At 42.4% G+C, this 53314-nt stretch overlaps 1 protein-coding gene and 1 long non-coding RNA gene across 2 annotated transcripts; one reads left to right on the top strand and one right to left on the bottom strand.

Moving 5' to 3' along the window:
• The first annotated feature begins 21131 nt into the window (after positions 1-21131).
• On the top strand, positions 21132-22325 carry LOC106589214 (uncharacterized). Its single transcript, XR_001324798.3, has 2 exons — positions 21132-21245; positions 21436-22325. It is a non-coding gene; the product is annotated as an uncharacterized LOC106589214 (long non-coding RNA).
• Positions 22326-23932: 1607 nt separating this feature from the next.
• LOC106589264 (inhibitor of nuclear factor kappa-B kinase subunit alpha) lies at positions 23933-51457 on the bottom strand. Its single transcript, XM_014178991.3, has 22 exons — positions 51010-51457; positions 50713-50819; positions 45754-45848; positions 44495-44612; positions 44185-44254; positions 44006-44094; positions 43749-43838; positions 43490-43614; positions 43271-43378; positions 41186-41321; positions 40732-40926; positions 40477-40579; positions 40159-40282; positions 39781-39932; positions 39505-39566; positions 39226-39335; positions 37494-37543; positions 37091-37196; positions 29893-30040; positions 27065-27201; positions 26820-26919; positions 23933-25572 (listed from the first exon to the last, which is right to left on the bottom strand). Exons 2-22 carry the CDS (start codon positions 50815-50817, stop codon positions 25507-25509), a joined length of 2289 nt encoding a protein of 762 aa, XP_014034466.1. The 5' UTR covers positions 50818-50819; positions 51010-51457; the 3' UTR covers positions 23933-25506.
• Between the last annotated feature and the right edge of the window lie 1857 nt (positions 51458-53314).

Raw genomic sequence — 53314 nt, 5'->3', positions numbered from 1 at the left:
ATTCCCTAATGCAGATATATTTTACTTTCTATTTCCTGTTTATCATTTAGCACACATACTCAAGTCAATGGAACTTATGATGGAATATGTTTGATTGACCCTCTAAGTCTCTCTCCCTATCCTTGTCCTCTAACCGGGACACCTGCACCTGTATCAGCTCCTACCTCACCCAGTGCATTCAAAATAGAAAAATAACAAATGGTCCTTCGGCTGGATATGGAGCGGGACACGTGTTCCCATGGATAAGGACCTCAAACCCTCCACCCTCAATGGCGAACTACAGCCTGACTCCACCAATGCTGGGCCCGGCACATGTGAGATGCAAGCAAGTTGAACCTTCACTGTCTCAGCCAAGTGCAGCAAGCGCACATTCAGCAGGAACTAGGCCTAAAGAGGAGCCTGTTTTGGGTGGGAAGAGACGGAGTGGGAAACAGCCCCCAGACCATTTGAGAGACAATGAGGTTTACCCCCACATAACCCGATCTCAGAGATTATCCACGCAACCACAGCGGCCTACCTGGCTCAACACTCTCTATCCAAGCCCTCTTCCTCAAAGCCTATGGAGGCCCCAACACAAGAAGGCCTGCCATTTCACCAGTCTCTGGAAGACTCCTCACGGGGGAGGCACTCTGGGGGATCAGAACAACATTCTGATACATCTCTCGTATCCACTAAATCATCTCATTCAATGAGAACAGAGGGCCGCTCTTCATACCGGTCATCTCAGAGCCGTGGGAGTGGATGGAGTGAGTCCCTGAGTGACTCAAGCTGCCGCTCTCAGGAAGTGTATGAAGCTCCTCAAACTAAAGGTAAAACGCCAAATCATTAAAGGACACTCAAGTTGATGAGGAGTGTCGGCGCTTGGACACCCAAACGCGACAAGCCTTTGAACCACATGAAATCATAGCCAAACGGCTAGAAAGACAGCGACGTCTAAGGCAAGTTGAAAGGGATCTGGTGGAGGCTTAGATGATGGCAGCCTTCTTAGAAAGGAACCAACAGAAAAGCGGTGAATCTGACCAAGAGCAACAAGAACAAAGGGTTGAGCCTGACCCCCACCATGGGGCTTACAGGAGTAGGCAGAGCACCACAACCTGTTATTCTCCTCTGCCAGTGAGTCAGAGGGGGAGTCACAGGTTCAAGATCCGGACCAGGAGGAGATGCGTAGCGGTCTAAGGCACTGCATCGCAGTGTTGTGGCATCCCTACAGCCTGGGGTTCGATCCCAGGCTGTCATTTTTAAACATTTTATTTTATTTCACCTTTATTTAACCAGACAGGCCAGTTGAGAACAAGTTCTCATTTACAACTGTGACCAGGCCAAGATAAAACAAACCTACAGTCAATAACACAATAGAAAAGTCTATATACATTGTGTGCAAATGAGGTAAGATTAGGGAGGTAAGGCAATAAATAGGCCGTAGTCGCGAAGCAATTACAATTTAGCAGTTAAACACTTGAGTGATAGATGTGCAGAAGATGAATGTGCAAGTAGAGATACTGGGGTGCAAAGGAGCAAAATAAAAATAAAAAACGTCCGTGACCGGGAGTCCCATAGGGCGGCGCACAATTGGCCCATCGTCCTCTGGGTTAGGGGAGGGTTTGGCCGGGGGGGCTTTACTTGGATAATCGCGCTCTAGCAAGTGCTTGTGGAGGGCCAGGCGTCTGCAGGCTGACTAAGGTCGTCAGTTGAACTGTGTTTCCTTTGACACATTGGTGCAGCTGGCTTCCGGGTTAAGCGAGCGGGTGTTAATAAGCGCGGTTTGGCGGGTCATGTTTCTGAGGACACGACTCGACCTTCGCCTCTCCCAAGCCCGTAAGGGGAGTTGCAGTGATGAGACAAGATCGTAATCACGAAATTGGGGAGAAAAAAGGGGGTAAAAAAAAAGAGGACATGCCGGTACAAGATGAGGAGTCAGAGAAGTGAGAGGTTCAAGATCCGGCTGGATCACAGGATTAGTTACCATCACCAAGATCTCCTTCACCATGACTTTATCGGCCTCTTCCTACACCTGGCCCGAAACCACCTCTTCGTCCACAGACTAGTGGGGTTCAAACCCCACCTTCTCCTATACCACGCCCGGCTCCAAAACCACCTCAGCCGCCACAGACCATTGGGGTCCAAAGTAGAGTTCGACCGATTATGATTTTTCAACACCGATACCGATTATTGGAGGACCAAAAAAAGCCGAAACCAATTAAATCGGCCGATTTTTAGATATATTTGTAATAATGACAATTACAACAATACTGAATGAACAATGAACCCTTTAATTTGAACTTAATATAATACATAACATCTATTTAGTCTCAAATAAATAATGAAACATGTTCAATTTGGTTTAAATAATGTAAAACACATTGTTGGAGGAGAAAGTAAAAGTGCAATTATGTGCCATGTAAAAAAGCTAACGTTTAAGTTCCTTACTCAGAACATGACAACATATGAAAGCTGGTGGTTCAATATTCCCAGTTCTTCAATATTCCCAGTTAAGAAGCTTTAGGTTGTAGTTATTATAGAAATTATGACGCGTCAACTATTTCTCTCTATAGCATTTGTATTTCATATACCTTTAACTATTGGATGTTCTTATAGGCACTTTAGTATTGACAGCCTAATCTCGGGAGTTGATAGGCTTGAAGTCATAAACAGCGCTGTGCTTCAAGCATTGCTAAGAGCTGCTCGCAAATGCAATAAAGTGCTGTTTGAATGAATTCTTACGAGCCTGCTGCTGTTTACCACCGCTCAGTCAGACTGCTCTATCAAATATCAAATCATAGACTTAATTATAATAAACACACAGAAATATGAGCCTTTGGTCATTAATATGGTAAAATCCGGAAACTATCATTTCGAAAACAAAACGTTTATTCTCAGTGAAATACGGAACCATTCCGTATTTTGTCCCTAAGTCTAAATATTGCTGTTACATTGCATAACCTTTAATTACAGTCTTTGTTAGGAAGAAACACTGTTCGCAACGAGCCAGGCGGCCCAAACTGTGGCATATGCCCTGACTCTGCTTGCACTAAACGCAAAAGTGACACAATTTCCCTAGTTAATATTGCCTGCTAACATGCATTTATTTTAATTAAATATGCAGGTTAAAAACAATATACTTCTGTGTATTGATGTTTATGGTTAGGTACATTTGTGCAACGAATGTGCTTTTTCGCGAATGCACTTTTGTTAAATCATTCCCTGTTTGGCGAAGTTGAATTAGGCTGTGATTCGATGATAAATGAACAGGCAACGCATTGATTATATGCAATGCAGGACAAGCTAGTTAACCTAGTAATATCATCAACCATGTGTAGTTAACTAGTGATTATGTTAAGATTGTTTTTTATAAGATAAGTTTAATGCTAGCTAGCAACTTTTACCTTGGCTCATTGCAGCCACAAGGTCCTTTTGACGCTGCACTCGCGTAACAGATGGTCAGCCTGCCACGCAGTTTCATGGATTGCAATGTAATCGGCCATAATCGGCGTCCAAAAAGGCTGATTACCGATTGTTATAAAAACTTGAAAATCGGCCCTAATTAAATCGGCCATGCCGATTAATCGGTCCATCTCTAGTCCAAAGTCAAACCCCACCTCTGCCATTACCTCCCAGCAAGTTTCCGAACCAACCTCGGCGTCAGTCGACTAGCTGTGGGGTCCAAACCCCATCTCAACTGGTGTTTCCAAGCAGGGTTCTGGACTCACTTCCAATGATAACTAGTAAGGTCCAAATGAGGGAGCTACCCCAGCCTTCCCTGCTTAGCTGGGTTCCAAACCCACCTCAAGCTTCTGGGCTACGCCGACCAGAAGAATGCCAGGGGGCCCAGTCTGGCACTGGCTCTGATCCACCAGCACAACTATCCTCCCGGGCCTTCCACTCAGCAACTGGCAGGGGTGGAGCACCCTAGCCCCTTTCTCTCACTATACGCTACCACAGCCAGACAATGGGGCCAACATCATGGAGCTCCTTGTCGCCTCCACTTATGGTATACCCAGACCTAAGCTGCCTTACTTCGAAAGTGGGAAAGGGAGTGCTTTCATCCTCTTGAAGATAGCGCTAGACAGGCTCCTAGGTAACCATGGTCACCTCTGAAAGCAGTACAAGTTTCAAGTGCTCCTGGATCGTCTGAAACTTCCAAGTGCACAGAAACTGGCGAAATCCTGCATGTACGAAACCAGGCTATAGACCTCAGCTCTCAATGCCAAGTATGGACAGCCCTGCCAGCTCGTACAGAGTGAAATTGGCAACATCTTCAATGTGCCACGTGAGGGCAGATGCCACAGCCTTCTAAGAATTAGCCCTTTCCATCCAATTGTTGATGGGCATTGGAAGGTGACCAGGGTGCTGAGCTCAAGTGTGATCATGTGAACTGGTTGCTGGGTAAACTTCCACCTGCATACCGTGATGGGTTTATTGATAACTGCTTGAGTTGTGGTATCTTAGGAGATAGAGTAGGCCAAATCTATACCCTCCAGAACCTGTCTGATTGTTTGCAGGTGAAAGCAAAGGCCAAAAGACTCTCCCAGACAGCTTCTGTCTACTACCAGGACAAGAGGGAAGTTAACCGGAAATAACCACGGTGCCTGGGTACCACCAACATGTTCCTGACCAGTGAACTTGACAAACAAGCCAGTTACAGCTCTCCGTGTGGTAAGCAGCAACAATCGAACTAGAACTAGCCTAAGAATTAAATGATATTGTCCTTACTGTGAAGGGGAAGAACACTTCCTAGGCTCATGTCCTGAGTTCAAGCAGCTCTCAAGGGAGAAGGTCAGGAATTGGTCTCAGTTAAAGGCCTTTGCTGGAGGTGTGCTTCAGAGGAGGAACTCACACCTGAAGGCCTTGCCGCTTCCACAGATCCACAGGGCACAGCCTCTATTGCTCATAGGGTCTGACCATCCACACCTGCTGGTCCCCATCAATCCAGTCCATATTGGCCCTCTGGGAGGCCCTGTCCCTGTCCAGCTTGGTTGGGTTGTGCAGTACCCAGCAAGCCAGATGCCACACACAGACGTCCAGCAATGCCTATTCTCTACCATTGTTTCCCCAGCCACTGAACTCCTGAAGAATGTAGAGAAGCTATGGCAAGTGGACACATTCCTCCATCGAGACGAAAAGGAAGTCATACATTCCAAACAAGATCTGTGTGCCTTGAATCTACTGGAAGAAAAGACCACAAGAATCTTGGTGGATGGGGTCCAGAGATATGCAAAGCCTCTACTCAGGGCCCCCAATAGCCCACAGCTTCATGCTACAAAACGAGCAGTGATGCCTTCCATTCGTGGCACTGAGCGTCGGTTGCTAAGGAACCTGAGGTTGGCCGAAGTCCACCATCATGAGATCTAAAAGCTGATAACCTCAGGCTATGTCACCAAACTCACTCCTGATGCTGAGGAAGGATCCCTAGAATTCTGGTACCTGCCACAACACCTTGTTGAGCAACAGACCGGCAAATGCAGACTAGTGTTCAACTGCTCCTATCAGCACATCAGTCAGATCCTGAACGAATGTCTCTTACCAGGACCAACACTTGGCCCTTCCCTGCTCTGAGTGCTCCTCAGGTTTGGGCAACACACAGTGGCTATAAGCAGCAATGTTCAAGGCATGTTGCACCAGGTGTGCCGCCTTTCCTCCGACAAGTCACTCCTCAGGTTCATTTGGAGGGATTTGGACTGAAAAGCAGAGCCCAGCACCTATGAATGGCAGGTCCAACCCTTCGGAACGACGTGTTGTCCTTGCTTTGCCATCTATGAAACATGCTCGGGACCACCACGATCGCAACACTTATGTTTAGGAGTCGAGCACACCTATGTGGACAACTGTCTCAAGTCTACCCACGGAGACAGAGGGAAAGTCGTTGGCAGACAGGCTGTACTGCTGCCTCTTAGTTGGGGGGTTTCAAGTTCAGGCAATGGGCCAGTAACATACCCTCTTTTGTGGAACACCTTCCTCCAGAAGCGAGGTCTGAGAGCAGTGAGCTATGGCTCTCCTAGACCACCATCAATCCACAAGAACCAACTCTGGGACTGCGCAGGAGCTGTCAGCCAGACACCCTCTGCTACAAACAACGAGCTGTCCAAAGAGAAGATAAACCAACTCTGAGGGTCATTTACACAATGCTAGCCAGCTAATATGATCCCTTAGGCTACATCCTCCCTTTCACAGCCCAGGCAAAGGTTCTTGTACAGGACCTCTGGTGCAGCATGAGGGGCTGGGAAGACCCCATACAGCCTGTACAAGAACCTTTGCCTGTGATGGACCTCCTCCACTCCTACCACCACCTGAGCCTGAGCCACTTTGGGCTCCCCAAGGGCCAGAGCCACAAACGGTTGCAACTGAAGAATGGCCTATGCGGGCACGAACTTGCCCTGCTCAACTGGAGGACTACTTAACCTCCTTTCATTCTTATGCTCCGTTAGGTGTCTTAGCCAACCTCCAGATTAAATGGACAGAACTGTCTAGTTTGGAGAGTCGTTGTTTACATCTTCTGTTCAAGGGCTAATGTTTCTTTCTTACAGGTGCAGTTGAAGTAGAAAGTTTAATTTAATCCTGTCTTAGGTCAGTCAGGATCACCACTTTATTTTAAGAATGTGAAATGTCAGAATAATAGTAGAGTGATTTATTTCAGCTTTTATTTCTTTCATCACATTCCCAGTGGGTCAGAAGTTTACATACAGACAATTAGTATTTGGTAGCGTTGAGATGTTGAGATGTTGCTTCAATTTAGCCACACAATTTTCCTGCCTCATGATGCCATCTATTTTGTGAAGTGCACCAGTCCCACCAGCAGCAAAGCACCCCCACAACATGATGCTGCCACCCCCATGCTTCACGGTTGGGATGGTGTTCTTTGGCTTGCAAGCCTTCCCCTTTTTCCTCCAAACATAACAATGGTCATTATGGCCAAACAGCTCTATTTTTGTTTCATCAGACCAGTGGACATTTCTCCAAAAAGTACGATCTTTGTCCCCATGTGCAATTGCAAACTGTAATCTAAATGTATAATAATATAATAATATATAAATGTAAATGTAAATGTAATCTGGCTTTTTTATGGCTGTTTTGGAGCAGTGGCTTCTTCCTTGCTGAGCGGCCTTTCAGGTTATGTCGATATAGGACTTGTTTTACTGTGGATATAGATACTTTTGTATCTGTTTCCTCCAGCATCTTCACAAGGTCCTTTGCTGTTGTTCTGGGATTAATTTGCACTTTTCGCACCAAAATACGTTCATCTCAAGGAGACAGAACGTGCCTCCTTCCTGAGCGGTATGACGGCTGCGTGGTCCCATGGTGTTTATACTTGCGTACTATTGTTTGTACAGATGAACGTGCTACCTACAGGAGTTTGTAAAATTGCACCTAAGGATGAACCAGACTTTTTTCTGAGGTCTCGGCTGATTTCTTTTGATTTTCCCATAATGTCAAGCAAAGAGGCACTGAGTTTGAAGGTAGGCCTTGAAATACATCCACAGGTACACCTCCAATTGACAAAAATTATGTCAATTAGCCTATCAGACGCTTCTAAAGCTATGACATCATTTTCTGGAATTTTCCAACCTGTTTAAAGTCAGAGTCAACTTAGTGTATGTAAACTTCTGATCCACTGGAATTGTGATACAGTGAATTATAAGTGAAATAATAATCTGTCTGTAAACAACTGTTGGAAAAATTGCTTGTGTCTTGCACAAAGTAGATGTCCTAACCGACTTGCCTAAGCTATAGTTTGTTAACAAGAAATTTGTGGAGTGGTTGAAAAACGAGTTTTAATGACTCCAACCTAAGTGTATGTTTACTTCTGACTTCAACTGTATCACTCTAGGTTCTTGTCCTATGAACATTTGTATATATGGTACCAGTCCCTGGTTTTGGAAAGGGGGAAATGGTTATGTATGGTATGACGTTCTGTTATTGTACTGTACGTTGTTATGGTTTACAACAGTGTGCTGCTTTACGTATGAATGGGTTGTCAGAATCAAATCAAATCAAATTTATTTTTATATAGCCCTTCGTACATCAGCTGATATTCTCAAAGTGCTGTACAGAAACCCAGCCTAAAACCCCAAACAGAAAGCAAAGCATGTGAAAGAAGCACGGTGGCTAGGAAAAACTCCCTAGGAAAAACTCCCTAGAAAGGCCAAAAACCTAGGAAGAAACCTAGAGAGGAACCAGGCTATGAGGGGTGGCCAGTCCTCTTCTGGCTGTGCAGGGTGGATATTATAACAGAACATGGTCAAAATGTTAAAATGTTAAAATGTTCATAAATGACCAGCATGGTCAAATAATAATAATCATAGTAGTTGTCGAGGGTGCAACAAGCACGTCCGGTGAACAGGTCAGGGTTCCATAGCCGCAGGCAGAACAGTTGAAACTGGAGCAGCAGCACGGCCAGGTGGACTGGGGACAGCAAGGAGGAGTCATACCAGGTAGTCCTGAGGCATGGTCCTAGGGCTCAGGTCCTCCGAGAGAAAGACAGAAAGAGAGAAAGAGAGAATTAGAGAGAGCATATTTAAATACACACAGGACACCGGATAAGACAAGAGAAATACTCCAGATGTAACAGACTGACCCTAGCCCCCCGACACATAAACTACTGCAGCATAAATACTGGAGGCTGAGAATGAGTGGCATGTCATAAAACATCAGAGTGATGTACAATGTGAAACTGTGCATATGTGTGTTCTTCTACAGCTAAGCTAGATATAACAGGTACCAAAAAATTTCTGCAGCATTGAAGATCCCTAAGAACACAATGACCTTCATCATTCTTAAATGGAAGAAGTTTGGAACCACCAAGACTCTTCCTAGATCTGGCTGCCTGGCCAAACTGAGCAATCGGGGGAGAAGGGCCTTGGTCAGGGAGGTGACCAAGAACCCGAACCCGGCACCATACCTACAGTGAAGCGTGGTGGTGGCAGCATCATGCTGTGGTGATGTTTTTCAGCAGCAGGGACTGGGAGACTAGTCAGGATCGAGGGAAAGATTAACGGAGCAAAGTACAGAGAGATCCTTGATGAAAACCAGTTTCAGAGCACTCAGGACCTCAAACTGGGGCGAAGGTTCACCTTCCAACAGGACAACGACCCTGAACACACAGCCAAGACAACACAGGAGTGGCTTCGGGATAAGTCTCTGAATGTCCTTGAGTGGCCCAGCCAGAGCCCAGACTTGAACCCGATCAAACATCTTTGGAGAGACTTGAAAATAGCTGGGCAGTGATGCTCCCCAACCAACCTGACAGAGCTTGAGAGGATCTGCAGAGAAGAATGGGAGAAACTCCCCAAATACAGGTGTCAAGCTTGTAGTGTCATACCCAAGAAGACTCGAGGCTGTAATCGCTGCCAAAGGTTCTTCAACCAAGTACTGAGTAAAGGGTTTGAGTACTTATATAAATGTGATATTTCAGTGTTTCATTTGTAATAAATGTGCAAGAATTTCTAAAAACCAGTTTTTCCTTTGTCGTTATGGGGTATAGTGTTTAGATTGATGAGGAAAAAAAGCAATTTAATACATTTTTGAATATGGCTGTAACATAACAAAATGTGGAAAAAGTCAAGGGTTCTGAATACTTTCTGAATGCACTGTATTGCACAATCTCTAAATCTAGGAGAACAAAAACAGCTGTGTGACAAATTCAGCTTTGATTCTGTGAATGTCTAATCCAAATGGCCAAAGTTCTAAAGGGAAAATGTGCATTAAAGCCACAATCTGTAATATTTCTGGTCTTACAGTGTGTCTTATTTGTTAAATTGCTTCAAGACGATATTGGCAATAAATAGAATTCACAAACTCAAAGAAGCCCGGCCATGTCTTCAATTACAAATTTGATCTCCCTTGTGTTTCATAATGATTTGTTAAAGACCAACACAAATGTCAAGCTCAATCGCCATATTCAAGTACTGTACAAGTTCCTACATACTGGGTACTGGGGAAAAGTCCAGCTAGTCGATTACTTATCAACTAGATTCCATAACAACATCCTTTTCAATAGCAAGTGCAAACGTAACGGCACAACATTAAGTTCTTAATAGTCAAATCATGAAATAAAATGCATACAATTATTTTCACTTCAGTTGTCTTCCTTTAAAAATATATTTTTTAAAACAAGAGGACAGTTTAATACAGTCCCTTGCTTACAGCCGCCTGTCCGGTGGCTTCCACAGCCGACCCACCCGTGAGTAAGTGTGAACTCTGACAGGGGTAGGGCACGAGTTGGTGAGCTTGGTGGGGGAGAAGCTTCAGCCTCAGTTGGGTCATGTCTCAATTTTGCACCGCTTGCCCTTAGGCCTGGACTGTGATCCAGCTCATCTGAGTGAGTGTATGGCGTGTTCTGGTTTGTTGATGGCTCTGCTACATGCAGATCCACCCAATTGCGACAATAGAGGCACCGACATCCACCAGGTAAGAACGTGATGCAACTCTGTAGGCACGTGCCCAGCCTCCAAAGTCCTGTATGGTCTCCCGGCAGCGGTTTCATCCTTATCGTTTCACCCACCTCCAGCTCTGGTAGGTATCGAGCAGTCCAGTCATAGAAGCACTTAGCGAGCTGCTTTCTGTGGCGCAGTTTGTCCGTGATGCCAACCATGACGCCGGACTCAAGTAGCTTGTTGGCTACAGGGGTGGTAGTCTTCAGACGTCTGGACTGAAGGTGTTGTGCTGGGCTGCTGTCCATGTTTTCGGTGGGTGTGTTCCACGACTGTAAATGGATTTCCAGAGGTCATTGCTGTCACTCAAGGCCTTGTGTAACCGTTGTTTTGCTATCTTGACAGCTGACTCTGCCTTGCCATTTTCCTTTGGTTGCCTTGGAGAAGAGGTCACGTGGTCAAACTCCCATTCTGAGGGGAAACGCTTGAACTCTTGAACTCTGCATGGAATTGTGGGCCATTGTCCATGACGACCTTGTCAAGCTGGCCTTGCAAACTGTGCCTTGCAGTGCTTTATGAATGTCTCGGCAGACAAGTCAGGGAGCAGTTCAATTTCCCAAAAGTCAGAGTAGTGATCAACGATGAGAAGATAGTATTTTTGTCTGTGGCTGAATAAGTCCATGCTCACGATTTGCCAGGCCCTTGTGGGCAGTTCATGCGACATCATGGTTTCCACTTGCTGTTCATGAGCGTATTTGTAGTTTGTGTCAGGGGGCTAGGGACAGTCTGTTATATCTGGAGTATTTCTCCTGTGTTACCCGGTGTCCTGTGTCAATTTAAGTATGTTCTCTCTAATTCTCTCTCTTTTTCTTTCGGACCTGAGCCCTAGGACCATGCCTCAGGACTACCTGGCTTGATGACTCCTTGTTGTCCCTAGTCCACCTGGTCGTGCTGCTGCTCCAGTTTCAACGGTTCTGCCTGCAGCTATGGAACCCTGACCTGTTCACCGGACGTGCTACCTGTCCCAGGCCTGCTGTTTTCAACTCTCTAGAGACAGAAGGAGCGGTAGAGATACTCTGAATGATTGGCTATGAAAAGCCAACTGACATTTACTCCTGACCTGTTGCACCCTCGGCAACCACTGTGATTATTATTATTTGACCCTGCTGGTCATCTATGAACATTTGAACATCTTGGCCATGTTCTGTTATAATCTCCCCCCAGCACAGCCAGAGAGGACTGACCACCCCTCATAGCCTGGTTCCTCTCTAGGTTTCTTCCTAGGTGCTGGCCTTTCTAGGGAGTTTTTCCTAGCCACCGTACTTCTACACCTGCATTGCTTTCTGTTTGGGGTTTAGGCTGGGTTTCTGTACAGCATTTTGTGACATCAGCTGATGTAAGAAGGCCTTTATAAATATATTTGATTTGATTTGTTGCATGTGGTACAGCTGCTGACAGTCTAATTTCTGCCTGCATGTTTGGCCAGTATAATGTTTTGTGTGCGTGGCAGTAGCATGCGTCATCTCCAACGTGACTAGAGTGTATGCGGATAAGCATTTCTTGACGTAGTGATTTGGGGATAATTACTTTCTGACCTCTGAACAAGATGCCATTTTGCACACTGATCTCGTCTCAAAAGGTCCAGTATTCTCTCACTGTGAAAGGCGTCTCCTCTTTCAGGTACAGCCAACCTGTGAGAACCATTTACTTCAGTGACAGTAGGTGTTCGTCCTTGTCAGTGTGTTGCCTGATCTGGGCTAGGCAGTGATCTGTGACGTTCAAGTAGTTTGCCTGATTGATTTGTTGAACATCTTGTTACTGTAGCGAACAGATGGCATGTCGCTAATAGGCAGTGCCTCTGCCTGTACATTGTGCTGTTGCCCTGCACAGTGTGTCACTGATGTATATCTCTGGCCCTGGATTGTAGAAGACCTTCAGGCTGTAGTTTTTCAGAGTCAGGAGCATGCTATGAAGTTGAGGAGAGGTTTACTGAATATGGTTGGGTTTTAGAAACTGAAAGCACGAACCACCGCATGTAACAATGGCAAGGCGACTGTTAACATGGCAGAATATAAACAGTGTAGTTATTCACTCCACAAGGCAATCAAACAAGCTAAACGTCAGTATAGAGATAAAGTGGAGTCGCAATTCAATGGCTCAGACACGAGACGTATGTGGCAGGGACTACATACAATCGCGGATTACAAAAGGAAAACCAGCCACGTCGCCGAGACCGACGTCTTGCTTCTGGACAGGCTAAACACATTCTTTGCACGCTTTGAGGATAACACAGTGCCTCCGACGCGTCCCGCTACCAAGGACTGTGGGCTCTCCTTTTCCGTGGCCAACGTGAGTAAAACATTTAAACGTATTGACCCTCGCAAGGCTGCCAGTCCAGATGGCATCCCTAGCCGCATCCTCAGAGCATGCGCAGACCAGCTGGCTGGTGTGTTTACGGGCATATTCAATCTCTCCCTATCCCAGTCTTCTGTCCCCACATGCTTCATGGTGGCCACCATTGTTCCTGTACCCAAGAAGGCAAAGGTAACTGAACTTAATGACTATCACCCGTAGCACTCACCTCTGTCATCATGAAGTGCTTTGAGAGACTAGTCAAGGATCATATCACCTCTACCTTACCTGCCACAATAGACCCACTTCAGTTTGCATACCACCTCAATAGATCCACAGAAGATGCAACTGCCATCGCTCTGCACACTGCCCTACCCCATCTAGACAAGAGGAATACCTATGTAAGAATGCTGTTTATTGACTACAGCTCAGCATTCAACACCATAGTACCCTCCAAGCTCATCATTAAGCTCAAGGCCCTGGGTCTGAACACCACCCTGTGCAACTGGGTCCTGGACTTCCTGATGGACCGGCCCCTGGTGTTGAAGATAGGAAACACAACCTCCACTTCGCTGATCCTCAACACTGGGGCCCCACAAGAGTGCATGCACAGCCCCCTCCTGTACTTCCTGTTCACTCACGACTGTGTGGCCAAGCACGTCTCCAACTCATTCATCAAGTTTGCAGACGACACAACAGTAGTAGACTTGATTACCAAAGATGACTCGACAGTCTACAGGGAGGAGCTGAGGGCTTTGGGAGTTTGGTGCCTGGAAAACAACCTCACTCAATGTCAACAAAACAAAGGAGATAATCGTGGACTTCAGGAAACAGCAGAGGGTGCACCCCCCTCTCTACATCGGCGGGACAGCAGTGGAAAAGGTTGGAAAGCTTCAAGTTTCTTGGCGTACACATCACTGACAGACTAAAATGGACCACCCACACAGATAATGTGGTGAAGAAGGCGCAACAGAGCCTCTTCAACCTCAGGAGGCTAAAGAAATTTGGCTTGTCACCTAAAACCCTCACAAATATTTACAGATGCACAATTGAAAGCATCCTGTTGGGCTGTATCACCTCCTGGTACGGCAATGGCACAACCAGCAACCGCAAGACTCTCCAGAGGGTAGTGCGGTCTGCCCAACGCATTACCGGGGGCGAACTGGGGGCGGCAGGTAGCCTACTGGTTAGAGCGTTGAACTAGTAACCGAAAGATTGCAAGATTGAATCCCCGAGCTGACAAGGTAAAAATCTGTCATTCTGCCCCTGAACAAGGCAATTAACCCACTGTTCCTAGGCCATCATTGAAAATAAGAATTTGTTCTTAACTGACTTGCCAAGTTAAATAAAGGTAAAACAATAACAAATACCCGCCCTCCAGGACACCTACAGCACCTGATATCACAGAAAGGCCAAAAAGTTAATCAAGGACGTCAACCACCCGAGCCACTGCCTGTTCTCTCCGCTATCATCCAGAGGGCGAGGTCAATACAGGTGCATCAAAGCTGTGAACGAGAAACTGATAAAAAGCTTCTATCTCAAGGCCATCAGACTGTTAAACAGCCATCACTAGCACATCAGAGGATGCTGCCTATAGGCATAGACTAGGAATCACTGGCCAATTTAAGGAATGGAACACTAGTCACTTTTTTAATGTTTACATATCTGGCATTACTCATCTCATATGTAAATACTGTTTTTTTTATACTATTCTACTGTATCTTAGTCCGTTCCGCTCTGACATCGCTCGTCCATACAGTTGAAGTCGGAAGTTTACATACACTTAGGTTGGAGTCATTAAAACTCGTTTTTCAACCACTCCACAAATTTCATGTTAACAAACTATAGTTTTGGCAAGTCGGTTAGGACATCTACTTTGTGCATGACACAAGTCATTTTTCAAACAATTGTTTACAGACAGATTATTTCACTGTATCACAATTCCAGTGGATCAGAAGTTTACATACTAAGTTGACTGTGCCTTTAAACAGCTTGGAAAATTCCCGAAAATGATGTCATGGCTTTAGAAGCTTCTGATAGGCTAATTGACATAATTTGAGTCAATTGTAGGTGTACCTGTGGGTGTATTTCAAGGCCTACCTTCAAACTCAGTGCCTCTTTGCTTAAAATCCTGGGAAAATCAAAAGAAATCAGCCAAGACCTCAGAAAACAAATTGTTGAATTCCACAAGTCGGGTTCATCCTTGGGAGCAATTTTCAAACGCCTGAAGGTACTCCGTTCATCTGTACAAACAATAGTACGCAAGTATAAATACCATGGGACCACGCAGCCGGCATACCGCCCAGGAAGGAGACACGTTCTCTCTCCTAGAGATGAACGTACTTTGGTGCGAAAAGCGCAAATCAGTCCCAGAACAACAGCAAAGGACCTTGTGAAGATGCTGGAGGAAACAGGTACAAAGGTATCTATATCCACAGTAAAATGAGTCCTATATCGACATAACCTGAAAGGTCGCTCAGCAAGGAAGAAGCCACTGCTCCAAAACCACCATAAAAAAGCCAGACTACGGTTTGCAACTGCACATGGGAACAAAGATCGTACTTTTTGGAGAAATGTCCTCTGGTCTGATGAAACAAAAATAGAACTGTTTGGCCATAATGACCATCGTTATGTTTGATGAAAAAAGGGGGATGCTTACAAGCCGAAGAACACCATCCCAACCGTGAAGCACGGGGGTGGCAGCATCATGTTGTGGGGGTGCTTTGCTGCAGGAGGGACTGGTGCCCTTCACAAAATAGATGGCATCATGAGGGAGGAAAATTATTTGGATATATTGAAGCAACATCTCAAGACATCAGTCAGGATGCAAATGGGTCTTCCAAATGGACAATGACCCCAAGCATACTTCAAAGTTGTGGCAAAATGGCTTAAGGACAATAAAGTCAAGGTATTGGAGTGGCCATCACAAAGCCCTGACCTCAATCCTATAGAAAATGTGTGGGCAGAACTGAAAAGGTGTGTGCGAGCAAGGAGGCCTACAAACCTGACTCAGTTACACCAACTCTGTCAGGAGGAATGGGCCAAAATTCACCCAACTTTTTGTGGGAAGCTTGTGGAAGCTTGTGGAAGGCTACCCGAAACGTTTGACCCAAGTTAAACAACCAAATACTAATCGAGTGTATGTTAACTTCTGACCCACTGCGAATGTGATAAAATAAATAAAAGCTGAAATAATTCATTCTCTGTACTATTATTCTGACATTTCACATTCTTAAAATAAAGTGGTGATCCTAACTGACCTACGACAGGGAATTCTTACTCGGATTAAATGTCAGGAATAGTGAAAAACTGAGTTTAAATGTATTTGGCTAAGGTCTATGTGGGTGATTCTGCAACTTCGGGCACTTTGGCCGGCAAGCATTCAGAAATTAAAATGTATTGAAACACCATTTTACCAGTATTATAATCATCTTTGATTTGTCTAGAAATAATATCTGTTAATGGCTGCGATTGTACTATTCAGGAATTGATATTTGTCGTTTTTCTCAGACAGCCATAGACAAATGTCATTTCCATCACATCATTAAACATCCATTTTAGTTAAATGAAGTATCATACAATTATTTTATAACACATTTCTTATACATTTGTACTTTAACTTGCATTGAATATTATTTTAAAAGGTTTTCCTAAAATTAATAATTCAACACTGTCATGACGTTGCCCTCTCTCTGGGAACAGGGAGCACAGTTGACCCCCTCCCCCTTGCACCATCCCCCTACCTACCTCTCCCTACCCAGGCCCTGTGAAAACGGTCGTAAATTCCAAAGGAAATGTCCTGCCTAACAGGCCACAGTTGAGACAGAGAGGGGTTTCAAAGAGAGACACAGGAAATTCTTCCAACTCACAGAATTGGGGAACCGAAATACATTCATGTTCTGGAGAAGGTATAAAAGATCGGTGAAGAATCCAGCTACGAACTGGTCCGCTTGGTACAATATTGTGATACTCAGAAGAGACAATATAGCCATATTACCATAATACTGTTTATATAATAGCCTCAGCTATGGGACTTGCATCTAAATGGTTGTATAAAATGTATTTAATAAGATTAAAGCTATTTGGAATATGTAGAGAGGCTATGTACTGATGTTAATGTGATAGAATTGTATTTCTGTTCAAAGCTTAACTCAGTCATCGGCACGCCCCCAGGGACACAGACAAGACCTGGCGTCATGAGACAGCCTTTTTCTGTCATTCCGAATAAAACCCCCACCCAGGGTTACTTTCTTGAGACCTCCACTCCATGATGAGTTGGCCAATAGGTTTGACCATCCAATTCCTCTACTGAAAGTTAACTACACCACGTGGTTAACTTTTAGACTATCGATAGTCTAAAGAATAAGAACAAGTCTTTGATATTAATTATTAGTCTGCAGCTAAGTATTATATCATTGAACGCGAAGACCGACGAAACATCAATTCTATAACGACATTAATGAATGTCGCTTTGAAAGATCCATTCTAACTGAGAGAGAGAGAGAGAGAGAGAACAGGACAGAACTCTCCAACAAGGATCCTGACGACACACTGAGCGTAATATATATTGATTGCAATTGTTCCCGAATGAGTGAGCGTTCATGTGCAAAGTATTAGCATATCAATTGTTACTATTAATGAACTCTGTGTGCCTTCTCAGCTGCCCTTTATGACCCTTTGTTTTAACAAGACACCAGCCATGCCTGTTTAGCCCACTAGGGCACATTCCTCTACCATTTCTTTGTAGCGATAACTACTGTTTGTATGCTTTCTGTGAATTACTTAGTTTAGTAAATACATGATTTTAAGACAATTGATGTATGGATGACTTTTAGTAAGGGCTGGATTCGTGCAGATACAACAATTTACGACGTTTGGAATGAGACTGGACGCGAGGTAAAATACACCATTTAAACCAGAAGATAATCGGCCTATACTATAATATAATATATAATGTTATAATATAGGAAAGTTATATTAGGAAAATTATAACTTTGTAATCTGAATATTTTCCTTGGTGCCCCGATCTCCTAGTTAATTACAGTTAAACGATTAATCAGTTTAATCGCGTGATAATAATTACAGGGAGTTATTTTGATAAACATGTCTTCAGTTTAATGGTGCCCAAAGACACGACAACACAATGCTTGAATGTATAAACTTGCCTTTGTGACAGCTGAAAATATTTATCATAAAAAAATAAGATATTTCCACCCAACCTTTTTGTGAGATGATAACAACAATATGATTTCCCTATCTAAAACAAATCAATCAATGTAAATTATGCATAATATACTAGTGTAAACGATGTGAAATGGCTAGCTAGTTAGTGGGGTTCACGCTAATAGCGTTTCAATCGTGACGTCACTCGCTCTGAGACCTTGAAGTATTTGTTCCCCTTCCTCTGCAAGGGCCGCGGCTTTTGTGGAGCGATGGGTAGCGATGCTTCGAGGGTGGCTGTTGTCGATGTGTGCAGAGGGTCTCTGGTTCGAGCCCAGGTAGGGTCGAGGAGAGGGACGGAAGCTATACTGTTACACTAATTTACAGAAAAACATGGGTGTGGTGGAAATGACATCTATGTAAAAAAAATTTGAAAACAATATTTTATTGCAAATATTTTGAACAACAACCATTGTAGAACATTTAATTAACTTAATTAACATTTAATTAAGAAAAAGTAAGATTCCAAAAGTGGGCAGAGCTCAAGTAAGTAGGCCAGTGTTTTTGAGAGATGAGCCCATATTGCAGAGTGGTCATCCGCATAGAAGAGCTCCGTGAGCAAAGTGAAACGGTATCATTTGTGGTATGTCCAACACAGGTGTGGAGGGTCACCTGCATGTGAGAATCACCAAAGTGAACTGCCTGGATTTCACTGGTGTATATTAAACACAGGTAGTTCTCTCAGTGGCACAACTTTGGTTTTAGAAGTGGGGGGGAAATAATTATTATAATTTGATTTATCCAGTCGGATAAACACTCCAAACAGCCTACCCGACCGCTCGGAGGTGTCTGCATGGTCCTAAAGCACACTGTTGCCTCATTTTGTATCACATTCAAATGATAAAACTGGAGGGGACGAAAATGCAATTTCAGAATGTGAGGGGGACATGTCACCCCCATCCCCAGTGAAAGTTGCACCCCTGAGTTCTCTGCAAAGTCAATATGCACGATGATCTCCTCTTTCCGCAGATTCTCTTTTAATTCTCTCAGTTTGGAGTATTGGTGTCGAATGTTGTACATGCGTTTCCCCAACTTCTCTTTCAATCCTTTGGTGAAGTCCTCCAGTAGAATATGCAGTGTGCCATACACCTTTTCTTATACTATCAAATGTACGGTGAACTTTTCCATGTTTCCCTCTTTGTTTTTCCCTCTCTCTCTCTCTCTTCAGCTATATTTTTCCACTCAAACCACCATGTCTGCTCACCAGCATCAAAGTCAGATGTTTAAGCTCTTTGGCTTGGCAAAGGGAGAACTCTGTGTACATGCACTCTTTCTTCAGGTTCCCACAGCACAAAGACTCAATAAGGTTTGATTGTTGCTGCAGCGGATCACTTTGTGATGCTGTAGTTTGTCCACCATGAACTGGAGGTTGGCGTGGGTTTTGCAGAGGCATGTGTCCTTATCCTGGACTGTTGGCTTGACAACCCAAGAAGATGTCTTTTAAAGAATTCATAGTAGGACATTTTAGTCTCTGAATATTCCCTCTTAAAATCCTGATAATGGTTTTGAATTGTGCCATTCAAGAAGCGCTTATGCTTTTTTTCTTGTTCCTCATTAGTGTGTCCTTTTTCCCAGTTGTTGCTCTACTGTTGACATCATGTTCATAGAATCTAGTGATTTTCTCTTCTGTGGCTGTGCTAATTATGTTACACTGCTTTTTCCTGGAGTATTGAAGACGTTGGCCTGATTTTATTTGCCCTCATTGCTTTTGCTGAAAATCCAAATTCTCTGTTTGCAGCTTTGACCAGGTCATACTTTCTCAGGATGTTGCCTCTGAGCATTATTGAAGCCACTTGTTGTTTGTTCTTGGCACTGCGCATTTTTTGATACGTTTGCTTTAACTCTGCAATGATGGCATTTTGAAACAATAAAATCCTTCTCAAGTTCTTCGGAGTTCCCTTCATTTTCTGTTTTGTCTTTGGGGAATCTTGTCTATCCATTTTCTTCATCAGTTGATCATACCATTTTTTGTATCTCAGTTTTCCGTTAAGCTTTATCAAGTTTGACATTTGTCATGTAAAGATCTCTACGTTTTTCAGCGACCTCTTCCAACCTTTTTCCTTCCAGCAAGTATTAGACTTCTCATTCCTGTTGCAGACAATGAGGAAGGGGTATAAGGGTGTGCATCAGGGGCAAGTATGTTAGCCTCTTGTTCTGGCTGCAAGTCATCTGGTGACTAAGGTGATATGTTGCCTGATAGGTAGGTCTCCATTGCAACTGTTCTCTTTAAAGTCTGTCTTCTATTCCATTGGTTACATTTCCATTGCCATCTCTTGCTTCTATGTTCTCACTTTGTAAGCTCAGAGATAGATATCACTTCTCCCTTCTCTTTTTTCTTCCAGTATCTCTCCCTGTCTTTTTGCAGATGTTCCTGGTATCGTATAGGATCATTTTTTATTTTGTTTCTATGTCTGTGACCTCTATGCTGTTTTTTGTGGCATCTTCTAAAAACAAAGAAAAATACTACTTAAGTTTTCCAATTGTGCACACCTTGGAGCATTTTCTAGATTAAAGTAATTTAAAACATTGTTAAATAAGCCTAAAGTAAAAAAAAGTAATAACAATGAATTTTTTAAATTTCCACCACGTTCTGACATTTCCATCACAGTTAAGTTTGTGATGTAAATTATGCTTTTGCTGTTTTTGGAGAAAAATGACAGCCTGCTTAGCAGTCTGTCAATACACTAAATACATCAAATATATATTTTTTTTAAATCAAAATTGTAGCCTGTTTGGAAATGACTGACAAAAATATTCTCTACACAAGCAATATTTACCTAGATTTTTCTTCAACTTCTGGACATCACATCTGGAACAACTGTCCTCTGCAGCCAAATTATTCATTGTGTCACAATACATTTCCGTGGTAACTAAATTAACATTCTCTTGACAAAACTTTATTAATGAGGAATTTGCCCTCAGTGGTGGAAATGACACCACTACCAATGGACAGGTATATTTTGTGTAAATAACAATATAAAGGGAATACTCACAATAAATATTGATATATATTTTATTTAATTGACTCTCTCTAGAAGATAACATGAATAATTACACATTATGTAATGCTTTCTCATAGAAAAACATAGAAGCTCAAAAGTCTGTCAGGGACAAGGGCAAAACAGTGAAATTGAGGTATAAAATGCATCTGAAAAGTAGCTAAAATACTTGGTGTTGAAAAAAATATGGGGTGATTGTTGTGTGAACTTAACATATTAAGAATACTTTTTTAAAAATAAAATCCCCAAAATTGACCCTGAGGACATCCCGTAGTTGCAGAATTACCCATGTAAACTTATGACTTCAACTGTATGTATATAGTCTTAATTCATTCCTACTTAGATTTGTGTGTATTGGATATATGTTGTGTAATTTGTTAGATATTACTTGTTAGATATTACTGCACTGTCGGAGCTAGAAGAACAATCATTTCCCTCCCTACACCCGCAATAACATCTAACCACGTGTATGTGACCAATAAAATGTGATTTTCTCACAGGGGAATGGAATACTAACTGGGACAACTTCTGGGATGAATTTGAGAACTATGCACTGGCGACCGGTCTACATGGAAAAACTCAACGAGGTCCATGCGGCAACTCTGAGGAACTTAATGGGCTGCGAATGCAGGCAAATCTCACTAACAGCACGACAACGTGATGCCAAGGCCATACTAGATGCATTGAGAACTACTTAAAATCCGCAAGGAACGTAATTTACGAGCGGTTCGTTTTTGGAAGCTGCAAACAGGACGAGTGAGTTAGTACACAACTGTATAACCCGTTTGAGAGAAAGATCCGAAACTTGTGAAAGATGAACTGAATTGTGGCAAAACAGAACTGAGAATTGCAAATGAGTGCACGCGCCGGCGTCTACTAAGAGAGAGGCGTAAGGTTAGTAACTGCCATTGAAATGTGCCGAGAGCGATGGAAATGGAAAACCCACGCACACGGACACTTGATACTTTTCATGCTGTTGCCAGGCAAACATTCAGACAAAACCAATCGAGGCAGAGTAATTCACCGCGAACTGCGGACACAGACAGACCCATACCATGCAAATACGGTGGAAATGCACACGCAAGAGGCAAAGAGCACTGCCCAGCCTATGGTAAACCATGCAGAGTTTATGGAACTGATGAACACTTTGCAAAAGTGTGTCTCAAAAGCAAAAGAAGGGCGAGTGAGGGCAAGCGTCATCTTCCGCATGCTGGGTCCTCCGATGACTGTGTGAAACACTGCTGGTTTTTATTAGAAGGGGGAATGGGATAGCAGTGTCTGTGGTTGTTTTATTTGGTTAGTACTTGGTTCACTAACATCGAAACAAGGACAGCTGTGTCTTGTTTTGTACTTGAGTTTACTAACAATTAAACAATGGGTTGTGTCTGCACTTGTTGTTCACTCATATTGAAACAATGGTACATGGGTTAGAGGGATGATCAATACGTTGGAATTCAAAGAAAAGTACATTATCAATCCTTGGAACATGGAACAAAGACAAAATCAAAGCAAACAGCAGTTATTATGGTCTTGTTAAATGCTGAATGAAAACTACCAGACAAAACCAATTTCCCTCGTGACACCTAAGAGTCCTAGACTGGGCTTTAGAGCAACTGGACCACAAGTTTATGGAAGTTGTTACTTACAAGCAGTTGCTATTTATATTGCAGTTTGCCAGGCCACAGCAAATGCTGAATAGTATTCATTTTCCTCTATCACTGCAAAGGCAGAAACTACTTAGCTCAGAATCTTAATAAGTGATGACACCCACACCAGAGAATGACTGACTATTGGCCTATAATTAAATGATGCCATGTGAGCAAATAAATGAGAAGTTCCACAATCTTCAATGAGGATTGAGATAAATCATCTTCTTCCTCCTCTGGCACAAAAAAAGCAGCACAAATAAGCAACTTAAAGGAAAACTTCAGCCAAAAATCACTTTTTGTATTTGTTTCATTAGTCCATTGTTGATTTAGTCTGAACATATTTGGAATGTCAGCAATCAAGTTACAATATACAACTTTTAAAATACAGCCAGTACCAGCTCTATTTCTGTATTTTGTAGGTTACAAATCTTGAAAACTTCATTGCTGACATGCAAAATATTTTGGGACTATAATATTAACAAATGGACTAATGGGAGGAGTTTTCCTTTAAGTTTAAATACTAGGTGAAGAGATGACTAACCGCCTCTTCATGAAGGGAATGCAAACATATTTATCTGACAAATGCACTGATCACGTCAGAAGCGAGGACCAATAGACCTACTCTTCCATTCATTTATAAAAAAATGGGGAGATACATTTCTCTGCCGGACATGACCTGACAAGCTTCACAGGCACTCACCCTCACAGCTCTTAAATCATTTCCTGACATCTGCAGTAAAACTAACATGTCACATGGCCAGCTGAGAGTGACTCTTTTCAATGGAAACAAAGAAATGTGTCATAATGACGGTGGGAAAAAGTGCAAAAACACCAGCATATCCTTTGGACAGTGATTCATGTAATGAACCAGTGACTGATTCTAAGTGTGAAGGGAAAGAACAGTTTTTTAACTTCCTTCATGTTAATCTCAATGGTGAGAAATCACCAGTATATTAAATTCCTGTTAAATTTTTTAAATTATTTTTAAAAATAGGCCTAATTGATTGCAGCTGCATATTTAAAATCAGAAGAATTATATAATCTGTTTGCCAAGTATATGTTAAAGGTTTCCCTGAACACAAGCAATCATGTAACCACAGTAAACCAAAGACACAGCTTGTGTTTGCGGACAGGTTTCTTCTTTACACACATTCCTCAAGCTTCAGCAAGCATATTAAAATCAACCTTTGGAATCCGGTAAAGCAGAAATATGGGCATAGTAACCACCACTACTATGTTTGTGGTACTCCCTATTTTTGCCAAAGTAGGGCTACATTCTCTCAATCCACAGCAGCCAGGGGACAATACAGTTAAGGAGCTTCTTCAGAACCAATGTAAGGAATACAAATTCATGCCAAAGTAATTTTTTATTGTAATAACAAGAAAATGCTTATCTATACAATTACTAGAAAGTAAACATTCATAGACAGGTTAAAACCATCAGATGGAGACAAACCTTAATGAAGGAAACTGACATGTCACTTAACTACTAAAAATAAATGTTGTCCATTGCACTTAAGTACATAAATACATCTTTCTGGAGCAAAGCATCCACTTTATCTTTGTTACAGTCAACACTTAAGTTACACCTCAAGGGTTGTAACTACAGTACATTCAATAATTTACCATGCCCCGCCATTTGTTTCCATACATTGAGCATCCAGTGAAAAGAATGCACACAAAATAAATGTACAGTGCACCTGACAAACTGAATTGAACTTTGGTGGTATGTATTCCATTTTTCAGGTTTAAACATATCAACAATTCCAACATATGGAGAAACAGACCAGCATCCTCTGTCACAAAGTAACTATAGGATTTCCATATTTCCCCCTTCTATGTAAAGTGTGTAGTCATGATAGAATACTTTTCTTAAAATCAAAATAAGATTCACACATGATCAAAACCCTATCCCCTTGATCAATGCATGACTTTATTTTAAATACAGTTTATACATTTCCTGTCCCCATTGGATGATTGAAACGAGAGCTGTGTCACTAGAGCACAGACTCATAAACAGGATTCTAGAGGGCATCCATCCCCCAGATGTCTGACTACTTCCTCGGTATAGAAGGGAACCAGGATACTTGGGAGTGTGAAAGTGCTGTTGCTTGATGGTAAAAGGAAATTACAACCTGCATCTTTTGTGGTTTTCCTTGTGTTGAGTCACGTCAGGAGACATGATAAGGCTCAATACAAATGTGCATGCATATCAAGCTTTCTTATCAGTCCCATTTCCATAGCCCAAACACACTGTAGCTATACTCCATCATTACAAAAAAACTTTTCACTCACAATCAGATGCTACAGTTCGCCTGATTTAACAGTTTAGATACTTGATATGATATTAATAGTAAAATGTGGATTTTGATGAATAGAGGTACTTAGATTTGCACAATAATCAGTGAGGAAAAGGTGACATTTGCTTGAAGAGCAAAGGATGACTGACGTCTTGTGTTCAGATAATCAGTTTTTTTTGTTCATATAAAAGCCATGCTACATCATCCACCTTTCCCACCAAATAGCTGAAAAAAATGGAGAAGTGAGTCATTGAGCACGTGTATTTTTTATCTGCCTTTTGGGGGGGGGGGGGCCTCAGGCTAGTCTTTAAAGTGAATGACCACACATCAAAATGTACAACATAACCGTGACTCCATTTTGTTAACGACATTCAGTCCTTAGTGTTACTTGGTTGGAGAGCAGGCAGGGATTAGCTAGACGGTGCCTTGTTTGTTGTTGACATCAGAGACAGCCGGTGGCACCTTAATTGGGGAGGGGCGGGCTCATAGTAATGGCTGGAACAGCATGAATGGAATGGTATTCAACACATGGTTTCCATGTTTTTGATGCCATTCCATACACTCTATTGCAGCCATTATTATGATCCATCCTCCCCTCAGCAGTCTCCTGTGGTTGACGTATTCACACATTTCGTTTTTGCAGTTTTGTAGACAACGTTTCATATTTAGTCCAGCTCCAATCTTGGTCCTACAAAGACAAACCAAGAGATTATGACATAAAGCTACATTGAGATCAGGTTTTAAGGTTGCTGCTGTCACAAACAAAGGGGTAACTGTGGAATGGCGTTTGGGTTGTGGTTTAGACATTAATCTCCGTTCCCTCCAGCAAGGCAGCCAACCTCCCATTTACATTTGAGTAATTTAGCAGACGCTCTTATCCAGAGCGACTTACAGGAGCAATTAAGGTTAAGTGCCTTGCTCAAGGCAGATTTAGCACTTAGTCGGCTCAGGGATTCGGTTACTGGCCCAACTTAACCGCTAGGCTACCTCCCCAGACTTGTTTTAAATGGATCAGAGTCTAAATGCAAACTCAGTTAGCCTTAAGGTAATGTTCTACACTTAACAAGGCCAGATAAGAGACATCCTGAAGGCCAAATGAGAAGGAACGACTCAGAACCTCATCACGCTCCTGACCTGGGATACCTAATCCCACCCTTATAGGGAGTTGACCCACATAAGAGTGCTGGGTAAATGACGCACACCAGTGGTGCCAACTAAAGAAGAAAGTATGTGTTTCAGGTGTGAATCACATATTATAAAGACTTAAAGGGGGGCTGAACTTTCTGATTTGGCCTTTTGTCACAATGTAAATGTGACAATATGTTAATGTTGCACATCGTTTAGTTGTCTCAAATGCTTTAAATATTTGTATATGAATTTCTACAATTTATTTGGTTTGACGGTTTTAAGTCATTGAAATTTGAAGCTATTGAAATTGTCCCAATATTTTATTCCTTGTGATGGTCCCTAACTAGCCCCATAGGGATATCGAATGTCAAACCAAACTGACCATTACTAATCGGGTCACGTGCAGCTGTGCTGCGATTGATGATTACTTGGTTGCTGCCAGCTGAGGGCAGGATTGAAATAAACCCAACGAAAAAAAACTTACAGTACCCTTTATTATGTTACATGACATTTTTTTGCTATCATCTCGCAAATCTCCATTTTGTATTAGACTAACTTTATGACCAAAATTATCCCATTTACACTTTGTAGTAAATTTTGACACAAGAATAAAATGTTTGACTCTTATCGATGCCACATAGGTCATTTTCAAAACAGAAGCTGCTTTTTAGGGGCAGTCTCTCTTAACACACTGAAGAAAATGTGGTGAAGTGCAACAGTGAAATGTAAGACACTGCATTGACAGAATACCAGGAAACAGGATTCCATTACAAGTCTAGCTAGCTTTGAGAAATTGGCATAACTTACCACTACGCTTTTGGACTGCTCGTCAGCAGCTTCTTGCATCAGGCTGGTCAGCTGACTGAGGTACTTCTGGTTCTCCTGAAGCAGTCGTGGGGCAGCATCACTGGAAGGGGCGGGGAGAGAGAGAGAGACAGAATAAGTCACAATGTATGAAGGACATTCTTTTCGGTCTGCTGTTGAATGTCTGGACATTCCTTTCAATCTGCTACACAACACAAACTCTTCCTGTCTGCTGTATAGACCAGTACCTGTCATTGGGTCCAGGTAGGGAGGTGAGTGGGTGAGGGGAGCTGATGGGCTGGGCAGACTGGGCCCACTGGGGCACCTGCAGAGGGTTGGACGACTCTGGGCTGGCTGCTATCGAGTTCCTTGCAGAATTCTGAGCCTGGGAGAAGACAAACGCCATTACTCATATAGAACACATGTTCACATTATGACCTAAGCTAAGTGAATTCTATAGAAAATTTACCCTTTGCTAAATCAAGTCAAGCCGGCCCCCTTGGTTACTGTTGCAACCTCAGATATTTTCCTGGGAAGCCCAATACTCCAAACTAGTGGAGAAAAACCCTCACAATGATCTTAAACTGTATTTTTAATATACAATGAAATTAAGCAGACTGCTTCTTGCTAATCAGGAGACCCCCTGGTATGTTGTGGTGGACTGTCATAACAATTGCTTCACAGGAACATGGTAAAATTACGTTTTTAGTGTGACTACATACCGGATGGCTCTAAATAAACTGTCAGCATGCAATCGAAGATAATAATCACTCTCGGAGCTAATTAGTGCTCTCAAATCATAATGTCCACAATAGGTGTTATATTCATAATATAGCTAGCTTAACTAGCTAAAATACATTTATAGAAAATAAGTTATATTAAAGGTGGCAATACGTAACTTTTTGGTCGACCTGGCCAAATTCACATAGAAATGTGAGTTATAAATCTATCATTCTACAAGTCTAAGAAGTGGTAGATCTGTTCTATGTGCGTTATTTCTATGCTTCACGTTCTTAAGTTTTGTTTTTGCGTCTTTTACTTTCAGTTTTGTACACGAGCTTCAACCAGCTGAAACAATATTTTTGGTTATGGAAAATATATTTAGCAGTGGTTTAGATAGTATAGAGAATCACTGTACCATCTTATTTTGTCACATAAATTGAAATTAGGTGAACTATTAACCTCTCTAGGGTCGGCGGGATGAAATCGTCCCACCTGCGTTATTCAAATACCTTAGAAATGCTATTACTTCAATTTCTCAAACATATGACTATTTTACACCATTTTAAAGACAAGACTCACGTTAATCTAACCACACTGTCCGATTTCAAAAAGACTTTACAACGAAAGCAAAACATTAGATTATGTCAGCAGAGTACCCAGCAGACGCCCATTTTTCAAGCTAGCATATAATGTAACAAAAACCCAGAAGACAGCTAAATGCAGCACTAACCTTTGATGATCTTCATCAGATGACACACCTAGGACATTATGTTATACAATACATGCATGTTTTGTTCAATCAAGTTCATATTTATATCAAAAACCAGCTTTTTACATTAGCATGTGACGTTCAGAACTAGCATACCCCCCCGCAAACTTCCGGTGAATTTACAAAAAATGTACTAAATTACTCACGATAAACGTTCACAAAAAGCATAACAATTATTTTAAGAATTATAGATACAGAACTCCTCTATGCACTCGATATGTCCGATTTTAAAATAGCTTTTTGGTGAAAGCACATTTTGCAATATTCTAAGTAGATAGCCCGGCATCACAGGGCTAGCTATTTAGACACCCAGCAAGTTTAACACTCACCAAAGTCAGATTTACTATAAGAAAAACGTTATTACCTTTGGTGTTCTTCGTCAGAATGCACTCCCAGGACTTCTACTTCAATAACAAATGTTGGTTTGGTCCCAAATAATCCATAGTTATATCCAAACAGCGGCGTTTTGTTAGTGCGTTCAAGACACTATCCGAAAGGGTAAAGAAGGGTGACGAGCACGACGCATTTCGTGACCAAAAAATTGTAAATATTACAATATACTTCAAAGCATGTCAACCGCTGTTTAAAATCTATTTTTATGCCATTTTTCTCGTAAAAAAGCGATAATATTCCGACCGGGAATCTGCGTTTAGGTAAAAAGACGAAAGAAAATAAAGCATGGAGTCGACTCGTGCACGCGCCTAAGCCCATTGTCCTCTGATCGGCCACTTGCCAAAAGCGCAAATGTGTTTCAGCCTGGGGCTGCCTCGATATCATTCAGCTTTTTCCCGGGCTCTGAGAGCCTATGGGAGCCGTAGGAAGTGTCACGTTACAGCAAAGATCCTCAGTCTTCAATAAACAGAGACAAGAAGAACAAGATCTTGTCAGAGAGGGCACTTCCTGTAAGGAATCTTCTCAGGTTTTTGCCTGCCATATGAGTTCTGTTATACTCACAGACACCATTCAAACAGTTTTAGAAACTTTAGGGTGTTTTCTATCCAAAGCCAATAATTATATGCATATTCTAGTTACTGGGCAGGAGTAGTAACCAGATTAAATCGGGTACGTTTTTTATCAGGCCGTGTCAATACTGCCCCCTACAGGTTAAGAGTTTTACCAACGAGGAAATGGCGGAGCGATTTTTGCACAGTGCAACTTTAATGGCTAGCTAGCTAGCATTTTCATTGAAGGTAGTACCACTGTAGCTAGCTAACCTGCTAGCAAACAATGGAACTAAAGTATAATTTCGGATTCAAAAAAATACCCCAACAGGCTCTGCATTTTAGGAATCACAGTCGCAAGTACCCCTGGTGCTTTTTTTTTAAATGAAAAATCAGTTTTTGCCATTGCCATCATTGGCTTCCATGCGTTTAAAACTAGAGCTTGTTTGAGGCTTGTCGGACACGAGCAAGGTTAGCTCGTGTCCGACCAGCGATTGGTTGCCCATAAATCTGGGGCGGGGCTTAGCAAAGGGTCAATTGCACATTACTTAATAACCCAATGACATCTTATAGTAAGTTATATGACTTCATGATCTTATGACTAACTTTACTGAAGTTCTATAGATAAAACCTCATCACTCACACAGGCAATCTTCAATAGGTGCCAGAACTCTCTTTGTCTCTTAATCTGCATCTGCATCACGGTGTTGTCGGCATCCTTGATGTTCTCCAGTGTCTTCTCGATGCGCGGGAACAGGTCAATGATCTTCTGCTTGCTCAATAAGATCTTACTGCATGGGGAAACAGAAGGTAAACAGTGTTTTCCAGTTAAATTAAGTAGAGTACTTTTCAATTCGTTAGTCAGAAAAGTCTGCCGAGCCCTCTGCCTCTAGAAAGAACAATATGCATCTTCTAGTGATCTTTCGATAGGTCAGGCGCCTGTCAGTTAAAGTCAGCGATGATGGCTAAACACTGCTGGTTTGACGGTCTGCTGTCTGTCCCGCCTTTCGGTACCAGGTTGTAAGTGCCGTGGTTGCAGTCAAGGGAGAGAGAATGAATTTGCATGTTCCATATAATGTGAGTGAATTTGCACTTCCCATATGTGGTAACGATGAGTGGAAATCCACTTAGGCAATTTTTTTTATGGCATATTATTTTATTTTGCGTGCAAGATCCGACATTAACGATGGCCTGGGACCAGTAAAAACATGTTGGGACAGTAACTGTTCTGCGCATTTTGGTATTCCAATTCAACATTTACCTACTCTGTCGCAGTCTACCATTGAAGACACGCGGACAAAGCTCTCCCCTCGCCCTCCATTTGGCAAATCTGACCATAACTCTGTCTTCCTGATTCCTGCCTACAAGCAAAAACTCAAAACAGGAAGTACCAGTGACAAGCTCAATACGGAAGTAGTCTGATGAAGCAGATGCTAAGCTACAGGACTGTTTCACCAGCAAAGACTGGAATATGTTCAGGGATTCATACTATAACATTGAGGAGTACCAAATCAGTCACCAGCTTCATTAATAAGTACATCGACGACGTCGTTCCCACAGTGACCCTACATACATATCCCAACCAGAAGCCCACATTTATAGGCAACATCCGCACTGAGCTAAAAGGCTAAAGCTGCCACTTTAAGGACCGGGTCACTAATCTGATGCTTATAAGAAATCCCCCATAACCTCCGTTGACCCATCAAACAGTCAAAACAGGACCAAGATGGAATCCTACTACGCTGGCTCTGATGCTTGTCGGATGTGGTAGGGCTTAATCTATCATAGATTAAAGGGAAACCCAGCCACAAACTGCCTAGTGACGCCTTATTAGGCTCAGTGCCTTTGGCCAAACTCGTATTTCTAAAAATGAATTCAGAGTCTGTGGCTTCAGGCTCGTGCAATGGTGCCTGGAGAGCATGCCAGCATCGGAGAATACCCTCTCCGTGCTTGCAGAGCCACTGGGGAGGGATGCAGGTAAGAAAGGGTTATTTTGCCTAAAAACCTTTAGACCTATCAAAAAGATATGCTCCTTGAAAGAGGTAATATCCCAGGCCTATTGGGACAAACTCAATGGTGGCCTATTGTATTGATAACAAAACAAAAATGAAAACTTAAGATATCAGATTTGTAGTTTATAAATACTTTGCTACAATGACACTTAGCTAGCTACCCACCTCTTTCCTTTGTTAGCATGTGCACATAGTAAGTACAACAACAGAGGGTAGTGAGGTCTGCACAACGATCACCGGGGGCAAACTACCTGCCCTCCAGGACACCTAAACCTCCCGATGTCACAGGAAGGCCAAAAAGATCAAGGACAACAACCACCCGAGCCACTGCCTGTTCACCCCGCTATCATCCAGAAGGCGAGGTCAGTTCCTGGTGCATCAAAGCAGGGACCGAGAGACTGAAAAACAGCTTCCATCTCAAGGCCATCAGACTGTTAAACAGCCATCACTAACATTGAGTGGCTGCTGCCAACATACTGAGTCAACTCCAGCCACTTTAATAATGGAAAAATTGATGTAATAAATGTATCACTAGCCACTTTAAACAATGCCACTTCATATAATGTTTACATACCCTACATTATGCATACTCATACTGTACTCTATACCATCCACTGCATCTTGCCTATGCCGTTCTACACCATCACTCATTCATATATATTTTTTATGTACCGTAATTTCCGGGCTATAAGCCGCAACTTTTTTCCCACGCTTTGAACCCCGCGGCTTAAACAATGACGCGGCTAATATATGGATTTTTCCCGCTTTCACATTTTTTTTCTCTCCCAAAAAACACATTCTGTGACGTGCTCAGTTTTTTGGCGGCATGAAGCTTTCATTAGACCAATGAAATTGCTGAACGGGTTAAGGTCAAACAACTTTTTTATTTACTGTTTAGATTAAATCGAGCGCTCTCAAACTTCCCATCATTCTGATTACGGTAGTCATTTTGTCACCCTCATCATGGCAAAGACACAGAGAAATGCATATGATGCAGCTTTCAAGTTGAAGGCGATTGATCTGGCTGTTGGAAAAGGAAATAGAGCTGCTGCACGGGAGCTTGGTCTTAATGAGTCAATGATAAGACGTTGGAAACAGCAGCGTGAGGAATTGACTCAGTGCAAAAAGACAACTAAAGCTTACTGCTAATGTTTTATTACAAGCCGTGTTTCGTTAAAGCCTATTTATTTTTGTTACAAGCCGTGTTTCGTTAAAGCCTGTGTAAAGTTCATTTGTTTCAATGTACCGGTAGGCACCTGCGGCTTATAGACATGTGCAGCTTATTTATGTTCAAAATAATATATATTTTTTAATTCAGTGGGTGCGGCTTATATTCAGGTGCGCTCAATAGTCCGGAAATTACGGTACATATTCATTCCTTTACACTTGTGTGTATAAGGTAGTTGTTGTGAAATTGTTAGGTTAGATTACTTGTTGGATATTACGGCATTGTCGGAAGTAGAAGGACAAGCATTTCGCTACACTCGCATTAACATCTGCTAACCATGTGTATGTGACAAATAAAATTTGATATCATGCTTTCAGGATACGTGTTTTTTCAGATTAGACAATGATTCTTTAGTTGTGGACACCACATCACCCCACTCACTCTCTTGCTCTTGGTCCTCCTCAACTTTGTAAGTCACCTTGATTTTGCACCTGTGTGTTTTATCAGTTTCTTTATGACAATATTTTTCCCTGACTCAGTCTGTAATACCTACATTTCCCAAGCAGACCATCATAGTCCCTGTGCCCAAGAACACTAAGGTCACCTGTCTAAATTACTATTGCCCCGTAGCACTCATCTGTAGCCATGAAATGCTTTGAAAGGCTGGTCATGCACACATCAACACATTATCCCAGACACCCTCGACCCACTCCAAGGGGTGCGTGCTTAGTCCCCTCCTGTACTCCCTGCTCACCCACGACTGTGTGACCACGCACAACTCCAACACCATCCTTAAAGTTTGCTGACGAGACAGTGGTTGACCTGATCACCAACAACGAGACAGACTATTGGGAGAAGGTCAGTGACCTGACAGTATGGTGCCAGGACAACATCCTCTCCCTCAACAAAACAAAGGAGCTGATTGTGGACTACAGGAAACAGAGGGCCGAGCACGCCCCCATCCACATCGACCAAGCTGTAGTGGAGCGGGTCGAGAGCTTCAAGTTCCTTGGTGTCCACATCATTAAGGAATTACCATGGTCCACACACACACACACAAACAGTCGTGAAGACATGACAATGCCTCTTCCCTCTCAGGTAGCTGAAAAGGTTGGGCATGGGCCCTCAGATCCTCAAAATGTTCTACAGCTACACCATTGAAAGCATATTGACTGGCTGCATCACCACTTGGTATGGCAACTGCTTGGTATCCGACCACAAGGCGCTACAGAGAGTAATTTACATTTACGTCATTTAGCAGACGCTCTTATCCAGAGCGACTTACAAATTGGTAATGCGTACGGCACAGTACATCACTGGGGCCGAGTTACCTGCCATCCAGGACCACTATACTTGGCGGTGTCAGAGGAAGGCCTGAAAAATTGTCAAAGACTCCAGCCAACCAAGTCATACTGTTCTCTCTGCCATCACATGGCAAGCAGTAATGAAGTCTGGAACCAACAGGACCCTGAACAGTTTCTACCCCAAGCCATGCTAAATAGTTAGTCCAGGTAGGTATTTGGTTAACTATCTGCATTGACCCATTTTGCACTAACTCTTGACTTGGATACGCTGTAGCCGCCACCGCTACTATCATGTTGCCTTGTCACTTTATCCCTACCTATATGTCCATACTGTATTTACTTTAATTACCTTGTAACTCTGCACATCAACACGGTACCCTGTGTATGTAGCCAAGTTATCGTTATTCATTGCGCATTTATTCCCTGTGTTTTTTTTTTGTGTCATTTCCCTCCATTGTTGGGAAGGGCCCGTAAGTAAGCATTTCACTGTTAGTCTACACCAGTTATTCACGAAGCACGTGACAAATAAAATTAGATCTGAAGACTATACATGTAAATGTTATGCTATTTGTACACTGAACAAAAATATAAAAATGCAACAATTTAAGATTTTACTGAGTTACAGTTCATATAAGGAAATCAGTCAATTTAAATACATTCATTAGGCCCTAAAGCTATGAATTTCACATGACTGGGAATACAGATCTGGTTGGTCACAGATACCTAAAAAATAAATATATATATTTTTTTTTAAAGTAGGTGCGCAGATCAGAAAACTAGTCAGTATCTGGTGTAACCACCATTTACCTCATGCAGCGCGAAATCTACTTCAAAGGCTGTGCGAAGTTGCTGGATATTGCCGTGAACTGGAATACACTTTCATATGCGTAGATCCAGAGCATCTTAAACATGCTCAATGGGTGACATGTCTGGTGTGTGTGCAGGACATGGAAGAACTGTGACATTGTCAGCTTCCAGGAATTGTGTACAGGTCCTTGTGACAGTGGCGTGCATTATCATGCTGAAAGATGAGGTGATGGCGGCGGATGAGTGACACCGACAATGGGCCTCAGGATTTCGTCACGGTATCTCTGTGCATTCAAATTGCCATCGATGAAATGCAATTGTGTTGTCCGTAGCTTGCCTGCCCATACCATAATCCCACCATTGGGCACTCTGTTCATAACGTTGACATCAGCAAACAGCTTGCCCACACGACGCCATACACACCGTCTGCCATCTGCCCGGTAAAGTTGAAACCGGGACTCATCCGTGAAAAGCACAGTTCTCCAGTGTACCAGTGGCCATTGAAGGTGAGAATTTGCCCACTGAAGTCGGTTAAGATGCCGAACTGCAGTCAGGTCAAGACCCTTGTGAGGATGACAAGCACGCAGATGAGCTTCCCTGAGACAGTTTCTGACAGTGTGTACAGAAATGTTTCAGTTGTTCAAACCCACAGTTTCATCAACTGTCCGGGTGGCTGGTTTCAGATGATCCCGCAGGTGAAGAAGCCAGATGTGGAGGTCCTGCGGTTGTGAGGCTGGTTGGACGTACTGCCAAATTCTCTAAAACGACATTGGAGGCAGCTTACGCCAGTGAAATGAACATTAAATTCTCTGGCAACAGCTCTGATGGACATTCCTGCAGTCTGCATGTCAATTACACCCCACCCCAAAACTTGAGACATCTGTGGCATTCTGTTGTGTGACAAAACTGCACATTTTAGAGTGTGGCCTTTTATTGTCCCCAGCACAAGGTGCACCTGTAATGATCATGGTGTTTAATCAGCTTCTTGATATGCCACACCTCTCAGGTGGATGGATTACCTTGGCAAAAGAGAAACACTCACTAACAGGGAAGTAAACAAATTTGTGCACAACATTTGAGAGAAATAAGCTTTTTGAGCATTTCTGGGATATTTTAGTTCAGCTCCTGAAACGAGGCACCAACACTGTACATGTTGTATTATATTTGACGACTCACACCAACTTCTTCTGCTCCTCTGTCGTTCGCTACAAACTTTAGTCAGAGTACCATCAATGAAGTCGTTTGTTGTGACGAGGGGCGTGGTACAAAACAAAGACGTCAACGATTGGATCGCCTCCAACCAATAAGAGTATCAAAGCCAATGACGAATTTTCAAACCACTGCTTTATCCACCTGTGTTTTGGCTTAACCCATTGGTTTCTGGACCCATCAGACAGCCCCGAATGGTGTTCGCATTCAGTTAAGGGTTGGGGAGGTACTCAAGATCCATGCTCATTGTGGAGAAGAAACCAGCATCTACGGGCGGGGCAAAGCGATTGGCTGGAGCGAGAAGTCTGGGTAGCCAGGTAACCCGCGAGTCAACTTCGAGCAGTACATGAGTTTCCTTCACACCGCACACGCGAGCTGTCCAGAGCAAAAAGAAGCGCCCATCAATCTACTCGCAGAGCTTATTTATGTATTTTAGGGAAAGTGATTAACAACAGTAAACCTTAAATAGTGAATATACTAGCAATATGCAGGCAACTGTTGACTGTCAGCAAAAAGAAAGCAACAAAGACACCTAGCATTTGTCTTGGCTAGCCTACTGGAGCCATGTCTATATCTCTTTTGAAATGTTTCTTATAGAGGCAGCTTCCCATTTTCATATCTTCTATGAAAATGACATACTGTACTTTAGAAACAAATGTATACAATGCAATTCTAAAGAAGAGTAATGACTGGCATTGCCAAATTGTATTAGCCAGGTTTTTAAAAAAACTACATCATAATAACCAAATGTAGCCTATTAATAGCTGAATATAGAGAGAAAGCATGACAACCTATAGGCCCTGCATGACCCCCAAGCTAATTTCCTGCAATTCTATACATTTTGCAGAGAAGAAACTTTGCAGTTCTATAGGATTACCTTACAGTGAATTCATGTTCAAAAACAACATTTTGGGGGGAATACAAGAAGTACTATGGATACTAATATCCTTGTGAGCCTCCCAGGACCATGTTGCCCATGGTTAAGAACATACTGTAGATTAATATTACACCCTTCTTAATTTACAAATCCCTTAGCCAAAATTGTTTTAATCTGTTGTTAGCAATATCCATAAAAAAATAAACAAACAATACATATAATATAAATACATTTCGAGATCTGGCCGTGGACCCCCTGCCGCAGACCCCAGTTTGGGAACCTTATCAGTAAGGCACATTGTTGTGAAACATTTACAATGGGGTAAAAATATATTGCATAGAACAGACGCATGCCTCTCTAACATGCAGAATATAGAATCAGGTCAGCTTTATTAAGGGCATTTCTATCTGCAGCGTTCAGTTGGTGACGTGACAGTCCACTGAACAGTCCCAGACCCTGCTTACCTGAGGTGTGTGTAGAGGTCTCTCAGGACCTTGTCCTGGTTCTGGACAGTCTGTATAATGGCTTTAACCATCTCTGAGCTGTCGCTGCTCACACCAGGGTCAGGCGCTGAGGGAAGAACAGCACACAGGTGTCAGAACGTGGTAGTGTTTATACAACTTTCAAAAGGCACTCGCACATCTGAGCAATCTTGTTACAGGTGCATGGCAACAGTTGAAACAGGATGAAGGAAAAAAAGGAAACCGCACACTGTTCTTGATAGTGATACTATCAAGAACAGTGTTTATACAACTACCATCGTACAATTACAGATTATATTCAATATCCAAAAGTACTACAGTGCCTGATTGAAAATGAAAACAGCTGCAATGCAGTGACTGTATTTATTGGACAAAAGTGGCTTACTTCGGCATTTCATTTTTAGTTGTTTGTAGAGTTCAATCGCCTTGTCCTCCCTGAAATCAAAGAATAAACGATCAATTCTCCTAGAACATTCATTTAAATCTTGTTTGAGGCTTTCAGAATGATACAGCAGTTGAACTTTTCTTGTTAAAATGTGCATTTGAGTACTCTAGATGTATAGGACTGGCAATGAAAATGAAAAACAACATCAGGTCAGCTACTAGCCAAATCAGAAGCCAAACATTTCAATGAGGCTCCATCTACTTCCACAACTTCCTGGCACTTCCTAGACCAGTGGTCACCAACCGCGATCTTCAAGGCATTCCTAGTCGATCATCAAATACTTCTGTAGAAAAGCCAACGAACGATAAAGGCTTGCGCTCCTTCTTTAAAATCGTGTTGACCTTTTGCCAGTATATTCACTTGAGTCCTGCGCACCAGGTAAGCAAAGTGTTCCCATGAGACAAACTCCGCCTACCTGGCAGATCAGGCAAATCTGTGAGTAAATCGAGTGCATCTACTGCGCTGCCCAATCGGATAGCTCAAATCACCATGGCTACAGAGCGTCCATGACCCAGGCCACAGCCAAGTTTAATAGGCTACTAACTAGCCTACGTAAAATGTAATAACTTTTAAAACCATGACCACAGAGAGACTGTCAATGAATACAGCAAAGAGCTGCTGTTTTTATGAGTGAGTTCATGTTTAAGTTTATATTCAGCACTGTCACTGTTTTTATTCAACGCTATCGCAAAATGCCTTTCTCCGTACTTCCGTTCGGGCTGCAGCTGCAATGAATGAGTAGCCAAGTATCGATAGCCCTGCGTTTTATTATTATTAGCAGTTTGTCGTGTCGATTTTAATATTAAGGAATATTGAACTTTCTCTGGTCATAGGAACAACATTAATTTGTGCATGAGGCAGATGCGGTGCGACTCGAGTTTCGCCATCAGGTGGAAGACGGGTGTCCCCTCTCTCTGGTCAGTCTCACCAGAGGAAAGGATGAGGAGAGCTGGGACCGTGAGAGGCGGTTGGGAAAAATCGTTTTGAACAGTCATCCAACTCGGAAACTCGGGCATCTTTCTAGAGCTCCGACTTTTCGACCTGAAGATCACTGACGTTGTGATTTGACATCGTTGACCATCAGATGCAGGTTCTATCAGTCCAGTAAAATAAAAAAGCTAATTATTTCAATTCATGCCCCACAGTGCTAAACCAACTGATCTATTTTGTTATCAAAGCTCGAGTTTTAAAATATAATATGGTCTGATTAACAATATTGGCAGACCAATCATATACATTTTTACATTTTAGTCATTTAGCAGACGCTGTTATCCAGAGCGACTTACAGTAGTGAATGCATACATTTCATTTAAAAAAAATTCTGTGCTGGCCCCCCGTGGGAATCGAACCCACAACCCTGGCGTTGCAAACACCATGCTCTACCAACTGAGCTACAGGGAAGGCTGTAGCCAATATGCTGTGATAAGGTATAAGGTATTAGGCCAACTGCCCAAACCTCATTCCTACAAAACTGTTTGTGAGGTTAATGTATAAAAAATAAATAAAAAAATAAATAAAAAAATACATCTGAGCACTAGATCTCAGCTTGCTTTTTGACTGCGAAAGTGATCTCGACTCAGAAAAGGTTGGTGACCACTGTCCTAGACCTTCATTGCATTTAATTCAGTAGAGGCAGACAGCCTGTCATTCCTGCCTAGAGTAGAACACTCACAGCTGCTCCATGATGTCTCCTTGGCGACGAGCGTAGGGACTCCTCTGCAGCTCCACAATCTCTGAGTGTAACGACATGATTTCCTCGTCCAGGTGGCTCACCTCGGCCACCTAGAGGACAAAACATACACAGCGGGTGTAGCTAGGGCTAATTAGGATTGGTGGGGTAATCTGATCCTAGAGCTGTGGTTAACTTGTACCTCGATCCATTCACAGACAGCAGCTCAACTAAGATGACCAACCCATGCGATCAATACCAAAAATCCATCCCAGCCAGTACCTGTGCATATGCAGCCGCCTTCTCCTCATTCTCCTGCCAAGCTTTCAGCATTTTCTCAGAGGCTGTGGGAGAAAAAAAAAAAAAAAATCTCATGAAAATAACCAACACTATCTTGTCATAATACAAAACCATGGTTGCTTCTAAAATGGCACCATTCCCTACTTTGCGCCCTGGTTTAAAGCAGTGCTCTATATAAGGAAAAGGGTATCATTTCAGCTGCAGGCCATGTGGGTGACCATTCCTGGCACTACCAATCATCAGCCAGCCAATACTCACAGATCCCATAGTGCATCTGATCGCTGTACTTCTCCAGGTCGTACTGGATACTGCTCTTGAAGAAGTCCAGCTTGGCCTTCAGCTGCTGGGAGAAGGCAAACATGCCGTTCTTGCACCGGGTCAGGTTGGTGTTGTAGCGCAGGAGGCTCAGCCTGGACAAACACACAGAATATAATAACTTGTTAAAAAACTATAATGTACATCAAGATAACAAGATCACACATGCCATAGATGAAAAAGCAAAGAGTTGATTCTTCCAAAGCAAGTCTGGAAACTTCTTTCAGCCATTCCAGTTTGAGACATTACCAAATTCAAAAGAAAGAATCTCGCTTCCTTTAACTTCACTCTTTTGGTGCCTAGTAAAGCAGGCTTACTCACATGGCAGCCCTCTGGCCCTGGAACAGTCTGCTGTAGTCGTCCTTCAGTCCACAGATGTAGCTCACCGCCTCGCCCCACACCTTCTTCAGCACCACCAGGGGCAGCTGGGACTTAGCCTCCCGCACTGGGAAAAAGGACAACAAGCTCCTACATAAGGCTTGGTACATATGATGGAAGAACATATTGACTGAAGACATCTTCCAACCAAACCATGAATAAAAAAACACAACCTCTATTTAATTGCATGAGCTTGTATTTCCATCCGATCGCCTTTAGATCTCTAAATACTTATCAGCAGGCAGAGAAGGCAGTACTCACCAATAGTGTTGACTTTATCAGGCAGCTGTCTAGCACTGAAGGGACCAGAGTACTTGGTGAGACTCTTGTCAAACAAATAGATGATGTAGCTGTCCCAGCCTCGCTGCACAACACAAAGACAACCACTTTACATGGTGGTCAATTGCTAAATATGTTAATGCTAAACAGGTGAGTAAGATTTCCAATGTATTGTATCAAAACTATATTCTAACAAAATACAACACTGAAGTAGCAAAGTGGAACCAAAGTCCTTACCACCCCGTCGAGGACACACTGGGCTGCAGCCTTCCTGGGGTCCAGCGACACCCCTGTCTCCTGCAGCAGCTCCTGGTTGACCAACTCGATCTTGGTCTCAGTTTCGATGCGGCGCTGCAGGCTATGGAGGCTCTCATCTGGGGCCAGCTGAAAGGAGTGGACCTGGGCCGTGGTCATGTTCAGGATGTGGACAACCTGCCAATGGCATAAATGATATGGGTAAAGTAAAGGAAGCTGATTGGCTAGCAGATGGAGTCAATCCATAATATCAAGCACGAACCGGCAAACTTAACATTTTGCTTAAAAATAATATTATGTGTACATTAACACACTATGGGAACTATAAGCGTTAATTGAATCTTGTCCATGAGAAAAATCAAATAAGAGCCTTAAGAGACACTTGAAAGACTATTGTTAGCTCAAGAGATACAGCATGATACGTTAGAGAACTAACCTTCATGCATAATATCTGTTCCAGCACTTCAAAGCACAGGGGTTTCTTGCTGTCAGCGTTGGTCTTGCCTCCTCTCTGGACAGGGTCCCATTTCAGCATCAGCTGCAGCAGCATCTCCATGGGCTCCAGGAGTGTCCTGAATGAGTGTAATGCAAATTAACATCCCCCGGTGGAGGGGAAACAAATTCAATCTATACAGGTCATGGTCATTTCCCTCAAGTTACTGTCTTGGTTTTCGATTTATGCTGCTCGATGAGGTGAAACTTTCAGAATGTGGTCATAAATTGAGCTGACACGATTCCCTGTTCTACTTTTGACAGACAACCATATTTGTTCTCCACAATAATGTTCTGTTACTTGGCACCCTAATGAACAGGACCCTGGTTTCCCAGGTTGAAAATTAGTCTGTGGCTAAAATATAAGGATGAAAACCAGCGTACACATCCCTCGAGGTTCAGAGCTGGGCACCCCTGCTATACATAGACAGAATAAGACAGGTGGTTACAGTGCCTTCAGAAAGTATTCATACCCGTTGACTTATTCCACACTTGTGTTACAACCTGAATTTATTTTTATTTATTTTTTAATTACACATCTACACATAATACCCCATAAGGACAAAGTGAAAACATGTTTTTAGAAATTGTTGCAAATTTATTGAAGATTAAATACAGAAATCTAATTTACATAAGTATTCACACCCAAGTCAATACTTTGTAGAACCGATTACAGCTTTGAGTCATCTTGGGTATATCTGTATCAGCTTTGCATATCTGGATTTGGGGATTTTCTCCCATTCTTCCTTGCAGATTTTCTCAAGCCCTGTTAAGTTAGATGGGGAGCTTCCACAGATTTTCAAATGGGACTTAAGTCTGGGCTTTGGCTGGGCCACTCAAGGGCTTTCACATTCTTGTTCTGAAGCCATTCAAGTGTTGCTTTGGCTGTATGCTTGGGGTCATTGTCCTGTTGGAATGTGAATCTTTGCCCCGGTTGAAGGTCGTTTGCACTCAAAACAGGTTCTCATCAAGGATATGCCTGCATTTGGCTCCAATCATTGTTCCCTTTATCCTTACCAGTCTCCCAGTCCCTGCCGCTGAAAAGCATCCCCATAGCATGATGGTGCCACCACGTTTCACTGTAAGGACGGTGTTAGATGGGTGATGAGCTGTGCCTGGTTTTCTCCAGACATATAGTTTTGAATTCAGGCCAAAGAGGTTCTCGTCAGACCACAGAATCTTTTGCATTATGTTCTCAGCGTTTTTCACATGCCTTTTTGCAAACTCCAGGCGTGCGGTCATGTGCCTTTTTCTCAGGAGTAGCTTCTGTCTGGCCATTCTCCCATAAGGCCTAGATTGGTGAAGTGCTGTAGAAACGATTGTCCTTCTGTCTGGTTCTCCCATCTCAGCCAAGGAACTCTGTATTTCTGTCAGAGTGGTCATTGTCTTCTTGGTCACTTCCCTGACCAAGGTCCTTCTTGCACAGTTCCTCAGTTTGGTTGGACAGCCAGCTCTAGGCAGCATCTGGGTAGTTCAATATTTTTTCAATTTCCAAATGATGGAGACCACTGTGCTCTTGGAAACTTTCAACACTAGAAATTGTTTTATACCCTTCCCCAGATATATGCCTCCTCACAATTCTCTCTCGGAGATCTACGGACAGTTCCTTGGACTTCATGGTATAGTTTCTGCTCTGACATGCACTGTCAACTATGGGACCTTATAGAGACAGGTGTGTTTCTTTCTTAAACATGTCCAAACAATTGAATTGGCAAAAGTTGGACTCCAATCAAGTTGTAGTGACATATCAAGGATGAACAAAGGAAATTGGGTGGACCTGAGCTCAATTTGGAGTGTCATAGAAAATGCTTATGAAAATATGATTTCTGCATTTCATATACAATACATTTCCAAAAACATGTTTTCACTGTCACTATGGGGTATTGTGTGTAGATGGGCAAGATAAAAAAATATTTGATCCATTTTGAATTCAGGCTGTAACAACATGTAGAATAAGTCAAGGGGTATGAATACTTCCTGAAGGCACTGTAATAATGACACTAGAATAGAATATGTGACGGTGTCTGACCTGCTCAGATTGTTGGGGTATGGTAGATGTGTGGAGAATCTGACTTCCCCATTCAATTCCTCCACAGCCATGATGTCTTTGGGACCTTTGTTCCGCACTTTGCTGGCCCTGAGGAATAACATTGAAATGGCATTCAGGATGGTTAACTAGCGCCCCTTGGAGGATCACTCAGAATTGAAACTAACACTTGAAAACTGTTAAATGTGCAGGGACAACTACCACTGGACAGGCTGAAGATTGTGCAGAAAAGGCCGGAACCCACAACTGCATTCAAATATCATTGTGCCAAAACTCCAGTAGTCCACTGTGACAGTGTAAGGCTTATTCTCAAATAATTCAGGGGCCTGGGGGGAAAAGATATGCAAGTACCAATTAGTAAGTCTGGTTTTAATCAATCGTGACTAACAGACAGAGACAATGTCGCAACGTTAAGTCAACAGGAATCTAGGAGTGCTTGCAGGAGGGATAATATGCTCACCAGGTATTGCAGTGTTCCCACAAATGAGGTGCACAGACTCCCCTGGTCCAAGTCTTTGGCATAGCCCAAGTCTATAATTTTGTGAACCAACTGAACAAGGAAAACATTTTGGCATATTAACATTGCAAGATGAACAGTAGTCTATAAAAATAAATAACAGACAAAGTCACACCACAGAACATCAACAACTGAAAAATGTAAACAGTTATAAAAAGAGCATGATGACACTGTGTGCTGTACCATAAATATTGGGTTACCTTTCCATTGACATCCTGCAGCACTATGTTTTCTGGTTTAAGGTCTCTGTGTATGATCTTGTTTTCATGCAAATACTGGATGCCTGAACCTGTATATAAAGACCATTCAGAAATCAGTTCTATGCAGACCCACAATTGATACAATTATACACAATACAACAGTGGGGTACAGTACATACCAACATCATTGAGCAGGGAAAGTACTTCACTTTCTTTCAGTCCACAGCAATTTTCAGGCTTGCTCAGCATCTGTCAAATTCAACCACAAACACATTGTTGGACAAATGCCTGCTCATGACAGAACCATTTTTTTGTCACTGTAAACTTATGTGAGGCATTTAACCCCTTACTGATCCAGGGGCACTGCCACATGGCCGACGACACTCGGGAGTCTGCATATGTCAAGGGGGTTTATAGCAAATAAAAGAAAAAAAGTGTGTGGACTATAAGGGAAATGGACAATAAAGTATTCATCTTCAGCTGCCCCACCTTTCTGAGGTCTCCCTTGGAACAGTACTCCATGGCCAGCAGTGGAAGGTCGTTTAAGGCAATGTGCTTCATCTCCTCTGGCACGTCTCTGGCTGTCACTACATTGAGATTATTCAACCTGAATAGGCAAGAAAAACATTGTACTTGATAAATACAGTGCATATGGAAAGTATTCAGACCACTTAACTTTTTCCACATTTTGTTACATTACAGCCTTATTGTAAAATGGATACAAAATTAAAAGTGCCTCATCTACACACAATAACCCATAACAAAGCAAAAACAGAAGACATTTTTGCCAATGTATTTACATAAGTATTCAGACCCTTTGCTATGAGACTCGAAATGGAGCTCAGGTGCATCCTACTTCCATTGATCATCCTTGAGATGTTTCTACAACTTGGGAGTCCACCTGTGGTAAATTCAATTGATTGGAAATGATTTGGGAAGGCACACACCTGTCTATATAAGGTCCCACAGTTGACAGTGCATGTCAGAGCAAAAACCATGCCATGGGGATGTTTTTCAGCGACAGGGACTGGGAGACTAGTCAGGATTGATGGAAAGATGAACGGAGCAAATTACAGAGAGATCATTGATGAAAACCTGCTCCAGTGTGCTCAGGACCTCAGACTGTGAAGAAGGTTCACCTTCCAACAGGATAACGACCCTAAGCACACAGCCAAGACAATGCAGGAGTGGCTTCGGGACAAGTCTCTGAATGTCTTTGAGTGGCCCAGCCAGAGCCCGGACTTGAACCCAATCGAACATCATTGGAGAGACCTGAAATTAGCTGTGCAGTGACGCTCCCCATCCAACCTGACAGAGCATCTGCAGAGAATAATGGGAGAAACTCCCAAAATACAGGTGTGTCAAGCTTGTAGCATCATACTCAAGAAGACTCGAGGCTGTAATCGCTGCCAAAGGTGTTTCAACAAAGTACTGAGTAAAGGGTCTGAATACTTATGTACACGTGAATTCAGTTAATATATTTGCAAACATTTCTAAAACCCTGTTTTTACTTTGTCATTATGGGGTATTGCATGTAGATTGATGAGGGGAAAAAACAATTTAAACAATTTTAGAATAAGGCTGTAACTTAACAAAATGTGGAAAAAGTCAAGGGGTCTGAATACTTTCCGAATGCACTATACAAGAAGCAAATGCCGATATTTCAATCATTGAAAAAGTAGAAGTCACCCAGTTCAAACGTGTGTGGCATTCAATGATGTACACAGGATAATACGATATAGACAAACTTTTTCATGATCTGGATCTCTCTGCTCCATCTGTCTTTGTTTCTTGCTGTCAACTCCAGGCGACACATTTTCACCGCAATTTTTTCTGATGTGTCCTATGGTGGAAAAATTGCAAGATTATGTTATAATACTTTTATTGCATCAAATGGGTGTTTTATGCAACAGAATAGAGTACTTTGTTAACTATTGTGTGTGTGTTATACTGAGGATGGGCCTCTGGGAGATGACATTGTAAATCTCCTCTCAGTGTTTTTTGGGTGATAAAACCCAAAGAGCATGAGTTAATGTTTCTGTTCTATATGGTACCAGAGATGGTTCCAGTTTGGAGTCGGAGGGACAGACACTGGTCTTTATACAATAAAAACTGTTGACACAGCAGATACGTATAATACATAGCAGACAGTATCTTTCATACAAATCTTAACCTTGTGACCCATTCTATATATCTGTTGTTCATCATGTAGGTTGAAAAGGGTGTATCTTGGCTATAAAAGACCTTTGTACTTTTGTCTCGGGGCTCTCAAAGAATCGTTTGATCGTGAATCGTCAACCAGCCATCATTATCGTAGAGCACTCAATCGATTCACTTTATATGTGTGTGTTGTATTGACCTGCTTCCTTATAAGTGATTCAAGATTTAGTTTAAGTATAACTCTAACTTGTGTGATAAGTTTGTCTCTCCTCATTTGATAGTAAAGAAATTAACCACCACAGTCCTTAGAAACAAGGCGGAAAAAAACAGTAAAGTCTCATCTATTATCTCATCAACTCAACAGATGTGCACTTATGAATTCACAGGGAGAAGAATACAAAACAATAAGGAATTTTTAAGCCACAGGGTGTTTTTCTCAAGTGGTGGCCATTTGACCTTTGCCAAAAGATACTGACCCTACCGTTACAGGCTGACTACACCGTCTGCATCGCGCGTGCAAGCGTTGCAAAATAAATTTAGAAATCTATATTATTAAATTATTGCACCCACACTGCTCACGAGCGTCTGCGTTGCCAAGGGCTAAAATAGAAGTCAGTTCTATTTGTGACACAGATCGCACAGAAAGTCCTGCCTCTCCCATCTCCTCATTGGTTTATAGAAGCAGGTATCCACGTGCCATCTCCTTATTGGTTATACCCACGTGGGTGACTGAAAGACGAACGAGGTCGGTGGCGGTAATGCACCTAATTTATGAAAGTTGCCAATTGCAATATAAAGTCCAGAAGAAAAAGCCTGGAAGGAGGAGAGATGACTAGAAACTATTTGGTTGACCGTTTTGTGTGGATTAATTGTCGGATCCACCTCGTGCATTTCAAGTAAAATAACAACTCAATGTTTAGACCAGGGGTGTCAAACGGATCAGGCCCGCAAAGGGGTTTAATCCGGCCCGCGAAATGATTTTGTAAAGTATAAAAATTAGCTGACATTTTTCAATAAAAGAAACTGCTGTTCCAATTGCATCCACTGGATGGCGCAATAGCAATTGTGTTAAGCAAGCAAACTGTTTATACCGGAGCAGAGCAAGTAGGTCAAGCAAGTGCAGCCAGTCCGGATGAGCTACTTTGTTTTGCCCGCGATATTTATTACGGCTTCTACTTTTAACATTATGTGCTTTGGCACCCTCATTGCCCCAATATGTCTCTGTCAAAAAAGAGAAAAGTGGACGCAGAGTGCAGAGTGTTCCAAGAAAAATGGTCATCCTCCTATTTATTCACGGAATTGAATGGGAAAGCTGTATGTTTGGTGTGTTCACAGCATGTTGCAGTGCTGAAAGAGTATAACCTTCGTTGCCACTATGTGAGTCTTCATGCCGACAAATATGACAACTTTCAAGGACAGCGGAGAAGAGAGAAGGTGAATGAACTGTTGGCGGGTGAAAGCTAGCTACCTCATTGCTAATGAAATCGCAGTGGCTTCAAAACCATTTAGTGAGGGTGGATTTGTAAAAACATGCATGATGAAGGCAGCGGAGATTGTGTGCCCTGAAAAGCGCCAGGCTATTGCAAATATCAGCCTGACAAGAAACACAGTTGCAGACAGGATTTCCGATCTTTCAGTGGATTTGGACAGCCAGTTGAAGCAAAAAGTAAAGTCATTTATTGGGTTTTCAGTTGCAATTGATAAAAGCACGGACATTACAGATTTTGCACAACTGGCCATTTTCATCCGCGGAGTTGATGACACATTGACCGTCACCGAGGAGTTCGTGGAGTTGGTGCCGATGACAGATACAACGACAGCAGCTGATATTTTCACCGCACTCGTCGGCGCGCTGGACAGGGTCGGAGTGGACTGGTCCCATGCTGTCAGCCTGGCTATAGATGGTGCGCCCTCAATGATCGGGAAAAAAGCAGGCGTTGTGACAAAGTTCAGAGAGAAAGTGCAATCTGCAAATGGAGGACGTGATTTTTGGACTTTTCACTGTATTTTGCACCAGGAGGCTTTGTGTTGCAAGTCATTAAAGATGGATAACGTCATGAAGGTGGTCATCCAAACTGTTAATTTCATCCGATCCAGAAGCCTGAATCACTGTCAGTTTGACAGCCTTCTCAGAGAGAAAGACCACATCTATGGCCTGCCATACCACACTGAGGTAAGATGGTTAAGCCGAGGTGCTGTGCTTAGGCGTTTCTTTGAGTTACGAGAAGAAATTGAACAGTTCATGGAAGAAAAGGGCAAACCAGTGTTAGAATTTCATTCCGCAGAATGGATGCAGGACCTTGCATTTATGGTGGATGTTACAGAGCACCTGAATAACTTGAACAAACAGCTGCAAGGGCGCAACAAAGTCGTCACCCAGTATTATGACAGCATACGTTCTTTCAAGTTGAAGCTGTCATTGTGGGAGACGCAACTCGCCGGTGGTGATGCAGCTCACTTCCCCTGTCTGAAAAATGTGTGCGTGACCCAACATGTGGCAGACATGAAGTGGTTCAAAGATAAAATAACGGGACTGTTACGGGAGTTTGAGCAACGCTTTCAGATTTTTGGTGAACTGGAGAAAGACTTCAACGTTTTTTGCTCGCCATTCACCGTGAATCCCTCTGATCTGCCCGTCAGCATCCAACTTGAAATAATAGACTTGCAGTGTGACTCGGATATGAAGGGCAAATTTGCCGCAGCTGGCTTGGACACATTTTATCAGAATCTCTTGCCACGTTACCCCAACTTGACAGCCCTCGCTGCAAAACTGTTGTGCATGTTTGGAACCACATATCTTTGTGAGCAAGTTCTCTGTAATGAGCATAAATAAAACAAAGCTGCGCTCAAGGCTCACGCACAAGCACTTGAATCACATCCTGAAGTTGGCTGCCACTCAGGATGTGACGCCTGATATTGATGCGCTGGTGAAAGCTAAAAGATGCCAGGTATCAGGAGTCAAATAAACTATGCAACCCCACTTAAAGTGCTGCATGAGACACCCTGATATAGTTCTGTGATCTGTGATATACTTCTGTGAATCACTGAGGCATTGTGTGTTTGTGTGTTCTTTTTCTTTAGAATTTTCAAATAAACTTGAGGTGTTTTATGATTAATAGTGATGTGCTTGTACTATTGTGGACACACTGTCCTCAGGCTCCAGCTTTATGTTTTATGTTGATCATATTAAATCAAAGAAAACAATCTGAAGTTGTTGTTTTTAAGTTATATATACCAAGATTTTACCGGTCCGGCCCACTTGGGAATAGATTTTCCTCCATGTGGCCCCTGAGCTAAAATGAGTTTGACACCCCTGGTTTAGACATTATCCCAGGACAAATTAGCTAGCAACAGCAAGCTAGCTAAATAGGACAAATTAGCTAGCAAGTACAAGCTAGCTAAATTGCCATAAATGTTTAATGCTTTTCCACCTGGCCCCAAATTAGTGTAATTGGTTCAGAGTTTGCTTTGATATTTTAACCGGTGTGTCGTGATGGCGTTTGGTGTGGGGGGACAAAATACATTTATGCAGGATGGCGCAGGCTGGTTTGGGTTCAGTAATATACTTGTTTACAATGAGCTTCTCCGTGGAGCAGGTGTGAAATATAGACCAGAAAACGTACATCAATGCAGCGATGGGATGTGCCACTACTCCAAATTGTACCTTTATTCACACTGCTCTATCGAGAAGACTTAAATACTGCTAGTTTTCCCGGAAAACTGCAATTTTTCATCCTCATGCTAGCTAGTAGAGCCAGGACGATACCATTTCACAATATTTTTTCAAAGGCAACATTTTTAACAGGAAGCAGACCAAACTATTGGTCCTTTAAAAACCTGCTTTAAAATATTGTGTGCTTTAGCTTGGAAAATAAATACATTTGACTCTGGATGACAACATAATGGTGTTTGTTTCCAACATTAAGCCTGTTTTACTAAAGAAGTTAAATTCGCTTCTTGTTGTTTCCGTACCACGATACTAAGGTGTATCGCGATACAGTATCGTCCCGCCCTACTAGCTAGTAGTAGCCAGTAGTGGCTCATTTTGGAATGGCAGTGTTAGCCAATCAGCTCATTTGTTGTTCAACATGTGCCATTCCATAATGCCCGCAGTGTCTACTGCTAGCGAGCACGAGGACAAAAAGGGCAGTTTTTCAGGAAAACTAGCATTATTCCAACATTCTCGATGAAGCATTGTGAATAAAGGTACAATTTGTAAAACAGCGGTATATTCCATCCCTGCATTGAGGTACATTTTCCGACCCATTAACACACCAGCTTCACGGTAATCATGATTGCATTCACATCCCTGTGCAGCTCAGTGTAACAGTAGGGTCGGTATCTTCTGGCAAATTTGAGTTGTGATATCAGACTTACTATTCACATCTAGGAAGTGGTTAACTTCCTTTCACCTATATGTAAACATACATCCAACTCTTGTCTGATTTGGCAGGATATTCAGCTACCATGATTCAAGTCTGGACTCTGGAACAGCTTAGAGTACTAGGGGTTACTTATGAAAATGTGGCCGTTAGTTAAATACTTACATGATGTTGATACAGGTAGACATGGGCAAAACCGCCCATGCCCAATCTCTCTTTCAATTCCCAGTTCCCGCAGTTTTGGTTTTGTCTGAAAGGAGGCTTATCCATTGCTGTAACGTTAATAACAAGGAATATTAATTTTACACTTGGCTATGCAAATTGTCAACATTTCTAACTAGCCACATATGCGGTAAATGAAGCATTTACTAGCTAACAGTTAGCTTGATAGCTAGTTAGCACTAGCTGTAAACAGTAGCTAACGTTCGCTATTTAGCTAAACAACTTTCAAGTTTGCCATACCTTCGTTAGTGTTGCTAGTCAGCTAGCGTTGCTAACTAACGTTAGTTATTAATTTAGTTCCCCTGCCTGATGTCCGTACACAAAATTGATCAATGGGCAATATAAAGATAAACGTTTAAACTTCACAATCGCCCATGTTTCCCTTGCAGGGTTGTACCCGTGACTGAACAACGAAGACGAAAGTAAACATAGCTCGCTAACGTTAGATAGCAGTTAGCTCGTTGGACTGCCAGCTAACGCTATTTGCTTGAGAAAAAAAAAACGAATATAGCTTGTTATTACAGAAATCTTGGTGTAATAATAGCTAATTGTTACGATATTTCATAAGACAGTCAGCGGCCGTTTTTTCAGAAAAAAATAAAGATCTTCTTGTGTTCGATTAATGCACCATGACAGGAATGTGTACTTTCCTAGATGTGACGTCGCCCAAAAAAACCCGGCTGCTTTTCTGAGGAGAAAAAAAAATGATACGGGTGTGTGTCCGAAAGAGACGTCATGCCCATAAAGGGCACCAAGGCACGTGCCCGCTAAGATTTTAGAAATTCTTTTTGAATTTATGAATAAAAAAATTAAGATATATTTTTATTTTATGTTAAATTAAGTATTAAGCCAACGTTTTATCATAATTATCTATAAAAAAAGATCTGTCAGTTGTATTTTGTGGGCACCGTAAATGTATTTTATATTTTATATTCTTCAAAGTAGCCACGCTTTGCCTTGATGACAGCTTTGCACATTCTTGGCATTCTCTCAACCAGCTTCATGAGGAATGCTTTTCCAACAGTCTTGAAGGAGTCCCCACATATGCTGAGCGCTTGTTGGCTGCTTTTCCTTCACTCTGCGGACCAACTCATCCCAAACCATCTCAATTGGGTTGAGGTCGGGTGATTGTGCAGGCTAGGTCATCTGATGCAGCACTCCATCACTCTCCTTCTTGGTCAAATAGCCCTTACACAGCCTGGATGTGTGTTGGGTCATTGTCCTCTTGAAAAACAAATGATTGTCCCACTAAGCACAAACCAGATGGGATGGCGTATCTCTGCAGAATGCTGTGGTAGCCATGTTGGTTAAGTGTGCCTTGAATCCTAAATAAATCACTGACAGGGTTACCAGCAAAGCACCCCCACACCTTCACACCTCCTGCTCCATGCTTCACAGTGGGAACCACACATGCGGAGATCATCCGTTCACCTACTCTGCATCTCACAAAGACATGGCGGTTGGATCCAAAAATCTCACATTTGGACTCATCAGACCAAGGACAGATTTCCACCGGTCTAATGTACATTGCTCAGGTTTCTTGGCCCAAGCAAGTCTCTTTTTCTTATTGGTGTCCTTTAGTAGTGGTTTCTTTGCAACAATTGGGCCATGAAGGCCTGATTCACGCAGTCTCCTCTGAACAGTTGATGTTGAGATGTGTATGTTACTTGAACTCTGTGAAGCATTTATTTGGGCTGCAATTTCTGAGGCTGGTAACTTTAATGAACATATCCTTTGCAGCACAGGTAACTCTGGGTTTTCCATTCCTGTGGTGGTCCTCGTGAGAGTCAGTTTCAATATAGCGATTGATGGTTTTTGCGACTGCACTTGAAGAAACTTTCAAAGTTCTTGAAATGTTCCGTACTGACTGACCTTCATGTCTTAAAGTAATGATGGAATGTCGCTTCTCTTAGCTTATTTGAGCTGTTCTTGCCATAATATGGACTTGGTCTTTTATCAAATAGGGCTGTCTTCTGTATACCCCCCTTACCTTGTCACAACACAATTGATTGGCTCAAACGCATTAAGAAGGAAAGAAATTCCACAAATTAACTTTTAACAAGGCACACCTATTAATTGAAATGCATTCCAGGTGATTACCCTATGAAGCTGGTTGAGAGAATGCCAAGAGTGTGCAAAGCTGTCAAGCAAAGGGTGGCTACTTTGAAGAATCTCAAATATAAAATATATACTGCTGAAAAAAATAAAGGGAACACTTAAACAACACATCCTAGATCTGAATGAAAGAAATAATCTTATTAAATACTTTTTTCTTTACATAGTTGAATGTGCTGACAACAAAATCACACAAAAATAATCAATGGAAATCCAATTTATCAACCCATGGAGGTCTGGATTTGGAGTCACACTCAAAATTAAAGTGGAAAACCACACTACAGGCTGATCCAACTTTGATGTAATGTCCTTAAAACAAGTCAAAATGAGGCTCAGTAGTGTGTGTGGCCTCCACGTGCCTGTATGACCTCCCTACAACGCCTGGGCATGCTCCTGATGAGGTGGCGGATGGTCTCCTGAGGGATCTCCT

This window comes from Salmo salar, chromosome 28, assembly GCF_965601325.2.
Source record: "Salmo salar chromosome 28, fSalSal1, whole genome shotgun sequence".
Taxonomy (NCBI): Eukaryota; Metazoa; Chordata; class Actinopteri; order Salmoniformes; family Salmonidae; genus Salmo; species Salmo salar.
Note: the sequence above shows the minus strand (reverse complement) of the source record. Positions and strands in the feature narration are given on the sequence as shown.

What these genes read in the sequence shown, in the direction of transcription:
- LOC106589264 (XM_014178991.3), bottom strand. Translation starts at nt 50,817, where the DNA reads ATGGATAAGCCTCCTTTCAGACAAAACCAAAACTGCGGGAACTGGGAA. An exon ending in AGTGTGTCCTCGACGGGGTG is followed by an intron (nt 40,580 to 40,731) that starts GTAAGGACTTTG and finishes TGTGTTGTGCAG; the next exon opens with CGAGGCTGGGACAGCTACAT. An exon ending in TGATAAAGTCAACACTATTG is followed by an intron (nt 40,283 to 40,476) that starts GTGAGTACTGCC and finishes CCTTTTTCCCAG; the next exon opens with TGCGGGAGGCTAAGTCCCAG.